General features: G+C 32.6%; 4 protein-coding genes across 4 annotated transcripts; 3 read left to right on the top strand and 1 right to left on the bottom strand.

Moving 5' to 3' along the window:
- Positions 1-28,659: 28,659 nt before the first annotated feature.
- Positions 28,660-29,992, top strand: l(1)G0004 (RNA-binding protein pno1). Its single transcript, XM_072535404.1, has 2 exons — positions 28,660-29,134; positions 29,631-29,992. The coding sequence occupies exons 1-2, from the start codon at positions 28,763-28,765 to the stop codon at positions 29,973-29,975; spliced, it is 717 nt and encodes a 238-aa protein (XP_072391505.1). The 5' UTR covers positions 28,660-28,762; the 3' UTR covers positions 29,976-29,992.
- A 4,085-nt stretch (positions 29,993-34,077) lies between these two features.
- On the bottom strand, positions 34,078-35,034 carry Vti1b (Vesicle transport through interaction with t-SNAREs 1b). Its single transcript, XM_072533801.1, has one exon. It carries the CDS (start codon positions 34,823-34,825, stop codon positions 34,481-34,483), a length of 345 nt encoding a protein of 114 aa, XP_072389902.1. The 5' UTR covers positions 34,826-35,034; the 3' UTR covers positions 34,078-34,480.
- A 387-nt stretch (positions 35,035-35,421) lies between these two features.
- On the top strand, positions 35,422-46,150 carry LOC140442830 (uncharacterized). The gene is made up of 3 exons (XM_072533799.1): positions 35,422-35,616; positions 36,279-36,478; positions 44,830-46,150. Exons 2-3 carry the CDS (start codon positions 36,299-36,301, stop codon positions 45,040-45,042), a joined length of 393 nt encoding a protein of 130 aa, XP_072389900.1. The 5' UTR covers positions 35,422-35,616; positions 36,279-36,298; the 3' UTR covers positions 45,043-46,150.
- Positions 46,151-48,522: 2,372 nt separating this feature from the next.
- O-fut1 (O-fucosyltransferase 1) lies at positions 48,523-58,828 on the top strand. The gene is made up of 4 exons (XM_072533798.1): positions 48,523-48,737; positions 48,793-49,056; positions 51,425-51,610; positions 56,650-58,828. Exons 1-4 carry the CDS (start codon positions 48,623-48,625, stop codon positions 57,273-57,275), a joined length of 1,191 nt encoding a protein of 396 aa, XP_072389899.1. The 5' UTR covers positions 48,523-48,622; the 3' UTR covers positions 57,276-58,828.
- The last annotated feature ends 13,261 nt before the right edge of the window (positions 58,829-72,089 follow it).

Below are 72,089 nucleotides of genomic sequence, written 5' to 3'. Positions count from 1 at the left end.
GTATTAGATTTTAGTTTATCTGTGTCTATATTCCAAATTTTTGTAAATTCATTTCTATTTTTATTATGTTTTATCTCTAATTTGGCTCTAACCATTCGGTGATCGCTACTTACTGACGCAGTATTTATTACTGTTACGTCCTGTATGATATCTGTTTTGTTACTTCTTGTGTTATATTTTTGTATTTATCATTTAAAAAATTTAACATTATTGTTCTTTCTCCACGGCCAATACTTAAATGTGCTTCATACAGAATATCAAATAATTCCTCTTTTTTTACGTAATGTAAAAATTTCTCCTTACTTTCTTGCAAAGAAACAATAGGTTTGAAATCATTTCTCGCATTCACTACATCGTATTTGGCCAAACGTCGATATGACAATGCTGTTTTCTTAGCTTGTCATTTTGCTTCTTTCACTTGATTACAAAATAAATCATTTTTCACGTGACGAATCACCACTGTTGTCATCCCTTTTTATGGAAATTATTGTATCAAGATTCTCGCGATTGTTAAATTTATTGGACATTATAAAACTTAATTCTTGTGTTAATGTCGAGTTCTAGGATTTACTAATCTTGGATTAGTAAATCCTAGAACTAACTAACTAGATTAGTAAAGCCAATTTTTTGGAATTACCGCAATAGATTTCTTCTGGATGCCAAACAACGGCATAAAAGTGACAAAAAATTTGTATTTGACGAATTCATTGATAATATAAAATGAGTTTAAAAATTGTATCTCGATTGTGTCGATGGCTTTAAAGTATAAAACCGTGTAAAAAAAAAACAAAATGTTAAATTTAATTTCCGTTTTTACGTTTATTCCCTTTTTCCCTATAAGAAGCCGCCATTGGAGCAAAACCTACATATTACATTGAAATTCTGAACATGCTTCGAACTCACACCGACAACAAGATTTTGAATTTGAAATTCAAATTCAAATATTCGAATTCAGGGGATTTCTGTTTTGATAACAATTTTTATACATTCTATGCTGCGATTTAACACTATTCTAGTTGCTGAAGAAAAGAACAATATTGAAGAGAGTTTAAAGTAGCAGCAAAACAAAATTTTCCCTCTTATGAAAACTTTTCTTTTATAAAATAAATTTATATTTGTAAGATAATAAATGTAAAAAAAACTTACAGAAAAGTAAAGACTGCTGTTGTATAATGGTATATTTTATTAAAAAATATATCTAAAAGAATTACAATTCTTCAAAACGTTTTAGGTCCAGTCGGACCATCATCAGTGAACATTTAAAAGTAGATGAAGCTAGCTACTGAAATAGGTGTAAAAACTTTAAATTATATGACAATCATGGTTAATAAATGGCATGGTTAATGACAGACAGACAATTTAATTATGTTTCTATTTATTTATTTAATCAGATTACAGTAGTGTAAAGCGGCGCCCTGCATTGTACCGCATTTCGTATTAGTCATCTTTACCCCCACCACAGTGGCACTGGCCGGCCAGTAAAGATGTTTCAAAACCATGTGGAAGGTTTTTTCGGTGTGTACTGATGGTTGCCCATCAATTTTGGGGCAAAATATAGGGTTTGTTGAGCTTTTGAAAAAACACTTGGGAAATGATACTTTATTGTGTTTCCATTATATCGTTTAGCAATAAAGAAAGAAAGAAAGAAAGAAAGAAAGAAAAGAATGAACAAAGAACGGGAGCTGTTAATCACCATCAAGAGAAGAAAGTTGGAATATTTTGGTCATGTGATGAGAGGGAAAAAGTACCGATTGCTCCAGTTAATTATCCAATTTAAGAGACTGATCCCAGTGCACATCTAACCAATTATTTAGAGCAACAGCTTCAAAAATACGAATAGCAATAATGATTGCCAAACTCCGTAGCGGAGAGGGCACTTGAAGAAGAAGAATTCATCAAGAAAGCTTAGCTGCTAAATTTGGTGAAAATTTCAGCTGTGTTATGAAAACACTTGTAAACATTGTGAATGTTTGAAAGAATTTTTTAAAGAACTTATGTCGCAATATGGGGACATTCTTTAGCACACAGAAGTGAGATGGCTGAGTAAGGGTAAAGTTTTGGAACGTTTCTTCAGCATTCGACATGAGATTACTCTTTTTTGGCTACAAAGAATAAAGAGTTTCCTGATATTCACAATTTTAGTTGGTGGCTTAAAGTAGCGTTTCTCACTGATACAATGAGCATTATGAATGAAACATTGACCAAATTGCAAGGAGACTACAATAACATTGTAACGAAAATGATGAGTATTGTGTTTTCACTGGAGCAGAAGCTGAATATGTATATTGAAGAATTGTCAAATGAAGATTATTCCAGCTTCCCTTGGTTAAAGTACTGTTTGATGAAAATCCAGATGAAAATCAAGAGATTTCTGACCTACTAAAGGTGTTAGCAGACCTAAAGGATGAAATGTCTGTGAGGTTTAGTGACTTCAGGAAGTTCCAAGAACCATTTCGCTTGGTGGAAAATCCATGGGCAATAACAACAGCAAATGTATCTCATCTTTCTATTTTTAGATACGAAGCTAGAATTTGATAACTAAGTTAATTGATCTTCAGAATGATACATAGCTCAAAAATATTTTTGAAGAAAAAAAGAAGGAAAAAGCTCACTATAAGTTTTGGGAAGCAGTTGAAAATGACAAATTTCCTAACTTAATTGACTGTGCTCAGAAAATTTTGTATATTTTTGCATCTACATATGTCTGTGAATCTACATTCAGTAAGCTGAAGTTCATAAAAAACAAGTGCAGATCTAGGCTAGGCTAACTAGTGAGATCATTGAAAACATTTTGTGAATTTCAGTTTCTTCCCAACCTGCTAACATAGATGTCATTCTAGAGAGCTGTGGAAGATTTCGCCCGTCGACTTCAAAGAATTAACAAATTCAGGACTTGACATTCCTGGAGTCAAGTAAAAGACATTTTCCTACTTTTTACACGCAAAACAGTCCATATAATATATAATTATATTATTTTTACGTAACCTGTAATAAACTTATGTTATAGTCATATAGTTTTAAAGTTATTTCATACCACCACATGTACTTGCGACCCTGAGGAAAATTTCAATCAAACTATTAGGCTCTCAAAGAAATCCTAGTGAGGATCCCTGGTCTATACCATGTTACGTAAGGGTTTCTATGAGTTCTGTATGTTTTAGTCGATCAAACGCTTTTCGTAGTCGATAAAATAGAGAAACGCGTCTTTTCGCTGATCTCGGAATTTTTGTAGCAGTATCTGGAGGCCAAATAATGACTCCCTCATACCAAGCTCCATACGAAATTCAAATTGATTGCCGTTCAGGTTTTTCCCGCATTCTTTGTATAAACGTTGATGTACAACTCTGAGTAGAATTTTCAGAATGTGGCTCACCAGACTAATTAATTTGACCTATGTTAAGGTCTGAAGATTTTCTTCATTGATGTTTTATTACCTCTACATATATATCATCTGGATCTGAGGCCTTCCGTGGCTTTGCCGTATTAATTGCTTTTCTAACTTCTGATGTTAAGTTTGTTTTTTTGCACTGTATTCATTTGTGCTTCTGTTCTTTCGCCATCAAAGAGATTCTGGATATATTTTTCTTATATGTTTCCTACTTTTTTGCGCTAGATACTATCTACTTGATTGTTATCATCTATTAGAGGTATTGTAGTGACTTTCTTTATCTTCTTCTTCTTCTTCTAATGGCGCTACAGCCCTTTGTGAGTCTTGACCTGCTTTACAATGTTCTTCCATTCTGCCCTGTGGGATACTTTCCTTCGCCACTGCCTGATGTTTATGGTTTTAAGATCCCTCTCTACGTCGTCTATCCATCTTTTACGGGGCCTTCCTCTTGTTCTGTTTCCTTGGGACTTCCATCTCTGGACTACTTTTACAGCTCGATTATCTGGCATTCTTTCGAGGTGACCAAGCCAGTTTAGTCTTTGTGACTTTACAAATCTTGACTTTCTTTATCTAGTTGTATATATTAAATTTATTATGTTTTCATAGTAATACCTAACTAGTTTAAATCTATCGGAAAAAACTAATTAGAGTATATACAATAAAAATAACTAGGTTTAGGATTTTAGCCATTTGCAGATTTTTAAATAAAACTTATTACTTATTTTTACAGTTTTTTAAATAAAATTTTAAATATAAATTAAAGATAATTATCATAAAATTGAAAATGATAATGACTTAAATAAACTTTGAAACGTAAATAAACGTACTTTAACCTTTAAAAAATGACTTAAATGTCATGCAATGGCATTTATGACTTGCTAAATCGCTAAGTTGTCAACCTGTTCTAACAGCCACACCTATAGCACAGAATAATAAACAATCAGAATGCCCACTCTGCTTGAAAAAATAAGTACGCCATGTTTTAAACGGAACCAGTGCTGTTTAGTGACATTTTATCTGGTGTGCATAGAAAAATTAACCCGGTTTAATTTATTTACGGCAACTATAGACTATTTTATTAGTACTTTTAGTTGAAGAATAGATTAAATTATTTCAAATGTACTAAATTATTAATCTCTAAAAATTTAAATTACATTTCTATGGTAGCTTGTCACAAATTTCCCAATTCGAGTCTGTTTCCGTTTAAAATATGGCGATCGCGTGCTGACAAACTTCAAAGGCGGCATCTAAGAGTGGGCATTCTAATTGTTATTTATTCTGTGCCTATAGTGTGCTGGCGAATTATCTTAAGGCCAAACTTCTATTTTGCGGGGCATGACAGTCTTAATTTGCCCTTAATCTTTTCTTGGATAAATTTGAGGGATGGCATATATTTTTGGACTTGATCAAGATACGAATTCTTCGTATCTTGATCAATTTGGGCAATTCTCTTGGATATGGCTCAGGTATCCAATTCTTCGTATATTGATCAAGTTGAGCAATTATCTTCCAGTATACCTATGCCCTCTAAAGACTTCGTCGTTTCTCACCTTATCTGTCCATGGTATGCGAAGCAATCTTCGTAGAGTCCACATTTAGAAAACTTCCAACTTAGTAATGGAGGATATTTTCAACGTTCATGTCTCCATGCCGTTGTAGCATTTTCAAATTCCGTTTTGTATAAAGTTTTAATTCATGTATTTTAAATTCCATTCTGCGTGAGGCTTTAATCTACGTATTACAAATCTTCGAAGAAAAACGCTTAAAGTGTCTCTTGAAATAGATTAAGCACCCAAATGTGTGTTTTGGTCGGTTCAAATTGCGCCTTAAAATCTTAGATTAGAATAAGCAAAATTGAATCATTTGTTTGCACTGAACCCTATCACTAGAAGAATTAAAAGCGGAGGAAGGTATTTATCAGATTCCTTTGCCAGATGCCTCTAAGCCCAACCAATCGCTCGCTAGGTAAGAACCATGAGTGCGGGGCGCTGTTTGAGATCCAATGTTGGGTAAATTAGATCTCAGAAACTATTTTTTTTAATCATTCCCGAATGAGATCTTGAGGAATCAGGTTGAATTCAACGACATACCGCCGTTACCGGCGGTACGCCGGTATGCTGATTGACCTTCGGATATCAACTGTATCTTTGGGCAGTAGTGTTAGTAGCAGTATGCAGTCAATTCATTAGTACGAGGTAAATCAAAATTAAAATTAGTTTACTACAGAATGAGTAATCTTTAATTGCAGTGTGCATCGCTAAACGAGCCATTCTTCTATCTAGGTGTTGCATACAGGAATGGTTACACACAAACATAGTATACAAACCAAGGCATTAAACACAACAGCCCTAGCCAAACATTCTCTAGAAAATAGCCATTCTTTTAATTTTGAAAATATACAGATTTTGGAAAATCTGTACATCTGGACAAAATTACAACAAAAGATGCATATTGGAGATGATTCACATAAAAAAAGATCCAAATTCCATCAATAATAAGACTGACATCGAAGATCTTTCCAATATGTATCATAATTGAATAAATTGAGTTGTTTTTTAAATGCACTATGGCAGATTTTTAAGATACGACCCTGAACCACTCATACTTTAAGATATCTGCCAGATGTCATCTGTCAATGTCAGATACCAATTTTCAATCCATGTTAAACTTTTTAAAAAAGTGTAAACATGAAATTTAAATGTAAAATGTAATGTTTAAAGTTTAATAAAGTGCTTATTGAAAATGGCAAATTTGCCGAAACGTTTAAGCAAAATTTAAATAGTTTTATTTACATCAGACCGACAAACCCAGGAAATAAAAAAGTTTCTATTTAAATATTCACGGTCAGGAAATAACAAACTATATACATATATATATATATATATATATATATATATATATATATATATATATATATATATATATATATATACATATATATATATATATATATATATATATATATATATATATATATATATATATAGATATATATATACAATATATATATTATATATGTACAAACAGATCAGTTTTCACACTGGCCAAACTGGACTGTAAACTGTAAACTGGACAAGGGTCCAGTGCGAGAAATGTGAGTTGCATTTCTGCTTTCATTCTAAAAGCAGTAACTGTTTTAAGAAGTTTCACAATTGGGAATAGTTTGATACTGACAATACATCGATCTAATGTGTATGACAATTGGTTCTAATAAAAGTTTTTATACATAATTGTACCCAAATGGGTACAATTTTTTTTACAGGTACAAAACCAGATCATTAAAAAAAATGTGTAACGACGAATTCTACATACATCTATTAAGAGTAATTTAATATAATTTTATTTTATTCTGTCAAAAAATAAAAAATAAAATAAATTCATGCAATAGATGGCTAAAAGTTACATTTATAAGTTGGTGAAAATTCATAACAATAATGCTAAAGAAAAGTATTGGTCAAACAGATATTTTAAAATATGTGTATTAAAATACTATTTATGTGAGTGGGTGGTGAAACTAACAGTATACAGAACGAGGGATAACCATGGGAATAACAAAGCCCTCTCCAGTTTCTCATCTAGAGTTCAATACTTGAATACTTATTCGTACCTATAAAAAAAAACAAAAACATCGCGACTATACGAGCATATCAGACTATTGCTTACAGTTGACAATTGAAGGGCTTTCGAAAAGGGCTCGTTTGCAGAACAAACACAAGGCCACGTGACAATGGCGAAGACACTTTTCAACTTTATTGTTAACGTCAGAGGCAGCTCATCACACACTCTACATGGAATAGGGTGGACAATAGGATTAATTTTAAATTACTCTCTTAAAATTTTTGCACATAAATATATCAATGTTTAAAGACCAATTACGAATTTAGTAATTATGTAGTAGTAGTAATGACTGAAATGACTCCAGACAATAGAAATAAAAAGATCTTGACCAATAAACTAACAAAATACTCGCTTCTTCAATTAATAATGCAGGGTAAGATCGATAGCTTGTAATGTATTCATTATAGTGTCAAAGAGAAGCGAAAATTTTGGAATAAATGAAGAATTACTGGTCGTCTATTGTTGAGCAGCTAGAGCCCTAATATAATTGTATTAACAAAAGCTTGTAACCGTGGATATTAACAAATTAGTGGATTCATATAGTGACTACGGCAAAAAAGGTTGATACTACAAGTATATTAGAGGCGTCTAGATGTGATAGAGGCGTCTAGATGGGATATTTGTACGAGGTTTCTACGTTTGATAAATATATGAGGGCCATTCGTAAAATAAGTTTCCTATGAATTTTAAAAATATACAGCTTTATTTTTGTTCTGTGTTATACCTAGACTTAAGGCAAATATGCAAAAAAGGGAAAAATATGCGCATAAATATACACTAATTCACCCAAAAATATGCATTTCTTTTAGAAAATATGCATTAAATATGCATTTATTTAGAAAATATGCATACTGTCAAAGGAAACATATATTTAATAATGGTATATTAATTAATATTTATTTTAATCATTAGAAAACAATATAAATAAATTTAAAAACCAAGTAGGTAATTGTAATGTACTAATTAGTTGTTGAATTGTTGAACTCTGCCTATATTGGTGTGGGGTGAATTGAGTAGCTCTATAACCGATGCAGCCGGTCCTAAGCCCGGATAAAAGAGGAGGGACAGAGGAGTAACACCTCTAAAAAAAACAGGGTTCAGCTGACCCGGCTGATAGCACCCTGTGAGGGTCCCTGCCTAGGATACAGGTGAAAACCGGTCAATTGTCTCAAGAGCAGAGGATGGCTGGAAAAGTCACTATGGTCCGAGAGGGCGGAAGAACAGCGTCTGATCCAGAATGGGCGGCTGAAGAATAGGTCCTCCAAACGGGGGTTGTGGCCTTAGGAATTAGCAACCTAACACACAGAAAAACGTAAGGGCAAGAGGAACGAAAATCGCAAGATGAAAAAGCCAAATACGGAAACACATCCCCGGGTGAAAATCCACACCTCTGATAGAGGGAGCCCCATCGGATACGGGGAGGAGGGCAACGTTGCGAAGAGTTCGGAAGACCAAGTCTTATCAAAGCTCAACCAAAAATCAAAACGAAGAAAAGAGAGAACATTCCTATGTGGAATATACAAGGATGGAACTAAAAGGCGACGGAAGTGATCAAGGAGTTTAGAGAAAGCAACATCGACATACTAGTAACAGCAAATGGAACGGAAACAGTAGAAGACCATATCCACTGCTCGAGCGGAGTTAATAAGGAATGTAGAGCAAAGGCAGGAGTGGGAATATTAATCAAAAATAAGTGGAAGAGCAGGGTTAGACATGGGAGCGAATCAACGAGAGGATAATTAAAATGCAGATAGACATATACGGTAAAGAGACTCGGAGTATATGCACCAACAGACGATTCTCCGAGAGTAGAAAAAGAAAATTTCACGGAACAACTTCAACGCCAAATAGAGCTAATCAAGAAGAACGTGGAGATAATTATAACAGGAAACAGTTTCAGTGGGGGAACAAAACAAAGATAATGTTGAAACTGAGTCTAAAGATAATGATAATATTTTTAGTGACGAAGAATCTAGCTACTATGAAGAAGATAACTTAAGTGATAAAGACTTTGAAGTGCCCAATTTACCTGAAACATTACAAGAAGTACAAAGAAAGTCAGAACGAGTAAGAAAAAGAAAACACTTTAGTGAATATGTTACATATATGTGTGCGGAGACAAGTGACATAGATCATGTGCCGATAATAGTCTCGGAGGCATTACAACGTCCTGATGGAGCAAAGTGAAGAGAAGCCATGATAGATGAAATCCAACCTTTCCGTGACAACAATGCATCGGATGTGGTAGATGTGCCTGAAAATGGTAGTGTAATTGATAATAAGTGGGTGTTTAAGTTAAAGTGTAATAGCGAAAATAAAGTTACATATCGCTCAAGATTGGTGGCTAGGGGTTTTAATCAAAGAGAATATATAGACTACAGAAACTTTTGCTCCAGTAATAAGACATTCTTCTTTAAGGTTTGGATATTACTCAGTTAGATGTTAAAACAGCATTTCTAAATGGTAATTTGAAAGAGAAAATATACATGCAATCACCAGAGGGTTTTGATTTAGCAGGTAACAAATGTTTAAAATTAAATAAGGCTATTTATGGGCTTAAACAGTCTTCTAGGGCCTGGAATTATGAAGTAAATAATGTTTTGGAAAATATTTATTATAAGAAATCAAAACATGAATCTTGTATCTATATAAAAAGAGAAAATAATAAAATTACAATTGTATCAGTATATGTAGATGATTTTTTTGTGTTCTCAGGTGATGAAAGGGAAACAAGTAGACTAAAAAATGAGCTGAAAAGTAAATTTGTTATTAAAGATTTGGGTTGAATTTAGGAATGTTTAGCTATGTAAATAGATTTTGAACCAAATAAGGGTTATATTGCTTTGAATCAGAAAAACTATATTATCTAGTTGTTAAAGAGATTTAACGTGAGTAATGCCAAAGGAGTTAAAACTCCAATTGAACCAAATTTATCTGTAACAATGGATGATAGTAACAATTGTATTAGAGACAAATTTTCTTATCAGAGGTTAATTGGTAGTTTGATGTATTTCTGTTTCTGTTTCTGATCTGTTTTAACCAGACCAGATATATCATTTGCAGTCAGTTTCATGAGTCAATTTAACAATGTATATAATGTTAAATCTCATTGGAAATGTGCAAAAAGAGTATCGAGGTATTTAAAAGACACTATTAATAATTATTCTCTGATTTACTCAAAAGATGGTTTAGAATTGCAAGGTTTTGTAGATGCTGATTGGGCAAGCAATACATTAGATCGAAGATCCTTTACTGGATATGTATTTAAACTTTGTGGCTCCTCAATATCTTGGCAAAGTGCAAAACAAAGAACAGTAGCTTTATCTAGCTGTGAGGCAGAATATATGGCCTTGTCAGAGGCTGCTAAAGAGGCTGTTTTTCTTAGGGGTTTGCTAAGTGATTTAATTGAAAAAACTGAATGTATTACAAAAAAAGAGGTTAAATCTTTGTAAATGGGTATATTTAAAAAACCCTTAAAGGGGCTACATCAAATAACACGAACGTTTTCGGAACAACAGTTCCATCATCAGGTTAAAAATACAGGTTAACATGCCTGAGCCACCAAAATATTAGGGTAAAAACCCTTTAAAATATATAAGGTTAACAAAGATTGTACATAATGTTATTATTAATATTTGATGTTTAATATTCAATTAAATTTTACTTCAGGTAACATACACCCATGCTTTAAGTGAGTTCCAGCGTCCGGAGAATAAACCTCTTCAAACGGACTTCAGCTGGTAACTGCCTGTAACTTTCAGCAGTACATGTATACTCTACTGGTTCGTTTCATTTAAAAGTTTTAAAAATATATTATATTTTTTCATTCTAACTATTAGACAACAGCAACAGGTAGACTGGAACCGAACTTTTACTTTATTGAATCACGTTTTAATTAATCCATTTTAATAGAAATTATAATAACGCAATATAATGAGTTTATCTTTTTTGTTTATTATTTCTCAACCACAGTTGGAGACATTTTTTAATTAGAAGCGCAACCCAGCATACGACGTGTGGTCTCCACTGGCTTAGTTTTTCGGTCTAATTGTTTTCACAATAGACGCGTTATTGGGATGATTAGCGAATTGTGGAGAGACCACCCTCCTCAAGTCCGTGTTGATCTCAAAAGAAAATAACGCGGTGACGCGTGTGTCACCGTCTGTGGCCCTTTTTCAACCGAATTCTAATGAATCGTTCATTATTCGGTCGGTGGATATGGTGATTACCACTGATATGACACCCCTTCCATATTTCGTATTCGTACAATTAAAAACGTAAGTGAGATAGATATATGTGTTGTTAATATAGAAATAAAATTAGATCTGGATAATATTAAGTAATGAAAAAAGTTGAAAAACTAAAAGAGTATAAATTAGGAGGGGTGAAAAGTTTCACTTTAATTCTCGCGGAGTATAGAGTAAGTAGGGTAAAAGCACCAGTTATTGGTCTCTTAAGGAGAGCACGTCGATATATCTATGAAATGTTTTGACAATGTGGGCTATTATGACTATTTTTGACATCGTGGCATTTTATTATTATTTCTGTAAGTTGCACAAGTTTATGTTAATCTTTCATATCTGAAAGTATTTTACATATGTGTTCTTTCGTAAATGTGCAAATAAACCACAGTAGTATTTCCACTGAAACTATTAAAATACGATTCGGGCCACGGGCGTCCTGTATCAAGATTTTATTCATATACGATTCGGGTCTCCGGCGTCCCTAATAGTGCCGTTTTTTATAAAAGTTGTTTTTTCCATATAAACAAATATTCTTAAAATTCTAATATGTGAAATAAATGTCGACAATTATGTTTTAAATACAAGGTTTTATCAGGAAATAAATATAATAAAAAATAAGACTAATTTTTAAAAGAAAAAATCTGTATTTTATTTATAAAAGAAATACCTGGACAAAATTAACAAATATGAATGAAAAATTAATTTTCATGGTTTTCGTTGAAACAACGTAAACAGTATCCTGGCTGACCTGTACAATCAGCGCAATAGCTGATTAGTTTTCTAACTTTCTTATCCGCTTCTCGACTTGAAAGTGATTTCCGTAACATTGTGTAACATCCAACACACTTTTTTCTTGGTTTGCGTCCTTTACTCTCCGGTTTTACAAATGTATGGATTTTTCGTTTTGGTGTTTTATTTATCTTATCTCTAGTATCCGTAGTAACTAATGACCGAGCTAATTGCCTTCTAAATTGCATCATAGACAACTTTTTTCCTGAAAAACAACCCATGCATTTACAACACACGTTCCAAAAAGCAACTCGAAACAAAGCTTTCGATACCATTTTATTGATTTCCTCAAAACCGTAAAATAGGCGGACATTTGATCACTTATATCCACAGGTTTTTTAGCTTTATTGTAATCAATAATACATTTTGGTTTGTTTATTTCATTACCTTTTCTATCTTTTTTACCAGTTTCTACAAGGATCGCTTTATGTGCGACATCAGATGTGATCATCAAAACTGGTCTCTTATCTATCCACTTTATTATTCTTAAATTCCCACTTTCTTCTCCATACACCTCAGATTTTTTCATCTTTCTTTCAAAAGATTTTGGAATCACTTTTCTATTAGATCAAAGTGTTCCGCAATATTTGATATTTCTTTGATAAAATTCCTTCACTAAAGAAATTCTGGAATATAAATTATCAGCGTATAAGGTTCTGCCCTCCTTCTGGTCTAAACTTAACCTTAACCTTAAAATTAATTCTAGTACAATGTCTTCTGAATGACTGTTACTGCTAATATTAACCGTATCGTAGTTTTTACCTGCATAAACTATTTATATTGTGCGTATACCCATCTACTGTACATAATTTGTATAGTTTGATGCCATATTTATGTGTTTTATTCGGAATGTACTGTTTGAATAACAATCTGCCTCTCCAAGGAATCATGCTTTCATCTATTATAATCTCTTGGCCAGGTGTCAAGACAGACTTAAAGTTTTCCAGCAGTATATCAAGCAATGGTTTTACTTTGCAGAGCCTATTTTCACTAGCAACGGTGTTATCGGAAAAATGTAGATATTTGAGCAATGTTAAAAATCTATCACGGGGCATGATGGAACTTACAAATGCATTATGAAACATTTCGTCTTTACTCCAATAAGGACTAAGTGTTAGCAAAGGAACTAAAGCCATTGTTAAAATTATTGCAAAAAATGATGAAATTTTATTTTTATTAGTATTATTCCATTCAACTCCTTTCTTACTTTTCTTGGAAATATCTAATTTTTGAATTGCATACATATTAGTTTCTCTAATAATCAGTTCCAAAACATCGTCGGTTAAAAAAAGCATGTAAGCGTCTAGCGGTTCTTTGATATATTCCATATTAACATTTAACTTTTATGTACAATTTGTTACAAACGGGTCGAGTTTCGGAAAAATAGGCCCCCATAGGTCACATTGTTGACTTCGAATGTTAGTGACATTTTGGTCAGAGTATTGATTATCTTGCCTGCGTTATCCTTTTTGCAGGCAAACAAAGCTTATTTTGCCCTCTCCCATATATTTCGGTCTAAAAGTGTCCACCGAAATACAAAGATGAGAATCTATAAAACTTTAATTCGGCCAATAGCATGTTATGGCAGCGAAGCATGGGTCCTGAAAGAAACATCCAAAAACAAACTCGACACATTCGAAAGAAAAGTACTGAGGAGAATACTAGGACCTGTGAGGGAAAACGGAATCTTCAGAATTCGATATAACAACGAGCTATATCAACTGTATAAGGAAACACCCCTGTCAGACTTCATTAGAATACAAAGATTGCAATGGGCCGGACATGTGATACGAATGGGAGAGGATAGGCTACCAAAACGAGCACTGAACGCCAGAATGCAGGGAAAGAGACCAGTTGGAAAGCCAAGAAAGCGCTGGGAAGACACAGTAAGCAGCGACGCACAAGCACTTTTAGGAGTCCGTGTATGGAGAAGAGCAGCCACAGACAGACAAGGGTGGAGGCAAAAAATAAAGGAGGCCAAGGCTCATTTTGGGCTGTAGTGCCGTAGAAGAAGAAGATTGATTATCTTGATCCCCTGCATCTGAAGCAGAAAATAAATCTGATTCTGCTTCAGAAATTGACTCTTCTTCAGAAGACGGCATGTAGTTTCTATCTATTATAGAATCGTCACTAGAAAATGGCTCATCATCATTGTCACTTGATACTTCGATATTAGTTCTTTCACACATAGTAGTATTCTCAGAGGGGTCATATTCAATTTCTTCTTCAAACACATCTTCCCTAATATAATTGTCTTGATTTACTGTTTCTTCATGAGTAACTCTTGTAACCATTCCAAAATAATTTCCATTTTGCTCTTGTAATGGATTATTATCAGATTCTTCCGAAAAAACAGAACATGCAGGGGACTCGTCATAATCTACTAGTTTCTGTACAATGACTTTTGATTGAGAAGATTGGTTTTCTTTTTCAGTTTCAAGAGCCAGTTTTAATATTTTGGTCGCTCTTCTGTCCATTTTTGAAATACTGGAACAAATATCATATTTGTATAAAAGGCACAGTGCAATGAAATAAACAATTAAAAGTTTATTTTATAATCCAAAGCATCTTCACACACATATATCTATATTTTATATAGATTCTACCTTGTGTCTTACAAATAGAATCATGTAGTATTCAATTATGAAACAATGGAAAAATATCTGTCTAAAATGGTTTAGATTGCAAAATAAACCAAAACTTTATAGTAATTTTAATGTGTTTTTGTTAAAATATTAGTGTAGTTTTGTGTAAAAACTATAAATAAATCTATAGGTAATAATAGCTTACCTTCAAAGATTAATACAATACTGCAATTTTGACATAAAACTTAAAAAGATCGGAAGACCTCCGCAGTAGGTACCGTGTTACGATCAAAATTATTATTATATTACTGCTAGGATCGCCCGGGTCACGAACTTCATTTCGGTTACTATGAGATTTGCGGCGAAATTCTACACAAGGACCTCTTTGAACTATCGACATCGGTTGACTAATAGTGAAAATACGCATTTCGAATATTGGGAAAGTCAAGAAAGATTTCTACAAAAATTTTAGATCATTACATGTATAGGACCTCGGAGTCCCGAACCGTCGTGAAGGTGACTTGATCTGTGTCCCCATAGAATCTAGTTACGCAAGTTACATGATATGTTCTAAGATACATTTGGCATCTAATGTCTACCTTATACTCTGTAATATTTGATTTTTAAAATGTGATGAAATGTTTGATACCCAGTTTGAATTTTTAGAGCGAAAAAGAATGTTTGATATCGAGTTACGATTTTCGAAGTGTGAAGCAATATTTGATAATAAATTATCAGACAGAATTGTAATTTTTGTTGAGGACTGTTTTATATTGTCATCAAGTAATTTTCGTTTTAGTATAATTTTCAGGGCTTGGAGATTTAGTGTGGGCGAGAAATATTTTTGGAGATAATCTTAAATTCGCTTCTGGTGTAGGTGAATGCTTGAAAATATCAATAGTATTTTGGTTATTTACAGGGCTTGATGATTTGTGTGAGAATGAAATTCTGGTGTAGAAACTTTAACAAATTCAGGTAGTCGAGGATCAAAAACCTCAATATTGTTACTTCTACTTTCCTGGTGTAGAGGGGTTAACACTTTTTTTGACTTTTCTTGATATTAGGGAAGTAGCAAAAGGGAAAAATATTCAAATCAAAAAATGGAATGTCGAAGGATTCAAAAGCGCAACAAAAAGACAAGATTACAGAAATGCTCTCCAAATAAAACTCAACCGAACTAGAGAGGAAGATACTGCAGAGGAGGAATGGAGACAATTAAAAACAATTATAACGGAGTCAGCAGAGGAAACTGTCGGAAAAGCCAAAAGGCAAAGAAATGCGGATTGGTATGATGATGAATGCAGAACTGCAGTAGAGGAAAAAAGGCAAGCTAGGCTTAACCAACTTCAAAGAAATACAAGAAATAGCAGTGAGATTTATAACGAAAAAAGAATACAAGCGACTAGAATATGCAGAAGAAAGAAAAGAGAGGCTATGAAAAAACAAGTACAAGAAATCGTAAAGCATAACAACAGACGCGAAAGCAGAAAATTCTATAAATGCATAAAAGAAAGCACACAGTCATTTATACCAAAACTAACGATATGCAAAGACAAGGACGGAGAACTACTAACAGAGAAGCAAAAAATTATAATGAGATGGAAACAATATTTCGAAGAAAATCTAAATGCAGACAACGAAAATGTAGGAATAAGCCACGACTAATGGAAGTGTTCAAACAAATTGATCCTGAAGCAAGAAAAAGAGGTCTCAAAATAAACGAAGCAAAAACGAAGTATATGACAGTCAAAAGAATAACTGACAATGAAAATAATATCACAATAGACAACTATACTATCGAACGAGTGGATGCCTTTACATATCTCGGCACAGAAATCAATCAGAATAACTCCATAAGTAGCGAAATTAATGCACGTATTTCCAGCGGGAATCGTACATATTATGCTAATAAAAGATTGATGACATCGAAATTATTAGACAAAAGAACCAAAATGACTATCTACAGAACACTGATTAGACCCGTAGTAACCTATGGATGTGAAACTTGGGTAATGACGAAAAAAGATGAAGCCCAACTCAGGACATTCGAGAGAAAAATACTGAGGAAAGTATATGGCCCGGTACAAGAGGAAGATGGCACATGGAGAATCAGGAGAAACGACGAGGTTAATGAGTTAAATGAAGGTTATGACATTGTAAGATTTGTGAAAAGTCAAAGACTGTCATGGCTGGGACATGTGCAGAGACAAAACGATGCAAAAACAACAAAGAAAATGTTACAATGGAAGCCCATAGGAAGGCGAAAAAAAGGAAGGCCCAGAACGAGATGGTTGGATGACGTGGAAGACGACCTGAAAACAATGAACATAAGACAATGGAGAAGAAGGGCACAAGAGAGATCTGAATGGAAGGACAGCCAAGTCAGACAGGCAAAGACCCATCCAGGTTTATGATGCCAAAAGAAGAAGAAGAAGAAGATGAAATGTTTGATACCCAGTTTGAATTTTTAAAGCGAAAAAGAATGTTTGATATCGAGTTACGATTTTCGAAGTGTGAAGCAATATTTGATAATAAATTATCAGACAGAATTGTAATTTTTGTTGAGGACTGTTTTATATTGTCATCAAGTAATTTTCGTTTTAGTATAATTTTCAGGGCTTGGAGATTTAGTGTGGGCGAGAAATATTTTTGGAGATAATCTTAAATTCGCTTCTGGTGTAGGTGAATGCTTGAAAATATCAATAGTATTTTGGTTATTTACAGGGCTTGATGATTTGTGTGAGAATGAAATTCTGGTGTAGAAACTTTAACAAATTCAGGTAGTCGAGGATCAAAAACCTCAATATTGTTACTTCTACTTTCCTGGTGTAGAGGTGTTAACACTTTTTTGACTTTTCTTGATATTTTGCAATCGGAAAGTGAACTTTTACATCTTTTTTTAGTTTTGTTGAGGTCATTTCTGTGGATTGTCTTCTTTCCTCTTCAGACTTATTTAAAGATTTAGCTAATGTTTTTATTATCCGAGCTTTTTATTTGCCTTTGGTTTTCTTTGATAATTTGTTTTTTCTTTCTTTCGAGTTTTCTCTGTTCTTTTTTACGCTCCTCGTCTAAATCTCTTTCCATTTTTTCTTTTTCTATATTTCTTTTATCTGAATAAGATTAGAACAAATGGAAGCTTTTGAGTTTGCTTCTTGCCTTTTCGTGCTGGAGTATTTGGCCATACTAAGTAAGTCTCAATAGATTTATTTGTAGTATTTACAGGTATATTTTCAGTATATAATAGTCTAAAATGTGACACAATTGTTAAAAAACTTCAATATAAATAAGCTTTCATGTGACAGTTGGGACAAACAATAACATGACCCAACTAAATTTTTATTTCTTAAACAGGGAAAGAGACTCTCTTTTCTTGTTTAATGTGGCCTCTCAAAATGGCACTTCCTTTACGTTTCCTCTTCTGTCTTTTTGCTAGATGCATACAATATGTATTCACTATTTCTTAAAAAGTAATAAAAAAGATTTATATTCTAGCATATTTACATCTATAAATTAATTCGGAAAAGAAATGGCAACATTATGAATTTGTGCACATCCTTACCCCAATTAACAGATCGATACTCAGAATAGACCCACTGAAATAATGACCAATGATAACGGTATCTATGAAGTAAATTTGATACCAATTTGAAGGGTAGTTAACTCGCAGATATCTTATTTAAATATGCAAATTGTCCCGGTTTTATAGTAATAATATGTAAATGTCATAGTGAAGTTTGATCAAAGGCAAAATGTAAGATTTTCGAAGCAGGGACGTACCTATAAATATTAAGCTAAAACAAAGAAAGATTCGATAAACAATGTTTTTGTTATGACTAACAAAAATTATGAATTCCGAAAATAGTTTTTTCACTTTAATCTTGGATTTTTTCAAAACTAGTCCTTTTAACCCACTTAAACTTTCAGAATATAATGCTTGTATATAAATAAAGTAACTTATATTATGAACAAAGAATAGTTTCAACCAGAGTGGTTTCAGTGGGGCTGCATTTGCGAGATGGTAATTTGTCGATAATTTCAGTTATTTGGTCATATATAACAGTTTAGATTTCATCCAACATGTATTATGTCTAATCTTAAGTGTAAGTTGGGATTAAAAGTCCTACAATAACAAAATTTCCAAATGTGGACGTTCAAATTTAGTACAACACTGTACGGTAGGTCCGAAAGGGATAATCTCTCCACCAATGGCCGATAAGATCTTATTTGGCCTCAGTACACCCAGGATTTTTGTATCAAAGCTACGTTGAACCTTATAGCATAAGTAAGCCTTACTACTCTTAAGATTTTGCTTGCAGGATTCTGATTTTGTCTGGTCGTCATGAAGGATACCTTACATCTAGTCAATAATATACTTTAAAATAAGCAGCCCTTAATATTTTGTATGAGACCTTGTGGATGATCAAGAAGACTAGAATTTATCTATCCTCATCCATCTTTAGATTTTCCATTAACCAGTTTTCAATCTTAAAGTCTTAATTTTTTTCCTTAGCGAATTTTTTTCCTGCCGGTATCCGCTATCGGTATATGGTATCTTCTTAAGGTCAATATCATTCAAGAGCTGTAGGTAGATGACAGCGACAGAGAACTGAAGATTTGTAAAACGATTGCAAATTTGGTCGGAAGAAATCCAAATATAAAACGCTGTATACTTTTTTCTGAAGCAACAACATTTTGTTAATTCGTTAGAACAAAAGGATGGCTTTTGGCGTGAGAAAAATCTATATTGATTTCGACAAGATCATACACAAGTGACCAATGGGTTATGGGTTGAGCCAATGCGTTAGGATGATTTTCTATGTGTTGGTCATGCTTTTTCCCAATAGAAATAAGATCTTCCTTCTTTGATAGATTTCATTTTAAGATCACGAGCAATAACACTGTTAGTTACGTACCATAGAGCGTTTTCGATAATTATAAGTACTTTGTACTTAAATTATTATAGGATTTTGATATTTGAGTGCGATGCTGTCTTCCTCACAATTGAATTCTGTAGCTCCAAATCGGTTTTAGAACGACTTTATAAATTAGCAGTTTACTGGTAGCTTTAATTGTGATTTACGACCCAACATCCAGTACAATTTGCTAAGTTTTAAGCCCAGTTGCTTTCTCTTGGCAAATATATGTGTCTTTTAAGTTAATCATCCAGATGGATTGCCAGATATTTTGCAACTTCTTTTTTACTGCAGGAACTGACCATTTAATGCCACAGTTGAACAGGCACCTCTTCGTAGGGTGTAGGTGACATGGATAGATTTAGTTTCATTTGCTTTAATTCGCCAGGTTTTTATCCAAGAGGAAATAACATCTAAGTGAGTCTGCAAGATTGGAGAAGTAATAACGGGATCTCTGTGAGATGCCGTGACAGCGGTATCATCTAAATATGTTGCAATGGTTATATTTTTGTTAGTGGTTGTAGAGTCGTGGTTTTGTCTTGATACCTTACTTGAAAGTATCTATTTTAAAGGTAGGAGGATAGGGAAAATGTTGTTCGGTAAGCTTTTTCTGATTTTTTATAATAGTCCATCGTGACAAACTTTGTCGAACGCTTGGGAGATGTCTAAAAAGGCAGCAGAGCAGAGTAGTCTTGATCTTTAAAGGATTTATATCATTTTTTTATAACCCAGTGGACTTATTCGATGAGGCATGTTTCGCTCTAAATCTACATTGATGGGACATTCGATTTAATAAAATATTTTTATGTAAAATTTTTCTCCTAGTGTAATATAAAAGATTTCTACGAATATTTCATAAAATAAATACAGTCATAGGATAGATGAGCAAACACGAAAAATAATGTACTTCAATACAAGTACAACACTGGCCCCTACCGAGAATAAAGATCTCATCACTTATCCAAAAAGTAAATATTAAGCCAATTTATTTATTTAATCTCTTTAGCAAAATACAATAGACTACTCTTACAGGATTATATGGAAATTCCCACCTAACGCATGTCATTCATCCCCTACACCACATAGACTAACCACACATTCAAAGCTGATAGTACACCATTATTTATTTCCTAAGCATATTCCGAACTGTTCGATAAATTGGTTCAGATAATTATTTGAAAAAAGTAATCTACGCGTCACAGTAAAACTGTGTACGCGTTTCAAACCGCAAATTGGGCAGCTATTTGTAACTATACAGAAACTGCTTATAGTATTTATGAGTCATGATAATTGAAAGAATTGGGTGAGGTGGAAAATTATTTCAGCATCAAGAATCTGAATGTCACTGTTTGATTTTGTAGTTATACTAATTCAATGAACTGTGTTGGTCATTTTATGGCGTATTTGTTACCCTCAATAACTAGGATTCTCCAATCATAATATTATTTTAGAATATTTAATTAATAAATTTCATAAGCAATCCAATTTCATATAAATAACAAAAATTGAAGATCATGATAGAAAACATAATAATAAAGCGAATAATGAATATAATGCTTTTAGAAAAAGATCAAATTAATTAAGCAAATATATCAGTAGGTAAATTTTGAGTGATTCATGATTGAAACAATCAAGTATTTATTCGAAGACCAAAATAGAAATTAGAAATAAGATTATAATAATGCGCACGGTTTAAAAACCTATAAAAAAAAAGGTAGAAATGACGATATCAAAAACAACTACACGAATAACATCTGTAAAATAGAAAATTAAGATTTTTCTTCTTATTTGACTCTTCTACCGGTGATTGAAAATCATCAAGGCTATCTTGACCTTATTTATGGTTCCCAAATATCACTTTATGGTTATAAAAATAGTAGTTAGATACTCATAAAGCATTCTAAATATTCGAGCTTTCTATCTTTATATTTATTTGGTAATTTTTTCTCAACTACATATTCTAATAATTAATCATATTCCAATTTTTAAGTATCAACAGAGTGTCAATGTTAATAATTATAATATTAAACTCTGTGACATAATTGATAGTGTTTTAAAGATGCCTTGGAAATTATCGCTTGGGCCAGATTGTTTGCCAGTTTATGTACTCAAGCATTACATTTTTACTCTTGTAAAACATATCCACTATTTATACTGGTATATTTCCTGCTTTTGGAAAACTAGTTATTTAATTTCAAATCCGGTACTATAAATGATATTAAAAATTATAGGGCTGTTTGTAACCAATAAGTATTACCCACTCTATTTGATTGTCTTGTAAATAATTTGTTAACAAAGGATTATAAACATTTAATTGGTGTTCAACAACATGGCTTTTCTAAAGGTAAGTCTACATGCACGAACTTAATATTGTATACTAATTTTATTACTAATTCAGTTGAACATAAGAGTCAGGTTGACGCTATCTACACAGACTTCTCTAAAGCCGTCGATAGAGTTAACCATGATCTGCTTATTGCTAAATTACAAGGCTATGGATTTGGGGGTAAAATACTTAAGAGGATAAGAAGTTATGTGTCTGGTATGTGTGAGTATCTAAAATATGAAAATTTTTTATCTCAGCGAGTATGTGTGACCTCAGGAGTTCCTCAGTAGTTCCTCAGGGGTCTCATATTGGGCCTCTCCTACTTAATATATGTTAATGATATATCATCAGTCATTAAAAGTAGTAACTTTCTAATGTTTGCTTTTGCTGACGACCTTAAAATATTTCAAATAGTTAATAACCTAGTTGATGCCTCTGTGTTAAAAAATGATCTTAAATGCTTAGCTAGTTAGTGTGAGGTAAATATGCTATACTTAAATATGTTTTAAAATTACTTTTGGTAGATAAAGGGAGTTGGTAAATGATTGTTATTGTATAAATAATGTACCTTTAGAGGCACATAATAATATCAAAGATTTGGGTATAAACTTTGATTCTAGATTAACTTTTAAATATCATATTAATGAAACTTCAACTAAATTTATAAACATGATGGGATTTATTTTTAGAAATTAAAATAATTTTTCAGTACAAACTTTAAAAATGTTATACTTTAGTTTAGTTCGATCGGTTTTGGACTATGGTTCTCTCATTTGGTCTCCTTCATATAATAGTGACATCTACGATGATGAGAGAGAGAGTTCAAAATAAATTTTTCAGGGTGTGTGCTTACAGGTTTTATTAGAAAGCAATACACACATGATCATATACGTTCAATACTTAATATCTCGCCACTACTTCATAGGAAGTTTGAAGCATTTGTATGTTCCCTTCATAAGATTATGAATGGATATGTTGAAGATCCAGAGTTACTTAGTTTAAGAAGTTTTAATGTTAATACTAGATAAACTCGTAATACTTTTTCAACATTCTGTTTCATACTACAAACTATGGTCAAAATGAACCCATTACAAGAATTCTTCTTCTTCTAGTGCCGTCTCCACTAATGAAGGTTGGCTATAACCATTACAAATTCGTCTCTATCTTCTGCTTTTCTTAAGAGCGTCTGTGTGTTTAACCCGGTCCACTCGCGAATTTTTTTCAGTCATGATATTTGTCGTCTACCAGGACCCCTTTTTCTTTCGATTTTACCCTACATAATCAGCTGCAACAACTCGTACTTATCATTTCTAAGTATGTGCCCCGAATATGCTGTTTTTCGCCTTTTAATGGTGGTCAAAAGTTCTCTGTCTCTTCCCATTCTGTGCAACACCATTTCGTTCGTAATATAATCGGTCCATGGTATTTTCAACATTCTCCTAAAAAGCCACATCTCAAAAGCTTCCAGTTTTCTGATTAAGTCTTACTGATAATCATGGTATTTGTTTTCTTTATGTTTATTGTTAAACCAAACTGTTCCCAAGATAATGACTGTATCGTCAGCATAACGGATGTTATTTATATTTTCACCATTTATCTTGATCCCTTCTGTACAGTTTTCAAGTGCTTGCGTAAATAACTCTTCGGAATGTATATTAAATAGTAATAATGAAAGTACACAGCCCTGTCTCACGCCTCTACTTATCTGTTGTGCATCCGTGCTATTTCCATCTAATGTTACCACAGCCTGTTGGTTCCAATAGAGATTTCTCACTATGTTAATGTCATTTTTGTCGAGTCCTTTTCTCTTTAGACATTCCATGAGAATTTTATGTTTAACTTTGTCGAAAACTTTCTCATAGTCTGTGAACGCAACGAAAAGATATTTTTGTTGGTCTCGACATTTTTGGTCAAGAGTTGTGAAACTATACAGAGCTTCCACTGTTCCGAAGCCGTTACGAAAGCCAAACTGTCTATTACTCATATCCGCTTCGCACTTTCTGAATATTCTTGCATGTATAATCTTTAAAAATGTTTGTAATAAGTGTGACATTAAGCTGATTAATCTATAGTCATTACAGTGTTTTTGGTTCTTGGTTTTTGGTAGCGGAACACAGGTTGATAGCAGCCATTCTGTAGGTATCTCACCAGATTTGTATATGTTGTTAAAGAGTATAGTTATTGCACTTAAATTGTCTTCGTCTATAAGTTTAATCAGCTCGATATGAACGTCATGTGGCCCAGGGGCTCTGCCAGATTTTGAGTTGTTTATTGCGTGTTGGACTTCAGATTTTAATATTATTGGAGCTTCCTCGTTATCAATTTGTGTTGGTTCTGTTCTTGTGTCCTTGAAAAGATCTTCAATATATTTAGTCCATACGTGTTTTATTTCAATTGGGTTAATAATAGGTTTATTGTTTTTGTCAATTAATCGGTTAGGTGTATTTGTTCGTGATTTTCCAGATAATTCTTTCACTTTTTTATGTAAATTATAATGATCATGCTTTTTCTGCAATTCTTTCACTTTGATGAATGTTTCCAACATACACTTTTCCTTATATTTTGTTCCTTATTATTTATGTTTTTCTCTGTACTTATTTGAGTTTTTGTTTCTATATTTTCTACTTTGTTCCATGATTTCCAGTATTTCTTGAGTCATCCAAGGTTTTCGGCTTTCTATTTTCTTTTGTAGAGTTTCTTTCTGTGTTTTTATAACAGAATCTTTGATTTTGCTCCACATAATGTTTACATTCTCAGTGTTTTTCATTTCTGATGTTAATTTCTTCATTTCTTGATTGATACGAGTTGAAGCCTCAACACGGATTTCATTTATGTTGAGTAATTGAGTATTCACCTTAGAACTTTTGGATTTTATTATCTTTTTTACCCTTAGTTTCATTTTTGAGACAATGAGGTTATGGTCTGAGGGGACATCTGCTCCAGGAAAAGTCTTAACGCTTAACAAGAATTCTAAGAACTGCTAATGAGCACAGCAATAGTTTGGAGTTATTGGGAATACCTACAACAACATTTAAGAAATCAGTTAAGATTTTGAGTATGATTACCTAATAAGTTAACTTACCAATTTAATTTAGTTTAATTTTAGTTTGTTTTTTTTAACGCAACTTATGAATTGTACGGGTTGATGTCATATTTTTGTAAAAATGGTATATCCGTAAATAAATAAATATATCACTTCCGTATTGGTGAGTTGATCAACAACCCATCTTTAGTAACAGACGGTAGCACCACATTTCAAAACTTTCATATTTTTTAGGTTGTTCTGCTTGAAAACCCAGAAGTCTACTGAGGTACTAAACTTTCATCTTCTTGCAGTGCCTCTCACTTCGGAATTTTTGTCCATCAGCAAGGCTTTCTTAACTTTACTTGCAGCTATTCAGAATAATATGGTTGTAAACGTATTAAACCACTTTTTCAGGTTTTGAAGCTAAGATATTCTTCTTCTTGGTCCTCTATTTTTAAATGCCTTGCCCTAACGAATGAGTTGCAACAAGTCATATATCTGTTTATTTTTCATAACATGACCAAAATATTATAATTTGCGCTCTTTGTTATGGTCTACGTAGGACCTCTACATTAGTCACACGATATATCTTTCTTAAAGAAGCTTCAGAAAATATACACGCCTCTACTCCATATAATAACGTAAATAAGTTACTAAATACATACCTACAATTTAACATTCCTATCCATGGGAAATTCATTGTTTTGATCAACGTTTATGAAGCGGCTAGGTATAGCTCAGATGTGAGTGTATTCAACTTTTTGCCAATAAATGATGTGAGTTCGATTTCCATTACAAAATCAAAAAGTATTGCTTAGGTCATTACATCGAAGGCCCTGATAAACCACGACATAATCTGTCTAGTACAGTTCTCTTCTGGCAAGTTTATCAGCTCCTTCATTGCCTTGTATTCTCTGGTGACAGGAACCCATACCAGTGTAACACTGTTATCTTCTGTAAGTATGTGTAGTTCTTTCCGACATACCCATATTAGCCTTGATTTAATAAGGAGGTTTCTAAGAGGCTCCTTGGCTGCTTGACCCCTTGCTGCGCATATATTCACCCGCTTTAGTGAGAAAGCCCTCATGTTAATTTATCTTGAACTATGAAAGATGGCATAAATCTCTGCTTTAAATACAGAGGTATATTCTAGCAAATAAATAGAAATTTTCATACAATCATACATACGATCCTTCTACAGTTTTAGGCCAGTGTATCAGATTAGGTCATCCGTATAGCCCAGGAAATGATATGTGTCATTGCTGAGTTTAGCTATCACCTCATCCATAAGCAAATTCCACAAGAAAAGAGACAGAACTTCCCCTGTGGACAGCCTCTGTCTTCCTGTGCTGATATTATATCCCCCTGTAACGTTACTAATATCGCATGGCTCCTCAGCATGCGGTCTATCTATCTGCAGCGTGTTTCCTCTATTCCTTTTAGATGAATAGCCCTTGTAACTGCTTCGTAGGAGGTGTTGTCGAATGCAGTGTAACCCATTTCTTCTACAAACTTTTTTCAGCAGAATGTAGCAGGCTTTCGTTGTCAATAATAAAAGAAGAAGTCACCAACAAGAATATACCAACAATAGCGGAATAAGAAACCCTATATACACATCATTCTCTATCATACACAATACATATGCAACACACAATACACGTTCACTAAACAGGAACACTCTACACGTATACAAACGTTTACAGCACATATCAATAACACCGAACACAGAATAATCAGAGTTTTAAATTTCCATGAGGTAAAACATTCACCCTCACTCTTTTCAGCCGGAGTGGAAATCGAAACGTCAAATTTTTAGGTAAAATGTAATTGTCATTACAATCAATTGTGGCTTATTCCCATATAAACATAGTATTTAACTTGGACATGCCACAAGAAAACAGTTTCAGAACGTTATTAAAGTTTAGGTAAGCCTCGGATAGAACAGACTTTTCATCGACAACTCAGGCAAAAAATACCTATATAGATTATATATTCAATACATGGAACGAGTTTGTGTAGAAATTAAGAAAAACATATAATTATCGAATGAATAGAAGTATTACCAGTTTAAAAAAACTGATTTCCAAGTTCTATTAGGAACAAAATAAAATTTAAATAAACATCAAGACACCAGGAATCGACGATTTCCAAATTGATCAAATTAAACGGAGCACAACTACCAATACAAATGAAGGAACTGGTAATGAAGATTTATTATGAAAAGAAAACTACTGGCGATTTGGAAAACTGGGATCATTTGCCCATCCAACAAAAAAGGTACGAGTTAAATGTGAAAATTATCGCGGAAACAATTATGCTCAACTTACAAAGTCTTTCCAACTTGGAATGAAAATATTATTGGGAAATATTAAAGAAGCTTCCGGCGACGAAGGTCGACAGTCGATCTGCTCTTGAACGTAAAATAAATTTCAAATAAATCTTGGGGACATATCACTGAAGTTCGTAATATATTCTCTTATTTCAAATGGGGTTATGAGGCAAATAAGACTTTAAAAAATGTCTATCAGTCGATAAAATGAGCTAAATCATAAATACAATATCATAGAAAGCTTCAAATTCCCCTCCAAATACATCCGATCAACAATGAGTACATAATGAACCTACTGAAAACTTTCAAATAGCCAAAGGGCTAAAACAAGGCGATGGGTTGTCTCCGACTATGTTCAGTACGGTTTTTTAATGTCATAAGAAAGGTGAATGTCTAAAGAACCAGTCTCTTATCGAAAAAATTAATTCAACTTGCCGCCTATGCCAATGATATTAATATCATGCTCTCCAGAGTGGAGAAAGTAACGGAAATATATTCGCAAATAACAAATACCAAATACTGAATGAAAAGTAGAATTGAAAAAGCGTGCGCCAACTTTATTAATTGGCAAGATATTCGCTCTAAAAATACGATTAAATAAATGTTATAATAGCTCTGAGTATTAACTGTAATTTATTAATATAATAATTCAGATTTATCCACCAACAACCAGGAAATAAGATAAGAATGCTGTGCGGCTACGTCTCTTCCGTCCTTGTTTACGGCGTTGAATCATGGATCTTAAACGAATATATGTGTAGAAGATTGAAAGCATTCCAAATGTGGCTATATCAGGAAATGCTCAAGATCCCGTGGACTGACCAAGTCACAAATAAGGAGATCCTCAAAAGAATGAAGAAGTACCAAGAGGGACTGACCACGGACCACCATCAAATCTCGAAAGCCACAACACTTCGGACACATTATGCAGAATGAATGAATGAATGATAAGCAAATCAAGAAAATCGCATTTTGAAATGTTATTGACTGAAATACCTGTTCTTGTATTATCGTAATTATTTGAGCTTAAAAATTGTGTTTTTCATGCATTAATTTGTCATAATTTGTTCACTTACCCCATGAGAAGGTATTTCACATAGTTTTTCTATAAACCTGAACACTACTGAATTCTGAAGATTAGATATTGTTATTTTAAAATTAATGTCTTGGTTTTATCTTCTTAGTAATTTACTAAATTATTAAACCATATTTATATATCGAGTAAAAACATATTGTCCTAAAAATTCAGAAATAATAATTTTTAAGCACCCTACGACTACACAAAATAGGCAACATTTCTATAAGATGTGTGTATAGTATTGCATATATTCGTCTTGTATTTTATTATGTAAAATCTCTCTTGCATCTAATAGCTTGCAGCCAGTAGGTACTATAACGCCTTCATATTAATAGAAGAAGAAGAAAATAATGATAAGCTACAAGTGACACGTGACAGGTTCCTTTATTTTGGGGTTAAATTGTGAACACATGTAAATATACAATATTTTAAAGTTTATCACCCTAATTAGCCCATTACTCATTAAAATGGCTGAAATAAATATTGACATAGACAATTTTGAGCCAAAAAAGGCTCAAAAACGAGGAGTGTCCACTAGTGAAGACATGGAAGTGGAAATTGTCAATGGTATAGAAGGAACCAACAAAGTAAGAGCACCAAGAACGAAAAAAGCAAGATCCAAATCATTTTCCGAAACCAAAGATGACATGAGAAAAGTAGCTGTACCATCACATCGATACTCACCATTAAAAGAAAATTGGTTAAAAATATTCACACCTGTAGTTGAGCACTTGCAACTCCAAATTAGATTTAATTTAAAAACCAGAAACGTAGAAATTAGGGCATGTAAAGAAACCCCAGATATTGCTAATTTACAAAAAGCTGCAGATTTCGTCAAAGTAAGTTTATGCAATTAATATTAAGTAATTTTATTATCAGATGTCGCTACATTGCATCTATACGAAGCCATATTAGAGTTGCTTCCTAAGACAGAAAAGATTTATTTCACGTTCAGAGAGAGTGTTTGCGAAAGCCGTTCTGATGAGGCCTATTGGGCCGAAATACGTATAAACGGATGCGCAAGCTCCCTGTATGTGAAATAAAAGCTTAACTGTCTTTTCCTTTTTATTAAGTAATTATTTATTTTAGTAAAACTTAATATTTACTAGATTTGTAAAATTATTTCAATTCAATTTATTAATTGGTCTCATGTGTTCCAAATTCTTGAACTTTCAGCAAAATATATGTTTCTCTACTACATACTCCAAGTATCTATGATTTTAGTATCTCGTTTAGGTTTTTAAAGTCAATGTGTCAGGAATTTACTATTAGTTGTTTTATATTGAGTTGTAAAAAGTAGTGGTGCTGAAATATTTACATAACATTTATTTTTAGGCATTTGTTTATGGTTTTGAAGTTGAAGATGCCCTTGCCTTAATTCGTCTAGATGATCTATTTGTAGAAACCTTTGAAATTAAGGATGTCAAAACATTAAAGGGAGACCATCAGTCTAGAGCTATAGGAAGACTTGCTGGAAAAGGGGGAAGAACTAAATTCACAATTGAAAATGTTACAAAAACTAGAATAGTATTAGCAGATAGCAAAATTCACATTTTAGGTAGCTTTCAAAATATAGCTCTGGCAAGAAGAGCAGTATGTAATCTAATTTTAGGTTCACCTCCTTCTAAAGTTTATGGACAATTAAGAAATGTTGCATCTAGAGTATCTGAAAGAATGTGAATAAATTATTTATTAAATTTGGGTGTATTCAATATACTACTCATTATCTGAATCTTTAAACTATATTACACAGAAGATCTCAACTAAAGCCATTTTGTTACATTGTCTGCTTGAGTTTCACCTTAGGTTTGATTTCCTATTGTATGAAACAAAATAAAATGAACTTATGAATTTGTCCTAAATTTTAACTACCAATCAAATGATTGTCATTGGCATTCTTATTGCTGGGAATATTAATTGCAATAAGGAAACACTATTTGTAAGATAATAAAAACACTATTAGGATTGAAAAAGATTGAATATTGGTTGACTTTCTATTGAATAATAAATCATTTTGTGATGAATCAGTAACATAAGTATTTTTTTAATATTTTAATCGTGAAATAATAATATTAGTTTTATTTATATTACAGACAGAATTGTTTGTAGTTTGTTTATATTCCAAATATAATTTTTGATTGGCATAAAGTAATTTAAGACTCAATTAGTAGAAGAAATAAAAGTCAAGCATTTGTAGGTTCTGGAAGATAATATAAGTAGTGTAAAAAGGTATTGTGACAAAGTTATTACTAGAACATGTGCTTTATCTGCTAAAAGATATCCAGATCGACCACAAACAACCCATTACACTGATAAGAGATTACTTAAAAAGTTAACACATTTTGATTGTTTTCAAAAAAAAGGTAACAGCCAAGCGGATTTTTTATAAAAAGGATCATATAATTAATGTTCTTGGTCACTATGCTGCTTATCCCAAGGTTTCATTATGTTGTTCAGCGAATTAAAAAAAAACAAAAATTGCATCCCTATTCTTACACCACATTTCAAAGTTTAAAGGAAACCCACTATAATAAAAGAATAGCATTTGTAAAGATAAAATAATGTCAAGAAAATAATAAATTTTTGAATAATATATGGTGTGGCGAATCAAAATTTACAAAAAATGGAATGAAACAGGCACAATTCAGATTACTAGAGGGGAATAGGTCAACATTTAACAAGAGTATGTAGTTTTCAGGAGTGATGGGAGTTCAATGTCTTTTGTGTGATCAAAGACAAACAGGTTGTAGCTCTCCACTTTTATGATGGTAACTTAAACTATTTTTTTTTGGGTCAAAGATATCTCAATATATTTAAAGAAAACTTACACGATCTTCATTGTTTAATTCTACACTTTCTTGTAAAAGTGCCAATAATCACAAATAATGATAATTATGACATCTTTATACCAGCCTACTAATTGATTTCTTTTTTCATTAAAATTATAAAATACAGGGTATTTGATTTCAAAGTTATTGACTTAGTGTAGTTCAGTTTAAATAAATGGCGTATAATTTGTGAACAGCCTGTACTTAGATATTTGATTTCAATGTAAATTCCTGAAAGAACATTACCTACCCTTTGTGTGCAAAGATTTTCAAGAGATTATGATTGTAAATGGATGAGATATTAACTTTGAAAAGTTTGTCTCTATTAAAAATGCAATAATATACAGAGTGTTCTAATTAAAATAACAAAAGTTGTTCACTTCCAATATAACTGGAAGTGGCAAGTGTGTCAAAATATTTTCTTTAGGTTTGTCACAGCTTGTAGTATATATAGATAGTGTAAGCTCGTCATGAAACACCCTGTATACATGCAGCTACTCAAATATACAATTACACTACAACATATTGTCCTAGAATTCAAAACTCTAATAAAAAAAAGTAATTGTGCAATAACAAAATGCTCCTAAAAATGCTGAAGCCAAAAGAAATCTAATTCCATCATAACAATTTGTTGTGGAGAAACTCAATCTAGTATTGACGAAATGCACAGTATTACTAACAGAATCTAAAGACACTGAAAGGAAAAAGGTTTGCACTACCATCTCCTTGGATGTGGCTAAAGCTTTTGACAAGATGTGGTTAAGGATTAATATATAAACAACACTATACCTACCATAACAGTAATGTCTTCTCCTAGAATCATACATATTAAACAAATGCTTCTGAATGATGAGACATATTAGAGCCAGTTTCCTTGGACTAGTTACACATCTTATACACCATATTTATTACTGAATTAAATTAGATATTACTACCATATTTGCTAATGATCTGGCAATTATTTCAGTTCTACTAAAAATCAAGCTAAACGAAATCAAATTATTTCATAAAAATTTCATTAAAGGAGACAGTATATCGCAGTTAAAAAATTAATGTTTAGGTTAAGCATGAGAATACTGTAAAATATCTGGGCAACAGGCCAAGAGCTTGATATAAAAAAATGTGTTGGTTGCTTATTTGGTTCAAGCATGTTTGGAATTATACAACCAAGGGGTTATGCCAGAGAAAGTAATCCAATATTTCCAGAACAAGGTACTATGTGATGTTTTAACATCCACAAAAGGCCTAGGGATTAATAATGTTAATTTCAAGGCATTCCAGCTACTTGACCAAACAAGACAACTCAGAAGAATTAAACACAAAGAGTTAGTGCAATGGTTATATCACAAAAGCAGAGCATAGTGTGGTAATGTACATAGTAACTTTAGTGTAAATAGTCAATGTCTCATAGGAACTAAAAAATACTGCTGAGTAAAACTTTAGCTTAGAAAAGTTTAGTTATTTTAGGATAGAAATAAATCATTCATTGTTTTATCAGTGAATAAAATGCAATGTTACAATGAAAGAAGCATATTAAAAAAAACTAGAAGGTATAGAAGAAAATTAAATGGAAACTTTACACAAAGACAAATCTTTTATGTGGCAAGCTTTCGTACCAAATGAGTAAAATAATACACTGATTATTATATTATTAATTTCAAAAGCTTTGCTCTATGGTTTCTTGTGACATGATGGTCAAGGTTGACAGTTTGCATTGGAAAAAAAGGCAAATAATTGAAATAATGGAAAAACATGATATAAGACTCCTACAATTTCAGTATTTAAGATAGATTAAACAATTTAGAAAAGTAGATTTTGTTGGTGGATCTTATGTGAGATGGAAGTCCTAAACAAAATTGAGTGATAATCATGATTATATGAATTGTCACAAACATTGCTTAGAAGAAACATTATTAAATGATTAAAAAAGTTAGAAATATTACTTTTCCTGCTGATATTCTCAGAACAGACAAGTGCCATTACATCATCTAAACTCAAATATGTAAAACTGGATATTTATTCCAGATATATTGGACATTATATATTAAGGTTCCTACCATATCAGATGCGTCTTTGAAATATTATCTGTAGAAGAGTGGAAAAAATTGTAGACGAAGAAAAATGACTGAAGATGATTTCATTTCGAAGGAGCCATTTTTGATGCTATAGTAATGCTATATATTAATTTAGGTGAAGATAGTGTATATTCTCAGACACCAACACTGATGATAGCGATGAGGATTTTATTTAATTCCAAATTCTACTTTTTATTATAAGTCTGCCCTTTTTATAGTTATATTCTTGTATATGGTAGATGATGGAGATTACCATACTCAGGTAAGTGTAATTAGTTTCAAACCATCACAATACAAAGTAACAATGTTAAATGTCCATTGTCCAATGTTAAAATTTACAAATTTTAAATAATTAAAAGCAACTCATTATACAGTCATTATTTTGAAGAAATAATTCAATATTTATATAAGCCATGGCAATACTGTAATTTAAACCACAAACAAATTCTACATCACTCCCCTAGTTTGTGTGCAGTTCACATCTATCCTGGGAATAAAGTAATTTTTGGACTTTATAATTTTTGCCAGAACACAGAATCTATATTTGTAATTGCCAAATTAATCATTAGCAACAACTTAGGCCGGTCACTCATGATACTGTGATGTCATTCAATCTTATCAAATTCGACTAATTGACAAACATTTTGATCGTCTGTGACCGAGCATCCAACAAAATCGTTACAATTTTACCACAGATATACTGATTTCTATGATGCAGTACTGCAGAATTGATATCATCGACGATTTTGTCGAATGACACCGCAGTATTGTGAGTGGCCGGCTTTGAAGCTGATATAGGATAAAAAGCACCTAAAGTTATTAGAATACTAACTAAAATGGTATTTTCAATAACGGAAAATTAGTTAGAATGGTCATAAGTTAGCGCCAATATAACATATTTTATTTGTTAATTTATTTACACATATACCATTTTTACAAAAGAATAATATCAACATCTACAAAACGTAAGGTACATTAAAAAACTACAACCAAAAATTAGAATTAAACTAAATTAAGATCTTAGGCACACAAAACCTTAACTGATTTCTTAAATGTTGTAGGTCAGGTAAGTTTTCAGTTTTTTAAAACAGTTAATCATTGATAAAACTATAGACATATACATTTTTCAATGTTTTTTTAAGGAACATGGTCTAAATAAATATAAAATCTAAGTTATTCCAGGGGACATGTCTAAATAATTATAAAATCAAGTGTTTTTAATATGCAATACAAAAAGTAGATTGTTTATAATTTGTAACTTATCTATTTTACTTATAATTTATCATTTTATAAACCTTATAAAGCATATGGCTGCCAATATGAGTATTTCCAATATTATAATTAAAATGAGAATTAACTTATTATATAAAACATTTCGTCCCATTGCCTTCAAAGTGCTTTTAGCATTCCTTAATTCTTCATTTGCGTCCCCTAGTCTATTTCTCGTTCTCAATAAAGCTTCCCGTTGTGAATCTAATTCAGAAATTACTTCAGTTCCAACAGCCTCTGTTTCAATTGCTATTTGTGTTGATCTTGCCAGACTTTCACCAGTTCTTTCCAGAGCAGCTGTGCCTTGAAAGAGAATTTGTCTATTGTGTTCTTCAAAATCTTCATTGTCTCGGTACATTGTTTTCACTTTGATTTCAAATTATGAAATATGTAAATTAAAACAAATTAGTAAAATTCACTGCTGATCTTAATATATTTCATATATTGGTATACTGCCACCGGATCAGGCATTAATTTGTGAAAAAACCTTAGTTGAATAAAAATATAGTGAACATTTGTTTTGGTTTAATAAATTGGGTGTATTTATTTATCTCTTCTTCTGTTGCTATAATTTGACGTTGGTTGACATTTAAAAATACAATAAAAAAATTGTTTCAAAAACAGTAAAATATTTATTTATTTTATTATAAAGTATGTAATTCTTATATAAAATTAAGTTTCCTTCAAGTATATAAGAAAAATATATATTTATATATAAAGGATGTGAAAGTAGAGTAAACGAAAATAATAATAAACAAAATTTAGTTATAATTTAGGATTAATTTAGAATAAAATTCTTTATTTAAAGATTATGTAACTAAATTAAGAATCAATACGCGAAATAATATAAAGTAAAATTGACAATAATTTTAAAAGAAAATGTAGCTACATAAAATAGAAGAGGAAATAATTATAACCTACAAATTTTAAAATTTAGCATAGATAAGTATTTGATAAGTATAAGTGCAGTAGAGTCAGTAGACAACAATAACAGTTATTATTTATACTTTATACTGTGTTAATATAAACCAAACATAGTATAAATAAATAACAATCTATACTTTGGACCAATAATAGCACAGTATTTGTATAATTGCTTAAAAAGAATTCTTAGCATTAACCTGTGGCAATAGTAGGAAATAATCAAAGGTATATAAAATTATATTCCTTATTCCTTTAGCGGAAAATGCTTATATATAATTAATATTTTTGTGAATAGGGTATTTACAGGTATTGTGAGATCTCTACTTTATCACTGAGTAGTGTTATTATTTTTTATATTTTTTCCTTTTTGTACCTACTGTTTTTTTTAAACCTTTTTAAGGTTTAAAAAATTTAACCTTTTCTGGGGTTTTCAGGTCAATTAAAAAAATATGCAATTTTCGGTAAATCCGTTTAATGAAAATATTTACTCTTTTTTGTTTCCTTTAACAACGTTTTCCAATCATTTACATCGTATTAATTTCCGTTATCTAATCTACTTTTTATAGTTTCATTCACATTGTTCATTTCCTATCTTTTTATGCTGTCTTAGCATAGCCATACTGTTTTAGTCGTTTTGATTCTGTTTTTCCAAAATATTCTGTTTCCAGATAAATTTTTTATTTTGTTATCTTATTCTATATATTCTTGGAAACACATAACATTTCTGCAGTTATTCTAATAATAATTTGGACTAAACATTTTATATCATTTTTTAAATTTTTATTACTTTTCTGTTCCAGATTTTTATTTGTATGTTTTCTATTCTGTATGTTTAAATCAAATAGCTAAAAGCAAACAACCGAATATAATTTTAAAACTTGTTTCAGCAAAACTTCAACCATCAGAAATGGCTGGTTATAAAATCGGTTATACAGTTGATGAGGATAATTTAGTACTGAAATTGATAATTTCCACAAAAGCACAGTATGTTTTAAGAGGTAGAGCGTATTGGGTAGATTTAGTCACTACAGGTTTATTTGATAAATCTAGAAGTTGGATGAGTATACAGAATCGTTTTGAAAAAAAGGTAAGTAAATTCCATAGACAACTATAGAAAATACTCTTAGGTGTTGCACTATAAGACCAATTTTATTAAAACCATTCTTGTATTCAAAAATACAGTGACAGTAATTCCTAGTATTTTGTTTTTTGTATTACAACTTACAGTTTACTGTTTTGTAAAAAATTTATTTTGAAACAATCTGATTTCTAAATATTGTGACTTTCAATGTTATTAGAGGTAATTAGGGTTAATTCGCAAATAATATATTTGTTATTATGATACTATGACTAACAAGTTAAGATATTGCTCATACTGAAGAGAGGGTACTCATATTGAAGTCGTGATATAGTTGCAGAGAAGCAAGTTCGTGAAAGTGAAGTGTAAAAATGAGGTGAGCTATTTTCAATTGTGATAAAGATAATCTAATTAAAGGATTTGTTGATGAAATTAGATTTGTTTCGGTTTCCTAAAGATAATGTTTTATCTAAGAAATGGGTACATTTTTGTTGCTGGTCTGATAAATTCAATGTGTTCTATACATTTTACTAGTGATGATGTTGAAGGAGACTTCATGGCAGAATTATTACCTCCCCTTTTAGGAAACAGATTAGAGTAATCCTGTAAAAAATTACGTAATGCTTGATTAATGGAGGGTGATTTTGTGTTTCTTAATTTTTTTTCTGAATGTTTTTAGGGGAACTGTAGAAAGTGAATAGTAATATTGCAATTTAATAATTAATTTTATTTACTTCATACAATGTTTACCTTTTAATAACCTCATAATCTCAATCTTAAATGTCAAATAATGAAATCTAAACATAAAACATATACTGTTTTAATGATGAATTTTTACAGTTAAAAAATTAATTCAAAATTTTTCAAAAAAGTTAATTATTGATATATATTACAATAATTATTGTATTCAATAAACAAGTTTAAGTTACTTTATTTGCAGCTAATATAAAACTAAAATATTAATAGTGCTAACATCTTCCCTGATTTATGCCACTAGATGTTGCTCTTCGGAACTTGCACATAGCTAATGGCTTGCAGTCTATCGAGATGAAATGCAGTGTATAACCTGTATTATATCACAGTGCCAGTAACAAATCATTACAAAGAGAATAAAACGCATAAATCAGAAGAATTATTATTTTAATTTTACAAATGAACACTTGGTCGTATTAATTTACTATTTTAGTTGGGAATAAACAACAAAATTGGCTTATTCTGCACACTATAATAGATATGTACAGCTAGACTGCATCCTCAGGGTAGACCACATACTATGCTAGCACCAATATGTATTACTATACATAATTCTTTTGTTTTTTAAAATTTTCAGATATGTTAATAAGGAATTGGAAAGTCTCAAAAATAAACTTCGTTCAGTTGAACAAAAGAATAGGCCATAAAAAAACAGCAAACAGGTTACTTGAACAGCAAAATGAAGCAATAAAAAATATTTTTAGTAAAAAGCAAATTACTAAACTAATGGAGCCAAAAAAAATCACTTGGTCTGTAGAAGAGATATCAAAGGGGCACATATTTCATTCAGCTGAACCAAGGGCATACAGACTGTTATTGAAGAGAGGATATCCATTTCCAGCAGTATCAATGTTAAAAAACTGGGTTAAAAAATTGACTAGAATCCAGGAATTTTAAAGAATGTCTTTAGTTATAAAAAAATGATATGCTATGGTTGGAAAAAGTTTCAATTCTTTCTGACAAAATTAAGTTTAAAAAAGGTTTTTACTATGATTGACGTAATGATGAAAAATTCAAAGCCTTTAATTATGTACAGGTAGCAATGATATGTGGTTTATCTGGAAGGTGGAAACAACCAATTTTTATGATTGCTGCATGACCAAAGAAATTGATTTTGAGATTATTGAATTCACTGATCCGAATCATCCTGATTTCAAATTGTTGGAATAGTTAGTGATCTGGGACCAGGAAACAAACCCTTGCATACATAACTGAATAACCTCTTTAGAAAAACCATGGTTTGAAAATCCTTTGAACAAACAGAAAGTATATGTTTTGTGCTGATATACATCGTTTATTAAAATGAATCCAAAACAATTTGGTGGACTTTGGATTTAATACTAAAGGAAAAGAGATTACAAAATATACCGTTGAAGAAGTTTTAAAACTAATAAAAAGTTCTGATTTGTTGATAACACACAAAATGGCGAAAAGTTTGATGAATGTTCAGGAAATTCAATGACAAAAGTTGAGATATGCAGCAAAACTATTTTCGCACGCCATTTCTAAAGCCACTTCAAGTAGAAATCTTGCTTATATCGACAACATAAATTGGATAGAATATTCACAATTTTTTAAATTGGTAGGTACTTCATTATTTTGTATTAAAATGTTAACATTTTAATAATGTAATTATTTTAGGTTAATGATTGGTTCGATTTGTTTAATCAGAAGGTACCAGCACAAGACAATAGACCCAGAATACAGGCTTTTGGGTTAGCATTAGATGAGCATATTCCTATGTCGAAGTGTATGCCATTTCAAAATGGTTAGCGAACAGGTATATTAAATTTATCTAGTTTGGATAAAATAATTATTTTGTGTTATTTTAAGTATTGTCATGTCAAATATTTTACCAGATGTACAACGATTTAGATTTAAATATATTTTGATATATATAGGTACATTTTTTTTGTGTAATATGGGCCAGAATATTTGCTAATTAAATAATTTAATCACAGAATTCATACAAATTCCATTTAACTTTAACAAGAATTGAAATTCAACTCTCCAAATAGGTCATGCGCGAACACGATGTATTTGCGGTATGGGAAGATCGTATCTTGTCATTTATAGTATCATGTTTGTTATTTTATACTAAGGAATTGGCAACTATATTTACTGTATGACTTTTGTTTAGTTTTAAAATAAAGGATAATGAATAAGAGAAGTTTTAGTAATAGTTTGATTACAAATTACAAAAGCAATTACTTGTTACCAAGCGACTTATTAACTATGACCAAATAACAATGGCGATGAGAGATACAAGACAAATCAACAAGAAATTATTACATCAATACTACATACAAATCAACAACATAATGTAAACTACTATATGTTTCATCAATATTTCTTGTTAGTTAATGAAGTTAATTAATATATAGGTCTGAATGGTTTGAAGGGACATTCAGATAATAGCCAGTTTGTACTGCAATTGAGGAGCGATCAATCAAAACGCAATAAATCCTGTTTTTTCAGAATTTGAGTTAAATTAATACCTACTCAATAGCTTTGTCATGAAATATGTCTAGTGGTCACAGCCAATTCCTTCCAAATGCAATATTTCCAATAGAAAATACCTATCGAAAGTGGGCAAATCAATCGTACCTGTATCCGTATTTGAAGAAAGTAATCTAGATTAATTTGGCATTTGTCGACTAGATGGGGCAAATAGTCCCTGATACCTTTGTTTAAAAAGTAATACATACTTTATTAAGTAATAACTTGTGGCGATATTCTGTCTCTATATCTAACCTAAAAATAATTGAATAAGACACGTTGTTTTGGTTTGTGGTGTTGATATTATTTTTGTAGTTTCTTTTTTTATGTAAAATGAGCGATTCTGAGGAGTTAAATGTGAGTGTTAAAGAAAAAGGTGTTAGGATAAGGAGTTACAATGTTTCTAAACATGCGAGTAGGAAACGCCTAAGGTAAAATGTTTTTTTATTTCATGCGGTGTCCAGTTTAGAGTTATTTCTTTGCATTTTTAGATATGGTAATTCAGATGTAGCTTTGACAAATTTCAGAAGACCATGTAATCATGACGGCCGTAGCTACCTTCTTCTTCTTCTTAACATGCCATACACCAAAGTGCGTAGGCGACTATCTCATTACTAGAATTCTGTTCTTGGCGGCGTGACACAGCTCGCCTGTATTGTGTATTCCTGTCCATTCTTTAATATTCCTTAACCAGGATAATTGTTTGCGACCGGCTCCTACCTTCGATCTTCCCTTGTAGGATTAACTGTGGTATTTCATATTTTGCTCCTCTCAATATGTGCCCAAGGTAACCAATCTTGCGGTTTTTAATTAATTCAAAGAGTTCTCTTTCCACGCCGGCTCTCTTAAGGACGTCATCGTTTCGAACTCTATCCACCCAAGGTATGCGCATCATTCTTCTCAATGACCACATTTCAAATGCTTCAAGTTTGTTGATAGATGTTTTTTTCAAAGTCCACGTTTCCATGCCATAAAGCAAGATGGACCATATGTAGCACTTGACCATTCTGTAGCGTATTTCGAAATTTAGGTTTTGATTACATAGGAGCGGTCTGAATTTCACAAAAGCTTGTCTTGCCATTTGTATTCGGGTTTTTATCTCTTGTTGTGGATCCAATTGGTCATTGATTGTGGTGCCAAGGTATTTAAAAGTTTTCACGCGTTTTATGCGATCGTCACCTATGCATATTATCGGGTTTTCTGGAGGGTTTCTGCTAATGACCTATATTTCGTTTTCAAAATGTTGATTTTGAGGCCATATTTTTTACCTATGCTATTCACCCTATCAAATAATAACTGCTGATCTTCCAAATTATCAGTTATAATCACTGTGTCGTCCGTATAGCGTAAGTTGCTAATTGGTATGCCGTTCACCTTAATGCCTAATTCCGTGTCTTCTAATGCTTCCGCAAATATATGTTCAACATATAAATTAAAAAGCATCGGAGAGACTATGCAGCCTTGGCGGACACCTTTCCGGATTTCAAATTCATCCGTATATCGGTCTTGATCAATCCTCACCTTTGCCATTTGGTTCCAGTATAGATTCTGAATAATTCTGATCTCCTTCTGGTCAATGTTGGCCTTATGTAGTAGTTCCATCATGATATCATGTTTAACATTGTCAAATGCCTTCTCGTAGTCGATGAAGGTGAGGTAGACATCTTTTCGTTGATCTAAACAGTTTTGTATTAAGGTGTTCAAACATAAAATTGCCTCTCTTGTTCCTAGTCCTCCCTTAAAACCGAATTGTGTTGACCCGCTAAGTTCTAGTATCTTGTACATTCTTGAGTGTAATATCCTAAGGAAGAGTTTCAGCAAGTGACTCATTAAACTGATTAAGCGGTGTTCATTGCATTTTGTGGCATTAGCTGTTTTTGGGATCATCACAAAGGATGACTGCAGCCATTCTCGCGGAATGTAACCAGTGTCATAAATTCTATTGAACAGCTTTACCAAGATTTCGATATTCTCCTCGTCTAGTAGTTTTATTGCTTCTATATTAATTTCATCTGGACCTGTTGCTTTATGAATCTTTGTGGTTCTAACTGCATATTCTATTTCACTTCGCATTATTGATGGCCCTGATAAGTTTTCGGAAGGAAGTTTGCGCGTTGGTTTTGTTGGTCTTTCGTCATTAAAAAGTCTTTCTGCGTATTCTTTCCACGCCATTGCTATCTCCTTCTGACTCTATGTATTCGTTTCTGTCGTTGCGTATTCTTGTTCTGTGGTGGCTTTTGTGTATATTCGATATTTCTTTGATCTTCTTATGTAGTCCAAAACTATCTCCTTTTTCCTGTAATTGTTCTATTTCGTTGCACCTTTCCACCATCCAACGTTCTTTTGCTTTCTTAATTTTCTGGCGAATTTCTTTTGTATCTGTTTGTATTTGTCTTGATTACGTTGTTGTTTATGTTGCCTTCGCTTTTCCATTAGATCCATAATTTCGTCCGTCATCCATTCGTTATGCTTTCTCTTTCTGATCTGTGTTTTAACTTCCCTGTTTACTGCCAGAATCGTTCCTTTAATATCATTGACCATCTCTTCGATATCATCATTTTGTTCTATTATTCGCATTCTTTCATTAATTTGATTTGCATAACTCTTCTTCAGATTTTCGTCTCTCATCAGTTCTCTTGTATTTATAGGCGTGCTGGTGTTTGTATTTGTTCTCTTAATTTGTTCTCTTAATGTACACGTCTCACTTGTTGGAATATGTAAATCATTATTTTCCAATTTTTTAAAAAATAAAGTATTTTGTAGTACTCCTCCATCGGATATTCTACCATTTATGCCAACATCTATGTACATAAATTGGTATTTTGCATTAACAATTGCCATAAGAACCACACTGTGTCGTCCTTTATAATTATAAAAATACGATCCACTATTAGCCGGTGGAACAATTGCTATGTGCTTCCCATCTATCGCACCAAGACAGTGAGGAAAGTTCCATCGTTCTTCATACATCTTGGCTATTTCTTTCCATTCTTTTTCAGATGTAGGAAACTGAAATATAAAAATATCAGTGTTATCATATATAAAATAATTAGCAAGTTTTTTATGCTAGAACACATATATTAAAAGTATTTGTATTGTTTCAGAGAGAGAACACTGAAGATTCTTCAATTGCTGATCAACAATATTCATCTGATAGTGTATCTTCTGACAATCCCGAAGCTCGATCGACATCGTCAAACAATAATTCGTCTCGCCCACCTAAACCTGGTAAAAGAAAAAGAAACGATGAAAGCATAGCCAACGAAGTATTGGAATCGGTACGAGATCACTTTAAACGTCCTCGTCCAGTTTTAACAGAAGATCGTTGTGATATTATTGGCAAAAATGTTGCGATAAAATTGAGGACTTTAGATGCAAAACAAATTATAGTCGCAGAAAAACTTATTAACGATGTACTTTTTGAAGCAGAAATAGGAGGCCTCGGTCCTGAACACACCTATATTAATATGAGAGATGTTTTGAGACAAAGTCAACGAAGCTATGTCCCTGTTCAGAAATATCGACAAGTGTATCAAGCGTCTCCTACTTCAAATAGGGCTTATAATAACCCTATAAGCTTTGTTTCTCCCGGAGCTCCAAGCCCAACCTGCCTTCCATTTTCCAACAGTCAATATTCAGAGCATCCTTCTATACACAGTCTCCAAGGCGATCCCTATTCTACACAAATGCAACCGCCTACATCTAGGGGAAATCAGCCCGGTGAAACAGAGATAATTGTATCGACTCTAAATTCTGCAGCAACATTCCTTCATAATTTTGATGTTGATAATGAATAATGTGTACAAAACAGTTGAATTTTTGTAGGTTAATATTAAAAAAAAATGTTATTTTCTTAATAAATATTATCTGTAATAACTAACAGTGTTTTAATTACTCACTTACCTTTAAATAATCTTTTCTGAGAACTTTATACAAGGCTTCACATGTTTCAGGAATAATTTTTCCAAGCGCTTGAGATGAAATAATTGCTGAGAATTTTAAATCCTCGTAACTTCTTCCAGTTGCGAGAAATCTCAACGAAACTGATAATCTTTCATGTGCAGAAATACTATTTCTCATAACTTCTTTTTTATCATAGGAGTAACCATTTCAAGTAATTTAATGTATGTTTTCTCGTCCATCCGGAGATAGTTTTTAAAATCTTCTGGTTCAAATTTGAATTCATTCAATAAGTTAACATGACTGTATGTTTTTCTTTTCAGCAACCAATGCTTACACCACTTTTTTCGCTTATTTTTCACTGTTTTTTTAACTTTTGTTTTCAAAATTAAAACAAGGCCCAACAATGCCAACGCGTCATCGTCTTCAATCGATGTCATCGTTAAAGGAACTGAAGACCGCACCGGTACACCGGAGAGTCCCCATACACGCTACCGCTGTTTCGTTGACCTGTACAGGCATACCTGCACAGGTAGACCTCTCCGGTAGACCGTAGTGTGTATGGCGTGCATTAGACTTGAATACTTGTATCGATTTTTACCAAAATAAAACTTTCCATTTGTCATTTCTGGCCCCTCTTCTTCTTCACCTATAGCCTGACTTTCTTGTGATTCAGCATTGTCCCTATTATCTTCCTTCTCAGAATCAGAGTTATGGTTTCTCTTTGGAGAAAAATCTTTGTCGTTGTAGTTCTCATAATCACTAAACTCTCTTTCTAATTCATCATACCACCGCCTTACATCAAAATTAGGCTCTCTGAAATGCACTCTTTTGGAAGAACCTGCCATTTCAGAAATAAAACACTATTAGCGTCGTGGTACCACACAGACCCCAAATGAACTTTACCGCTGGCTATTCAGAGCAATACGTTCGGTGGCAATACTGAATCACAGTTGACGTGCATATCGGAGTGGCCTACGAGTGCACCAACTTAAAGGTAGATGGCGCGGCCAGGCATAAATGCTAAATTTGCAAGTTTTACATGGATTTAAAAAGTACTGGGGATCCGCCTGACCCCACAAAGCCAGTTGAGGGTTAATGCTGGAGCTTATTCCACAATATAAAAATTTATATATTTTTTAATCTCTATAATTTTTTTGATGATAAAAATTTTTCGCATTTTATGTACTAATTAATTTTTTTTGCAGATTTTACCAAACATTATGAATCCCAACTATACAATACCCGAAGAAGAGAAACTTAAGTTGGTTTTGGCTTGGAAGCAGAGTGCAGATGATTTTCATGATGGTGATGATGATGATGGTGAGGATGATGATGATGATGATACCGATATTGATGAAGATAATAAATTTAAACCAACAGCATATAGTACATTTAAAAAAACCGAAGACTCAAATTAAAATTTAAAGATTTAAGTGGAGACCAATTCAAATCTAATTTCGTTTTAGAAATTGTAATTTTTATTGAAATAAAGTGTTTCTTATACTTTTCGAAAATACATTTATTTTTACGTTTTGATTTCTACTTCAGAAATCGTTCTCTAAATACGATTTCCGAAGTTTTGTGTACGGAGAAGTTTGGCTTAGGACTTTGTTAGGAACTATCCTCTTGAAGGACGTCCTCGATTACAATAAGCATCGTGTCTAGGTATCCATTCCAAAAATTTTCTTTGTCCATCTTTGACTCAGGCAACATATAATATCCAGTTCCATTTCAGCGATGTAATTCTTTTAATTGCGTCCGTAACACCAGTTTTTCTCCTACCTATTTGATTTGAAACTCTGTCTCGGTGAGATTTATTCAACGTTGACGTCTCCATTGCTCTATGTGCCACTTGTATCTTATTGTTAATTTTTCTGGTAAGAGTTAATGTTTTTGCTCCATACGTCAGAACTGGGAGTACGCATTGATCAAAGACCTTCCTTTTCGAGCACATGGGAATATCTGATCTAAAGACTTTCCATGTTACTCCCATTGTCATGTTTAACTCTGTTGTTTGATTGTCTCTTCCTAATTTAATCTTGTGGCCCAGATACTTATAGGTAGGCCGCGGAATATATGTAAGTTACATATAGATTTTTTTGAAAACAGTGCATATTTAAGTGGTAAATACATATACTTCATCTAATTTACTTACCGTTGCATGTCATCCTCGTCATAGCCCGTGAGGTCACATGATACCAACACGAAATGTTTAGGCCGTAGGTGTGTTCTTTTTTAGAATCCACTAGGGATTACAGCCAGTAGACATATTTTATTATATACGCCTAGAAATAATATTTAAAGATTTCTATTAATGTTGACTTAAAGAAATACACAATAATATTTTTCATTTAATTTGTATAAATGCATTATAAAGCGTTTTTATGAAGAACATTTGTTCGGAATACACTGTAACTGTAATCGAACGAAGGTGATATTTTGGCATAAATTGGTAACACTTATTTGAGAGCTGCGGTGTTGACACTTTTTGTACTTTATTATTTTGAATTTTAAAGTGAATACTTCTTGTTTTATATTTTTACGTATTTAATATAATCTTTTTTTTTTAACAAAATTAGTGTGTTTTATTTTAAAATGTCACGTAAGAATTTAAATAGTCGTTGTAAAGAGATGGTCGCTTCTTAGATTCATTATTTTGAACAAGAACGTGATAATAACGGCCCCTTCTACCCTTGACTGCTGTTAGAGAAGTATGTAAATGTATGTTTTGTATATTATTGTAGATGCTTAAAATATACATTCTTGTTTTAGCGTGTACCTGTAGCTTTAAATTTACATATTTCAACTGTGAGTTCTACTTCTCAAGCCGTAAAAACTAATACACTTCTATCACCGCCCAAGAAACGTACCAGGCCTAAGAAAGTTACCAATACTAATTTAATAAATACAATCGAAATTCGTAATACAATTTACAGTATGTATGAACGAAGTGAATATACTTTTCGTTAGAAATCATAAAGTGTATTAAGTTAAGAGCGTAGGCGCAAAATTTCGGATGAACATTTTTTAAATGCATTCATTTTTTTCGAATCCTGAGAAAACTAATAACTATTTTTGAAAAATTTAAACCCAGAATTAAAAACTAAATTATTACCGTCGGCCGTAATATATATTTTAATATATATAATTTGTTTTGTTGTATAATCCAGTTTTGCAATGATTATGTGACCTATTTGATTTAAAATGGATTCAGGATTTGTTTATACTTTGCAACTATGTCAACTTCGATCTCTGTCAATGATAATGACGTGCAACGGTAAGTAAATTAGATGGACTGTATACTTACATATTCTCGTCACTTTATTCTGTAATGGAAAACCTGAAAACCATTAAGATCTAATTATTCAGGGCCTGTCCGTTTATTTCTAGGTACTATTTACCTGAGCTCTTAACAATTCTTAATCTTCGCAAATTGAGTTGACCGACTTGGATGTAGGGCCTGCCATTAACAAGAAATAATGATAAAATGAACTACAGTAGAGTCCCTCTATAACGAGAACTGGAATGGCAAATTAATTACCTCGTTATAAGCCGATCTCGTTATATCAAACAACAATAACACTGTGCATACATATGAATATGTAGTTTTCTAAAACATTAACTTCCTATAGTGAAGCCATTCGGAGTAATATAAGATGCTAAATATTGTTTGAACTGTTATTGTCAATGATATACGTTAAAATAAAAAATCTGTAAATCTGTATAAAGCGTATTTTCAAGGATAACATAAACTATTGCTTCTGCAATTGGAAGTAGTCGGTCATTTTTGACTGCTTTAAATTGTCCAGTATCATATTTTCTAAAGACGTGAAACAGTTGTATGCTTCTTTATTTGCGTTTTGTCTTTGGATAAAGTTTCTTACAACGTTTAAAGCACTTTCCACATCTTGTCTATTAGGACGTGATTAGGACCTTCTTATTATTAGGTGCGAATGGTCAACCCCCTACACTGACACTTGGGAATCATAAATTTAAAGAGTATATAAATAAAAAGAGTATTTATTTGTTTATAGCCACGGTCGGGCAAAAAACGTAAAAAACACGTTTTTCGATCTTATTTTCTCTCGTTATAACCAAATTTGACTCGTTAGAGGGTTATAATTCAATAGAAATTTCACGGGATATCTAATGTACCTCGTTATAAGCGAAACCTCGTAATAACCATGTTCGTTATGGAAGGATTATACTGTATTATTTATTTTTCATTTATAATTTGATTAGACTTACAGCTCCTGGGACGAATCGTGGCCAATGACAAACGCTGTTCGTACACCCACCTAAACTTTAACCAGACAGTATTACTTTCCTGGACTTTATTTACAAAATTTCCTCTCTTTCCAGTCCCTCAAACTATAAATCCAGCTTAATGTTTAATCCCTCAACTATAGTTTCTTCATAAAATCCTATAACAGAAAGTGTTTGTTATTGTATCTGCATATAAAATATTAGGCAATCCTACTTTTTGAGAAACTTTAACTGTCTAGAAAAGATATTGTTGGGCATTTCCAATACAGATTTACTGCCGGAAAGTCAACTATAACCAAAAACACGCACATAGGTAAATTTTAGCTCTCTTCCATATCACTGTTTGGGAGCGAGGTATTTTTGTGTTATAGGTTTCCGACAATGAATCTTTTAAAATATCTCCAAGTTGAGCGAACTGGCTATACCAGGAATGGAACTACAAAATATAAATATACAATTTAATGATTATAAAATTATGATCTGTATCTAATGAATTAAGTTTGAAGTCAAACTTCCTCCTAATCACATTATCACATCAATTATAAAATTTTGGCTGATTGTAAACTGGTAAGAGGCTACTGGTGGAAAAAAGAAGAAGTAGAGGTAAACGTCTGAAGTGTACCGTAAATAGATCATAAAGACAAATTATACACGATATTTAAAAAAGAAGAATTACTGTAATCAAACCGGCTAATCTGTGTTTATATAAATAAATTTAAAATAAAAATAAATATGTTTGAATTACAGAATATTGGTTTAAAACTATTTATTTTTTTAGCATTATGTACACGCTTAGAAACAACAGAATTTGATCCTCTGGGTTATATTTTGTACTGCCCTTGCATGGGTAATTATTTTATAAAAAATATCCCATAATTTATATTTATCTAAACAAATTTTAGGACGTTTTGGAAATCAGGCTGATCACTTCCTAGGAGCCTTAAGTTTTGCTCATGGTCTAAATAGAACCTTGGTTCTTCCACCATGGGTTGAATACAGATATGGTGAATCCAAGTCTATCCAAGTGCCTTTTGATACATATTTTAAAGTGGATCCTTTGCAAAAATTTCATAAGGTTTTAACAATGGAGAATTTTATGAAAAATATTGCTCCGTATGAATGGCCAGAAAATGAAAGAACGTCATTTTGTTATATGGCTAGAGGAGGTTAGTTTAAAGAATAGTAGGATCATTTGGACTACCATTAATTTTTCAAATAAACTACAATTTATTGTGTTCTAGGAATACTACAAGTTATAGAGATTATTTTTTTTATTTTATTTGTTGTAACTATGTTATTGTTACATTAGTCTATATATTTTTTATCCTATTTGAATCACAATCACATTTGATTAATCCATATGTACTCACACATCTGCAACATGCATAACACATTAGGATCCTTCCATTTAATCCATTATAACACAACTACTGCATGCTTCTGCACATATAGTTTTTGACCTGCCTATGTACTAGATCTAACCCTGCAGTCTGTATGGAGTATTTCCTCTGCTCCATCCCTCTTGTGGGCAAATGTTTAATTGGAAAGGTACTGCTCAAACCTTAATTTTATTACTATTGCTGTTAAGTCTGGGTTTAAAAAGGAAGTTCAGAATTCTTCTTCTTAACATGCCATACACCAAAGTGCCTAGGCGACTATCTCATTACTAGAATTCTGTTCTTGGCGGCATGGCACAGCTCGCCTGTATTGTGTATTCCTGTCCATTCTTTAATATTTCTTAACCAGGATAATTGTTTGCGGCCGGCTCCTCTCCTACCTTCGATCTTCCCTTGTAGGATTAACTGTGGTAGTTCAGAATTACAGACCTATTAATAATAATAATATAATTTCTATTAGCATCATTCGTAAACTATTTGAAAATATTACAGATTTTTTAACACTAATTTTTTCAAGTGTTTAGGTATTTATGTCTGAAGTCTTAGAAATGGGTGCTACAATGACCAGTATATACATTTACTTTTCAAAGGCATTTAACCTTTACATCATAATATATTGTTAAACTTGAAGAATTAGGAGTGTATGGTCCTTTGCTCCAGTGGCTTCATAGCTTTTTTGTTGGTTCAGGCTATTCAAATCAAAAATTATACATTTTGTTATTGACATAAGTCAATTTGAAGGTTTGTTTCAGGTTTACTAGAACATTCACTTGGATAGTTTGTGATTTATTATATCTATGGTTAAATATCGAAACCTCGTAAGTCAAAAATTGGCTATTTTTAGAGTTAGGATGATTTGGGTTGAAAATATTGTTCCGAATGTTCTAGCAAAACCCCAGATTCATAAAAGATGTTTTTTGGCATGTTTTTTTTTAAGTAATAGTTAAATAAATACTCAGAAAGAAAAAATATGTACTAAACATCAAAGTTTTTTCGCTCCCCTAAAAAGTTGTTTCCATAATTTAACCATCGATAAATATTATATATAAAAATACAGTTAAAAATTTGGGAGTCAGACTTGATACCTACTTCATTAACTTTTGTCTTCCACATAGATGAAATTGTTAGCTAATCATTAAAATTATTAGAGTTTATTAAGAGAATCATCTCATTATGCCCTTATAATGCCTCTACAATATTAGAAAGTACAGTATAAATTTCTTCAATATATTTTGTTTAAAGCTAATCTGTCTTCTAAATTTTCTAGTGGTGAGATCTTTCTTAACTTACTTTCCTTGAAACTCGATGTACTTAATAACAGACTTGATTTCTCTAGTCTGCTATTAGCTGTTGGAATTTATGTTCCCACCAGTAATACTAGATGTGAAACTTTGTTCTAAGTAGCATTTCATGGATAATTTTCATGCCTGTCTGTCCCTTATATTGAGGCTGGCCAATTGTTCCATAAAATAATGATTAGAGTTTGTTGGTATTTCATACTCAAATTTTTTAAATAAAGTAAAGGAATATCTTGAAAGTCCTTTATAGAAAGGAAAATCTTGAAGATTAAGATGTATAAAACCATCATTAGACAGACAGTATGGTATGGATGTGAATGTGTGATGATGGAAAACTCAAAAAGAAAATTACAAGTTTTCTAAAAAAAAAGTTCTATATCTTTGAATCCCAACAATGGAGATCTAGATATAATTATCAACTTTACAACAAACTTTTTAAAGCAACACCTATCTTAGAATTCACTACACTCTAAAGAGTTTGATGGGCTGGTCATTTAATGAAGGAGGATGATAACAGATTACTGAGAAGAGCTCTAGATCGTAAAATGCAGGATAAAAGACAAAAAGATGGGAAAGAGCCAAGTGAATCAGCATTTGGTGGCGAGCAGCATGGGATCTATATTGGAGGCAGAAATTACAGGACACCAAGGCTCAATTTGGGTTGTAAGATAACTAAGAAGATTTGTGATAAATTTATAAATTTCAGATAATTTTAGATTTATTTTACCCAAATCTTTACATTTATTTTCTTTAAAACCATCTCACTTCAAAAACTCCTTTAATAGATATTGTTTAAGTTCTTGTTGAGTTAATGAAATTGGTTTAAATATATATTTTAGGATCTGGCGATAGCTGTAATGCTAAAGATGGAAATCCATTTGGACCATTTTGGGATACATATAATGTAGAATTTGTGAAGTCAGAATTTTATGGACCATTGCATTATGATGTACACCACCATGACATGATTGAGCAGTGGAAAGAAAAATATCCACCAAAACAATATCCTGTTTTAGCTTTTACAGGTAAAATATTACTAAAAGTTCTCTTTGCAATACAAAGTTTCTTCTTTAATTTTATGCTGAATGTATGAGCCTTAATAACTCTTATCAGTTTTATTTTATTGTTAGTAACTCAATTAGCTGTCACAAAGAATTTTCAATTTCTCAATTCATTTAGATTAGTATTCTAAATTCAATCTGTCCTACTATCTATAGTTATCATACCGAGATACCTACAGTTAGTATAACAGGTCCAGATGTATTTTGAATTTTTACAATAAAAGCTGAGTTAGAGTAGGATCTCCTTTGACTTACATTTTCTACTTCATCTAGGAACTTGCAATTCATCAATTCTTCACCACTTGGCATCACCAAGTGCCAAAAAAGACTGGATGACACTAGATATTATAAAGCTCATAGAAGAAAAACGAAAATACAAAAATACAAATAAAGAAAAATACAAGCAAATGAAGAAACTAGTAGAAACACAGATCAAGGAAGCTAAAGAACGCTGACTGGAAGAAAATTGCAAAGAAATAGAAGAATTTAATATGAAACATGACATACATAACCTACATAAGAAATTACGGTAATACACGGAATAGAATACCACAAGTTGTAAGAATTAGAATTAAGATCTCCAATTATCAAAAAAATAAAACAACAAACTTGGGAGAAATTCATCAAGGATTTATTTACAGATAATAGGGAAGAACTAAACATTATCAACTATTAAAAATATACTCTAATATCAGAGGTGAAACAGCCAATTAAAAAGTGGTAAAGTGCCAGGTCCTAATGAAATTCCGGTAGAAATATTAAAAATCCTGAATGACGAAAATATACCAGTGGCTAACTAAACTATTTAGTAAACTATACCAGGACGATCAAAATCTTTTTACCCTCAACCAAGAAAAACAATCCCAAATCTTGCGATGAATACGGATTAATTAGGTTCATGAGCCACACTTTAAAAATACTACTCAAAGTTATTCAACAGCGTATATATAAAAAAAGTGAAGAACAATTAGATAACACACAGTTTGGATTTAGAGGTGGAAAGGGAACAAGAGAGGCATTGTGCTCAATGACGATAATATTACAAAAATGCAGGGAATATAATAAAAACGTATTCATGTGTTACATAGATTTCCAAAAAGCATTTGGCAGAGTTCAACATGGTGTAACTAGATTTAATTAAGTATCAGATCTAAGTAACCCAATTCAGTTTAAAAATTTAAAATCCTTTTAATAATATTAATAATTGCTTATTTTTAAACGCGATTGTTTGTTTATGACATTGAAAATATCGGTGTAACTGGAACACGCGCTGACCTAGTGAAATTTGCAATGTAATCAAAAGCTTGGTTGATATTGTGTACAAATAGTAAAACATTATTATATACACAAACGCACGTGAGTTAAATAGCTGGAAAATAACGGGAGTAGATTATTATTCTTAATTATTAAGAATTTAAAAAACATTATTATATAAACAAACGCACGTGAGTTAAATAGCTGGAAAATAATGGGAGTAGATCATTAAGAGTGAACAGTCGAAGCTAGTGTTGTCATCCGTCAACTGGGTACTCTCTCTATTATTGTACTTAGAGAACCAATTAAGTAATTATGAGTATCCAGTGTTCTAGTTAATCAACCCCAGGCAGGGGGTAAACTACCCCTAGAGTTCTACTATATGGAACTCTTGATGGAAGCAATCCCATAAACATTATAAGAATATACAACATTATTATAATGGTAAACTCATACATGCATTGAAACACGTACACCTAGATATTAATTTAATCAAAAATCTATACTACAATAAAACAGTGGCCGTAAGGGTGGAAGATAATGAGACAAACCAAAGAGCAATTCAAAGACGAGTCAGACAGGGATGTGTGCTGTCGCCATAATTATTTAAAGTGTAGTCCCAACTAATATTATAGGAGGCACTATGGGAAAGAATTGAAAGTGTAAAGATTAGAGGGAGCATTATTAATAACATGAGATTTGCAGCGAAACCGCAATCATGGCAGAAAATATATACGATTTACAAATTCTTGTAGAAATCATTAAGAGAGAAAGCAAAAAGATAGGACGAACAATGAATATAAATAAAACCAAATACATGTTGATTTTTAAAACCCTGTTTAACAACATACATCTGACATTGAAGGGTAAACCGTTAGAGAGGGTCGAAAAGTATAAATACCTTGGAGCAATTATAAACTCACAGTTAGAGCAAAATGAGGAGATAAAGGTTAGAATTGAAATAGCTCGAAAAGAATGTATAAAATGTTAATGTTTACAAATAAGAAATTAAGTATGGTTATCAGATTGAGGTTAGTCGAATGTTACATATGATTGCAACTGCTATATGGGGTAGAAGCTTGGGCTCTGAAAGCCCAATCCGTAAAAAAATGGAGGCATTCGAAATGTGGCTGTATAGGCGTATATTTAAAATTCCTTGGACTGCAAAAGTCTCAAACAAAGAGGTGTTAAGACGAATTATACATGGCAGAAAGCTTATGAACACACTTAAAATAAGAAAAACATCGTTTCTGGGCCACATACTTCGAAACGATAAATACTCTCTTCTACACGTCATCATGCAAGGAAGAGTAGAGGGAAGAAACAAGAAATCTTGGCTGAGTAATATCAGAGATTGGACTAACCTCAGTGTTGAATAAATATTTCACGTTGCAAACGATAGGGAAGCGTTTAAAGAAGTGATCGCCAACCTTCGTTAGAAGAGGTCCCAATAAGAAGAAGACTGATCGCTGCAATACATTATCGTTCCCCATTGGTACAGAGAAAACTGAGGCAGAGCAGTCCCTGTATCTTTTTCTAATGGGCCAGGTTTATCGACCACGTAACCTTCCCATTGGTCATTTAACTCCCCGCGCGAGTGATCACGGATTAAACAATTATTTATTAAGTATAAATTTCATTAGACGTTATTCTATCACTGGTTTTTACAACTTTTACTACGTTATCTTTCATTTCTCTATCAGCACTTTTTTACCACTTACTTACTTAATCAGTATACCCATTTGTACCTTTCGGTGTTGGGCCTTTTAAAATACAATTCATTAAATAACAATATTTGACAGTCTTCTGAGGTGTCCTAGCTCTTAACGAACTTTCTCCATTCCTTCCTATTGGATGCCATCTGTGTTGCTTCCTGCCAAGTCTTACCCTTACTCTGCGCTATCTGCGAGATGTCACTGTTCCATTCTTTAATGGGCCTTCCTCTTCTGTTCTTCCCTATTGGTTTGGCGTCCCACACTCTTTTTACTTGTCTATTATTGTCCATCCGGGTTAGATGTCCGAACCATGCCAATTTTTTCTCCTTGATTGACTCGAGTATCGGTTTGATTTTGAGTCTTTCTCTTATTTCTTCATTTCTGATTCTATCAGTTCTTTTTACTCCTATCGTTCTTCTGAGATATTTCATCTCTGCTGCCTGAATTCTGCTCTGATGTCTTTTGTTTAATATCCAATTTTCTGCTCCATATGTCACTGTAGGGCTATACAGTGATGAGTGCCTTAAGAACCGGCAAAATAACGCAAAAGATAGAAAACATAATACGTTGTGAAATAAAAAGAGATGAAAGTAGTAGAGGTGGGAAATTATCGATAGAAACATCTAATTTACATTACATTACATTAGGACTATCGATAGTTTCCCACCTTTAGACGTTAGCTTATGAGCTAATTGACTTCAGTCATAATATTACAAGTATGACGTCGAACATTAACATTTTTTAAATTTCGTATAAAGTAAAAACTGATTGAAGGCAATAAAGCAAATGTAAGTAAACAGTTTAATTAGTAGTAATTTGATAAATACAGAATAACAAGCTATGATAATTCTGTATTGAGAAGAGTGTATGCGACGTCTCAAATCACAGTTTATTATTGATCAATACTTTAATTTTAGATAAAAACATACTCGTACTTGAACTGTTTTTACTTACATTACGTGATACGTATTACTATGACTGAAGTCAACCAGCTCATAAGCTAACGTCTAAAGGTGGGAAACTTTCGATAGTTCTAATGTAATGTAAAGTAAATTATAGGTTTATATCGATAATTTCTCACCTCTACTACTTGCATCTCTTTTTATTTCACAACGTATTATGTTTTCTATCTTTTGCGTTATTTTGCCGGTTCTTAAGGCACTCATCCCTGTATATTGTTTTGTATATTGTCATCTTGGTCTTTGTTGATATTTCTTTGTTATTCAGGAATCCTCTATTTAGTGCTTGGAATAGTTTTCCTGTGTTTTCCATTCTGTTGTTAAGATCGTCCTCGATGTCTCCTTTGTTGTTGATTACTGTTCCTAAGTATTTGTATGAATTTGTCTGTATTATTTTTTGTTGGTCTATCATTACTTCTATTTGATCTTCCGTCCCTTGTTTCCTTGATATTTTCATTATCTGAGTCTTCTCTTTGTTTACCTTTAAGTTGTATTTGCTTGCTTCTAGGTTCCATTTCTCCAAGTTGTATTTCAGTTTTTCTGCAGTTTCCGCAATTAATTCTATGTCGTCTGCAAATATACACATCTCAGCATTTATCATTTGCTTTTACTAACTTCAGTCCTAATATTATTTTTCCCTGCATACCAGAATGTCTATCCTTGGCCTAGTTCTTTTGCCTTTCGTTTGCCCTGTCATTTGTCACCGTCTCCTTAATGCAAACAATTTCTGCTCTGCTTGAAACATTTTTTGGTCATTTAGTGCCGAATACCTTGTCTATCAGCGTCATTTCCTGTACGATTTAGCCAATACACTACCAATGCAACCAAAGTACAATATTACCCCGCTCCTGCTTATATTCCCTTCGTACTTTAAGACCTCATAAACTCCCTCCCTTCATACCTATAAAACATTGTTAATTTTTTTTTGTTAGTTATGTTTTCTTTAAAAAAATTGGTTTACTAGTTTATATCTTTCAACACTGACTTGTTATCGGAAAGGATGAAAACTGTCTTTTCGATATATTATAGAAAGTCACTAATTAAATAAAATATTAATTGCTATTCTGTTCTACAGGTGCTCCGGCAAGTTTTCCCGTGCAACAGGAAAATCTTCCACTACAGAAATATTTAGAATGGTCGGATAATATCGAGAAAAAAGCCGAAAACTTCATTAAAAAGGTTCTTCCAAAGGGAGCTTTTATAGGTATTCACTTACGTAATGGAATTGACTGGGTAAGAGCATGTCAACACATTCCCGAAAGTCCTGGTCTTTTTGCAGCTCCTCAGTGTCTAGGTTATAGAAATGAAAAAGGTCCGGCAACTTCTGACATGTGTTTACCAAGTCAAGAAATGATAATTAGGCAGGTAAAAAGGGTTGTAAAAAACATTAATAATTCTGTCAATAATAATAATGATCGTACAATTAAGTCACTTTTCGTAGCAGCTGATAGTAATCACATGATTGATGAACTTAAATCTGGATTGCATCGAATGAAAGTCAGAGTTTTCAAATATCCCGAATCGGATCCCCATGTCGATTTGGCTATTTTGGGAAAGTCAAATCATTTTATCGGAAACTGTATATCATCGTTTAGTGCTTTTGTCAAACGAGAAAGAGATGTTAAGGGGTTTACGTCGTCATTTTGGGCGTTTCCCACACAAAAAAATAGTAAAACGAGTGCTACTCACGAAGAGTTATGATAGCTTTGTACATGTTTAGTACAACTTCTACATGAAGTGTATGTTAACAAAAAAGTGGTAATTTTGTAACTAAACAATTTTTATTTCATTCAAACATATTTTAAATATCAGCGATTGAATAAAATTGCACAAGTATTCTCTAGTCTTTTCCCAGGGTTGAAATGTGGAGACTTTGTGATTTGGTCTGAATCCACTTCAGCCTATTGGTACAATTTATGACAAATCAATCTTACAAATAACTTTCGCTTTAATGATTAGTTTTCGCAAATTTTTTTTATTGGGATTAACGTGTCTCAACTATTTGGAGTCATTAAAAGAAGGAAGGAAGGTCCACGATTCAACACCATAAAAAAGGACAGAGAAGACGTAGCATCGCAGCATTCTTACTTTTGTATCAAGAGAGAGGTTGTGTTTCTTTAAGAAGGCCCCCATCCGATTGAAGGTGGATCTAGCTTTTCCGATGCGTGCTCTAATCTCCTGGTTGTTGGTCCATTCTTCATTTATTATGGTGCCGAGGTAGTTGTAGTGCGTCACCCTTTCTACAGGGGTTGGCTGACTTAGAGTTATCCTTTAGCAAGAAAAGTTATCCTTTTATCAAAAGCTTTATCTTTTTAACGTTTACATTGAGTCCATATTGTTGACTGTAATATGTGATTTTGTTCATAAGAACTTGTAGGTCTTCTAAGTTGTCCGCAAATACTATGGTGTCATCTGCATATTTGATGTTGTTTAGCCGGTAACCATTTAGTAGAATACCTTTTTCAGTTTCGTGCAAAGCTTCGATAAATATTCTTTCAGAGTACAGATTGAAGATTAGAGGAGACAAAATACAGCCTTGCCTCACTCCATGCATGATTTTCACATAGTCAGTGTTCACCTTTAACTCTGAGATTTTCTGTCTGATTCCAGTAAAGATTTCTAATTATTTTCAGATCTTGGTTGTTAATTACTGTTTCTTTTAGTATTTGCATCATCTTGGCGTGCTGTACTCGATCAAACGCTTTCTCGTAATCAATTAGACATGCGTATACGTCGCAGTTGACGTCTCTGCATCTCAGGAATAAGACTTGTACTGAGAACAAAGCCTCTCTAGTAACTACAGCATTTGTGAACCCGAACTGGTTGGGGGAAATTTGACTTTCACACAGCTTGTAGATTCTCTTATGAATTATCTTTAGAAACAATTTTAGGAGATGAGGCTTATAGTACGATAATCTTCGCATTTTTTAGCTCCTGGTTTTTTTGGAAGTGCAAGAAACTCAGATTTCAGCCATTCTATTGGTATTTCTCCAGAGTTGTATATGTTGTTGAATATCTTTGCGATTATTGCTATTGATTCGTTGTCCATCCTTTAACTGTGTTATTGCGGAGTAAACTTCCTGCTGTAATATTCTTGGTCCATCATTTACCTCTTCTTCTAGCTCAAAGGTGTTATCTCTTTGGTCTTCAAATAGTTTTTCTAGATATTCTTTTCACGTTCTTATTTTACTCTGTTTGTCCAAGATGATATTTCTGTCAGAATCAGTTATATTTTCTTTCTGCCTTCGTCTTAGTCCCCCTGTCAGTTCTTTAACTTTCCTATGTATATAAATATATATATATATATATATATATATATATATATATATATATATATATATATATATATATATATATATATATATATATATATATATATTTCTATAATATAAATATAAATAAGATAAATAGGATTAATACAGTTAGTACATGGGTAACAATAAAGCAACCATATAGATCGCTGAATGCCAATTGTGTAACAACAAAACCTCAGTCATGTAACTACGAAAAGAAACTTGAGATGCCAATTTTATTGTTAGGGCTTCAACTAGTTTCGCAGGTGTAGGTGGTCTTAATGGAAATTGTATAATGAGCAATTTGGCAGGGACAAATAAAAGATAATACTAAATAGTCATATTTATTAAATCAGGTGTCTAAATGCAAAACTCGCCAAGTAACATGTTTTACAATTTTGAGATTTATCATTCTACGATTTCCGAAGTGGAAATTGAAACGTCAATAAACTTACTTTAACTTTCAATTGTGGCTTATTCCCATTAAAATAGTAATTACTTTAAAATGCCACAAGAAAATAGCTTCAGAGTTCAGAATAATATATACAACGAATTTTTCATCCATTCAACAAACTGAACATGAAATCCCACAAAAAGCAATTTTGCAACAGTAATTTGATGATCAACTTGATCAATGGCCTTACTGAAATCGGTATATGTAGCATCCACCTGTTTTCAACCCTCGATTTACTTCGTATACTCGGATTAATAGCAAATTTAATTAGCTGTATTTTTTGCAGAAAACCGTGGTGAAACTCTGAGATACGGCCACTGCACAACCAAAATAACTCTTTAGTTATCAAATTATCGAACAATTTAGGTATAGCAGACTGGATGCATATACTTCGATAATTTTTAACGTTTTCTTTTTGGCCACATTTGAATATTGGTACAGCAAAACTCCTTCCAAACATCAGGAAATAAAGATGACAGGTCCAGAGGTAATCTTATTTCGAAGACAACTTATGCAATCAAAAATATCAAAACTGTGACTGGAACGTTTATCATTAACATATTTCCAAAATGATTTAGGATTGTTTTTCAACTCAGCATCTATACCTGTAACATATCAATTACTATAATTGGTATCGGTACGATATTTCATGTACAATAAGTGATTATGCCTTTTCTCACAAGTCACAATTCTAAGTTCATGGAAAAACCATTTAAAAAAAATTGATATTCTGTATCTCTTCAAAGGTACATAGTAGAAAATCTCTAGTAAAAGAATTTCATAGAACTTATAAGTTGAAACATTAATACCATTGTCAGCCAAGCAATCATGACAATTAATAGAGACCAAAAAGTTATAGATTTCAATAATAGAAATCCCTGAGATTGAAAATTGTTGTTAATGAATATGAGAACTCCATCTCCAGTTAATCTATGACTCGTTCTACTGCTTCTATCACTCCTACAAATGTTAAAACATTTACATACACTCTAATTTACTATCCATTATGCTGTTGTTTAAGTTACTTTTTCGACTAAAATAATTATATCATAAGAACAGCATGAAATACTTTTTAGGAGATCAAAAAGGTTGGTACAGTTCCCGTCATATAAAACTGGTACACTTTTTTTCCCAATGTAAACTGTGTCTGTGTTCAGACTTGGTTCGTGAATCAATTCGTTGTTGCCATCACAGATAACGGAATTGCACTAAATTTGAATAAAAAAAGAACGTTCAAAAATGTTTAAAGTTTTTATATACGAATTATTATTATTATTAGCAACAAAAAAACGGTATCTAATAAATTTATTAACCAGAGGGAGGGTTGCGTTAATGCCCAAAATGTTTAAAGGATCTTTAAACGTAGGGTATTGGCACAGAGAACATTGGAATGCATCTACTGTAATGTTATAATGTATCTGTCGCACAGCCCTCCTTTTAGCTGATTTGATACAATATTTCGTTGAACTGGCAACGTTGCCCTAGAAATTTGAATGACATATGTGACAAGATCAACTTACACAACTTGAAAAACACGATTTTTGGTTGTAAGAGTTGTACCAGTTTTTTATGACGCGAACGGTACGTAGACCACCTACATTTTGTTAGTATACAGTTATTGGGGTAGAGACTCGTTCGTTTTTGTTTAGTTACAAGTACGGTGGGTACACCGCTGAGGTAACGAATAATCAAGTTAACCTCCCAGCAGATGTTCTTTCCATTAATTCCTTTTTAACAGCCTTGTACGTATCTTGTTCCATTTTTGTCTGGTCCTTGGACATTTTGAATGTGGTTCTCGAAGTTTACCTCCAGATTTAAGAGATAATTTAACTGTAGCATCATTATATATGACTTTGACTGGCCTATTTCGACCTGGGGGTTTGTCTACTCGTATGACTCAACTTATAGTAGCTTCATTGTGCTGCAAATCAAGTCTATTAAAAACCAACTAAACTATAGACCAACTAGACCCAAGTAAAGAGGTTTAATGCAGAACTGAAGCAGCTCGCACGTTTCTAAAAATGAAATAATTCTTCTCTAACCACAGCTTAAACCTAAAAGTACGTCAAAGAATGATCTAACGCTATATTTGTGTTGTTATGTGGCACCGAAATCTGGACTCTGAAGACTGGTTGAATCGCCTGGGTATTTGATATGTGTTTGCATAGAAGAATGCTGCGAATACCCTGGACAGCAATGCAGACCAACGAAGCTGTGTTAGATAGAGCAAACGTCGTTCATGAGTTAATGAAAACTAATAAAATAAGAAAAATTTTATACCGCAGGTTTGTTCTTAGAGAAGACCAGAACAGAATCCTTCAGGTTCTGAAGACCGTGAATAACTCGCCAATTTAATTGCCAAATTAGGGGCACCTAATGTTGGCAATTATGGCACCGAAAGAAGAAACGAATTATATACCATCACTTATGTACACAGATTTCCCTTAGTACTTATAGCAGTCGTAGTATTGTAAATACTTTTCTCTTCAGTGTGCCAGATATTTATTTTAGCAAACAATAGGAAAGGGCCCAACATCCATTCCACTCTAATACCGAATGGAGTCAAAAACTAAGCTTACGTCTAGGCCAAAAGTTAAAGCGAAGAGCTATATCTAAACATTTAGTTGCTAAACACTAATTTTGTAAAGAATATATAGTAAATAATGAGTTTATGAACAATAAAACTAAATATCGGAAGATATACGTTATTATGGTTACTTTTTTTTAGCGATTATATCTAATATTTATGATTTTTTTGTTAACATACACTTCGAATGCAAATTTAAAAATATATAGGAACAAAATATATGGCACTTATTTCATAGTGGCAACTATTATAGACTGACATATATTCAAACAAACACTGAGCAAAAAATAAAATTGTATAAATATTTTTTTTTATAAGATTTGACACAGTTTATTAATTCGAATATTATTTAGTATCGAATAGAGAAATGTTGTTATTTTAGACTTATTCCTGAATAGAAGAGATTTTGTATTCCTTCGTGCGGTTATCTTTAACACTAGAAAGTCGGGCTTAGCATACCTACCTAGAAAGCCCGAAGGGATCATTTTGGCCTCAAGTTAATCAATCAATAAAAACCAAGTTTAGAATTAACTATTTATTTGGGAATAAACAAAAAATAAAAATAAACAGTTTTAAGAAATTATATAAACTCTGGACGATAGAATTTGATTTAATTTTTTAGTTTCATTTTAAACATTTGGAACACCATACAGTTTGCAGTTTTTGGCATTTGCCACACATTGCTTTGTTACAGCCGTGGCACTCATTGGAAGTATGATTTCCTTTACAAAACATTTTTAACTGACATTTTTTTCTTTTTTGGCTAGTAACAGTGCTGGTGGTTGGTAAATCCGGTGGTGCTGGGTATAGTACCAGATTTCGGGAGGCAAGGTATGGAGCCCGTAATTCTTCACACAGCTGAAGAATAAACTTACGACGACTGATTTTACTTCCAGTAACTTCTTTATAAATAATCCATGCATTTATTGCTCCTAAGTCAAGAATGTTATAAAACACGTGCATTGGCCATCGTCTTGAAGCAACTTTTGTAGTATAAAGACGCGCCATTTGGTCCACTACATCAACCCCGTATTTTGTTTTATTATAAAAACTTACGGTTTAAGGAAGTTTTTTTCCATCGACAGCAACATCCACTGATTGATGTAATGAGCTCAACAAAGGCACATTTTTGTGACTCTTTCCTTGGGATGCAGTAAGTGTTATCTTTTCGTCGCTCTGGAATATATGGGTAACATATAATTCTCCATTTTTACGCTTAGAGGAACTTCCTTTCTGTTGCGATTCAAAGTACCCACAAGACTTGTTGATTTTTTTGCAATGCCTTGGCCAATTTTAACGATGTAAAGTAGTTATCTGTCGTAACATGTTTGCCCTTTCCCAGTTGATTTTCCATTAACCGCACATGTTCAACAACACTTGTATCTTTCTTGCGTAGATAATCAGTGCCAGTATAAGGGTAACCATTTACAATATATTTTGATTCCACGCATGTCAAAAGCCAAAATTTTATGCCAAACTTATCCGGCTTATTTGATATGTACTATGTGAACGGGCACCTGGCTTTAGAAGGCAGTAGTTGTTCGTCCACAGTAAGGTTTATTCCCGGTTTGTAACATGCACCACTATTTTCTATAAATCCATTCCAAACCGCAGAGGCTAGAGCAAATTTGTCGGTTTTCAATCGTTCAGATCTCGTTTGCTTTATGTCAAATCTGAGATATTTTATAATATCCTTGAACCTGTCTCGTGGCATAGTTTGCCTAAAAAACTGAGGACCCCATACTGTTGACCACAAGCTGTTGGTTGGGAAATTTTTGGCGCCGTAGACTCCTGTTGCGTACATAATAGCAAGGGCAGCCTCCAGTTCTTCCAAAGTTATAGTCCATGTATCATTTTTCAAACATCGATGTGCTTCTGCAATAGTGCATTCTTTTATATGACGCAACATGCTGTCGTTGATTATTAGATGCCAAGCACTTACCACACAATTGTTCCTCACGTTCCTTTTTGCATACGACGTAGGACCTGATTCCTCTCGATAAATGTTGTGCTGAGCGCGGCGTCCTGTAATGAGCAAACAGTCAATGAATATGAAGATACTAAAAATCATAATTTTACCAGGTACTGATCCAGAATCAATATCTTTCCACGTTGTTCCGTCTTTCGATTGTTCGGTGTCTCCGATTGAAATAGTTTTTCCTTATTGACCTCTTTTTCTCTTGTGACTTGGCTTAGATGCACTTGGATTCACGATAAAATTAGCTGACTCGTGCTGTTGAGTTGTAGAAGCAGTGTTTACATAAATTGGTGAGTCTTGTACAATAAAACTTTCTAACTGCTCTGAAGCATCAGAGTCACTTGAATCATTATTTTGTGGAGGTACGTATTGTTCATCGTCTGACTCATTATTTTCTGCAAATTCAGATTCACCTCCCGAAACATCTTGTATTTTTCGTATTTCTTCAAGAAGTTCAAGCTCTGATAGTCCACGACGAGACATCTTTACAGTCGTCTTGAATTTTCACACAGTGTTGTTAACTCCGCAACTGAATATTTCCGTAGAGGGCGCTTCAAAAATCCGTAGATATCCGTAGAACAGAAACATAGCAATTTGTGCGTCTTTATCTGACTCCTCTTCCTCTTGGTACAGTGTTGCCAGATGGATATTTTCAACAACAGGAGAAAAGGGCAATACAAAACAGGAGATTTCCTTTCAAAAACAGTAGATTTATTTTTATTTTATATATTATATAATACATACATAAAATTTAACGTATATCTAATTCAACGTATACAGCGAGGATGTTTACAGTGATTATTGGCATGGCAATCACTGTTCAAAAGTTAAAGACCGTAAATAATTAATTTGAAGTTATTATTCCAATCCATAATTCAAATTTTATGGGACCAAAGACTCACACTCACATCAGAATTTAGGACATAATATTTACCATATTTACATTAAAATTTTAAGAGTGGGTGAATGATTTATTGTTACCAATACGTGCCGATACGGAATGATGTTAATTGTTATGGTTTAGGTATCAAATTACAATTACGAATTTCCGGGATTTCCCATTCTTTGCATGTAATTTTTAAACAATACAGGGAATTATCAAATAAATTTTAATACAAACGTATTAAAAATACTAACAATTTTTTTTTGATGATAACAAATTTAAACTGTATATTTCCGAATAGCTCGTATTTATAATGTTAGGGCGGGGAGTCCCCAAGGTAAATCTTAGCATTCCATCTGAGATCACTGTTATTCCCCTAAGCGCCGGTAATTCATCTGTTACGAAAATTGAAATTCAGAGGACTAGATGTCAATTAATTATTTGAAAAATATTTCTATTTCTATAAAAAGCTAAGTCTATAAAAAGCTAAGGGTAAAAATCCCAATTTTATTCTTGATTGCTGCAGCTGAAAAATCCGTAGAAATGTGATCGATATCCGAAAATCCTAAATAATTTCGAAAATCCGTAGATCTACAGATAAATCCGTAGAGTTAACAACACTGTTTTCACAATTGAACGAATGTTTCAATATTCTAGAAACGAGAGTCAGCAGAACCTAATAAACAGCTCAATAAACAAAATACTTTCAAGGAACAAACAGTATGTAACAAAATACCTTCTAGGAATAAACGTACACAAACATAATTTTATCTATCCGACAGAAAGTTAAAAGAAATCGTCAAATTTCCGAGAAAACGATAATAATTAATACAGGGCCAGTTTGGCCCCTTCAGACTTCTATGGTAGGTTTGTTAGAAAATCCATTTAATAAATTTAGTAAACAATATTTTTTTGCGTTAAATAAGACTTTGTATCAAAATATTAAAAGTCATAAAATATGAAATTATTATTGTGTCAAATAAAAGAACTACAATAACTTCAAATCGCAACAGGGGCCAAATTGGCCCCTCCGACTTTCTAGTGTTAAGCTGTTAATGTTAACTACTTATAAAAAATGTTATAGACATGTCAACATGTTAATGTTATAGAATGTTTCCACTTAAATATGACATATGCAACAAATGAATAGACAACCGAAAGATCTTGCAACTCCGTACAAATTAGTCTACTAATGCTCACAGCTTTTGCAATGTAAGGTTTTTCCGACGTAGTTTAGGGAGTTTACTATTAATTGCGCCACTAACATAGGTTACGTTTATTTCTTCTAATCGAATTAAAATAAGTATCATAAATAAAATATTCATCATCATTAGCCGATTTAAGTTAACTGCTGAACATAGGCCTCCCGAAATAATTCCATTGATATCGTCTGACCAACTTGTTGGAGGACGTCCTCTATTACAATAAGCATCGTGTCTAGGTCTCCATTCCAAACATTTTCTTTGTCTATCTTCCATCTCTGACTCTGCAAGATGCCCTGCACAGTTCCATTTCAGCATAATTGCGTCCATAACACCAGTTTTCCCCCTAACTTTGATTTTAAACTCAATCTCTAAGCGATATATTCAACATTGACTTCTCCATTGCTTTCTGTGCCACTTGTATCTTATTGATTTTTTTTCTGGCAAGAGTCAATGTTTCTGCTTCATACGTTAGATCTGGGAGTACACATTGATCAAAGAGCTTTCTTTTCAAGCACATGTGAATATCTGATCTAAAGACTTCCCTCAGTTTTCTGTAAGCTGCCCATGTTAGTTCTATTCTCCTGTTTAACATTAGTTGAAATATTTTTGGCCAGTACAAGGCTGTTCATATATTGTGTTTAGAAAAAGTTAATTTATGGCCATTTCGTGTACAAAAGCTCTGAAGGTCTTGAAGAAGTTGAGATGATATAACCGGTCTGCAATAAGGGCTATGTCATCTGCAAACCTCAAATTGTTCAGAAACTCCCTATTTATGTTGACTCAATATGTTCCCAATCATTGTTTCTTATTATTTTGCTATTTAGAGACGAAAAACCCAATTCCAATAAGAAATAAAAAGAATTTTTGACTGGAAAATAATAATTATTATTTATTGAAAATGTATTTCAACTGATCGATCCTTTAAATAGTTTAATAATGGCTTAAGAAATGGTACCCCTATCAACTTCATAATATCAACCTCATAGATTTGTAAACGATCATAAAATAATGGCTCTTGTCTTCAATATGTCTGAAAAAAAAACATTTTAGGCTTAGTCGTCAGATAAGATGGTCACTAAATCGTTTTGTCGTCGATATTTTGGGTTAATGAACGAGAACAGTCGTAAAAATTACTTTTTTTATAATATAATGAATGTCGTTATAATAATCCCAAATTTTTAAGTTTATATCTAAATTAGCAATCAGAATACAATGGTATCCTATAGTTTAATGACTTTAGAGTACATTACTGCTCATATTTGACATGATAAGGTCTTCTCCATCGATAGTCATTGACATGATAAGTCTCTTAAATCGTTTTGTAGGTCTGTTGGCCAATTTCTTTTGAGTCTTCTGGAATGGGGCTGTAGTAGTGGGTGAACTAGCAAATTTGTGTGGGTTTCTAATTTATTACGGTGTTTTGTGCTTTGCCTTTGAATGACGTCTTTAACATAATATATTTTTAGGTATTCGTGTGGTGTTTGATTGGAGACATACATGGTGCATCTGTTATCATGCGGAGTATTTTGGATTGATTTAGTTGTATAATAGAGATGTTCGACTTGGTTGTGCATCTTCATAGTTCCGCTCCATAAGTCCAGATGGGCTTTATGATTGTTTTATAAATAAGAAGTTTGTTTTCTAATGATATACTATCTATCTATCTACCTAATAGCCAGTAAATATCTTACTTTTAAATAAATTTCTTTGCGTTTTTTGAGTATGTGTTCTTTCCAGGTTAATCCGCTCTCTGGGTGAATTCGTACACATTTTGTGTTTGTGGATTGTGGTATTTGTATGTTGTTTAGGCACACTGGTTCGTTACTGATGATGATGATGAGGCACACTGGTAGGCACGGGTGCTTTGTCAGGGTAAAGGTAACTTGCACATATTCCGTTACATTAATTTTGATTTTCCATGTTTGCAGTCATATTTGGCCCACGGTTTCTAAATATAGTTGTCATATCGGTTAAGGCTAGTGAGGTAATCCGTATGATCAGCTTTTTGTTGTAGAAATAACAACATGCTGCAGTAAATTTAAATGTACACTAAATTCAAATGTGATTTAATAATATTGTCCCATTTCCGATTGAAATAGAGAATACGAAGAATGGGCAAAGAAAGAGAGGTGATGTATACCATTAAAAGGAGAAAGTTGGAATATCTCGGACATATAATGAGAAACAGCACTAAATACAGATTACTGAAGGTAATCCTACAGGGTAAAGTATTCGGAAAGCGAGGAATTGGGAGAAGGAGAATATCATGGTTGAAGAACCTGAGGAAATGGTTCTCCACAACAACAGCGAATCTATTTAAAGCATCAGTCAATAAAATAATTATAGCCAGAATGATTGCCAATATTCGGAACGAATAGGCACTGAAAGAAGAAGAAGAATTTCCGATTATTAATAATTTTATACCTCCTTAGTAGGTCTGAGTAAATGGATAGTGTTTGTTTTAATGTATCCAGACAATGTTAAGCTGTGTTGTTTTTTGGATCATATTGTGAGTGCTTTTCAATGCTCACAATTATTTCTTCAGCTCTTCTGATTACTTTTCTACTTGTTATTGATGTGATTTGACCAAGATCCCTACGCTATAATTAAATCTTCCTTAGCCTCCGTTTTTCCCAGGATGCAATTCTGCTATCTGCCTTTTCGATATAAGTACTCCGTCATGTTCTGATCTTAATCCCCATAGCATTAGCAATTGCTTTGCTGCACAATAAATCAGCATATGTCAATATTCCAATGTATGGGCTGCTACGACATAATTGGTTAGGACTTCAGCGTTGACAATTTGTAACACCGCGTATCTTGTACGGTACGTGTCATTTCGCTTACAAGGCTATCGTACAACTCATTTTTGCCTTGCTGTGTATTATCAAGTTGAATTTCTTGTATGTCAAGCTCAGGAATCTCATCATGTATTTAAATTGGGGTCTTATTCTACAACTGCCTTTTGGTTGTAATCTCCCATTCGACTGCGCTTCTGATGGTGTCGGCTTAGTCTCTGGGATATCGTTTCTTATAATTACCTAGTATGGATCTGCTATTCGCTGTTCAGATACTTTAGATTATTAGTTATTATTTATCATTTTCATGAGTGTGCACTTTATATCTAATGCCAGGTGTCAGTTTTTATTCCACGACAGGTTTCCCTGTCAACTTCTGGTTATCGGTGCTACGAATACCTAGAAGACATCCCCTATTCGCACGGGGTCATGCCTAGTAGAAGAAATGATAAAAATTCCCACAGGTAGCTTATTTATTATCGTTTTAGAAATTCATAATATGATCATCGACTTTATATAGCTAAAAGTATTCAACAGTAAAAAATTCGTTTTGGTGATGTATGCCTGTTTAGAGATTAATGAGTTAGACTTGATAGAGCATTGTTTTTTACTGTCCATGAAGCTTGTATGCCATTTTTTGTTTAGGTTCCATAATAATTTTACACTAAGTGACCAATTTGTACATAGTTAAAAGACTGTAATTAGACGATACGTGGCTGCATCTTTTGAAAGTTGTTTTGGTCTTTCGGTATTAAATAAGTTATTCCTTGAGTAAGACATTCAGGAAATGGTATTTCGTGTGGATTAGATGTGAATAATGAATTTGTCTAAGCATTCATGAGCAATCCACAGGTTATTTAGCCAGAATTTGAGAACTGCCTGGTTCTGAAGATTTCCAGCTATTTTTATTTATTATACCTATACAATTATTATACACAATTATTATTATACACAATTTAACAATATTTAATATATACAATTATTATTATATACAATTTAACACACATGTATAGAAATTGTATATTATTGGAACATTTTGAATTTTATTAAGGTTTTGGAAAGGAATACAAAACTTCACCAATTTGGGTTAGGCAACACTCAACGCATTTTAACGTATTGGTAGTTATCGCATAGTCGTTACCAAATTAAGCTATTATTTGATAATATTTATTGATATAGTTAATAAGTTGTTATTATAATTGTTTATCAAAGTTTCGTTTTTTACACTGTATTTTTATAGATATAAATAAATATCACGCAAATTGGATGTGTTTTTTTAAAATAATTTATTGCATAAGAAAGAGCAATGATTACCATGTAAAACATTTGGTAAAATTATGAAAGATAGTGATGTTTAATGTTATCTTTACGCGACAGATAAGAAGACCTACGCAAACCTACAGAGTGAACTTACATGCTCACGTACTTCAGACTTCGCGGATAAAGATAAATGCTAGAATCAACAATTTGTATAACCATTTGGTTAGTACAGAAGGTCATATTTATAGATTTCCTTTAGTTGTCGAAAAATATCTATAAATTGTATCATAACCTTTGATCCCCAATGAAGATAAATAAAAATATCAGCGATAATTTTGTCTAGAACTGTTTTTCACCTATGGTATCACCATGGCTTCTGATATTATTTTGTTGTCCGTGTACATATAAATATTAACCTTAATTTCAATAAAGTCTTTTTTATTTAGTTCTCATGGCATTTTAAAACATCTATTTTACTTACTGCATTTAATAAATTATACTAGCAGACTTTACAGAAACACTGAAGGAAGTAAAAAACGATTATAAATGACAGTATATGTCTATTAATAATAAAAGGAAGAAAGACAAATAAAAGTATTCTAAATATATATTAATCCCATCAATATAAACATCATACAAGTTTATGCTCCCACTGCAGACAAAGAGGATGAAGAAACAATTGAGTTTTATCAGAAAATCATACAGAAGATTCCACGACAGAAAGTCCTTATCATTATGGGATATTTTAATGCCAAGCTTGGAGCTGGAGATAAGACAGTACATCGGAGCGCATGGACGTGAAGTCAGAAACGAGAGAGGAGATCTCCTAGAAAAATTCGCAGAATACTCAGAACTAGTTGTCACCAGAGATGTAAGGGATTGTGATGCGCAATGTATTGCCTCTCCTATCAAAATGTCAACCTCACCTGCCCGTGTGATGATCTTGATTCTGATCATCCAGTGCATCCTACTTTACAACAAACCAGGCTCTGGCGTCTGGTGATTGCCGATATAAGCAATCACCCACTTACTGACCAACACCTTCGGGCGGACAAGTAGGTAAGTGGTAGGGCACTTTTTTGTCCTGGAATTAAGAAATTGATTCCGAAGGCGGAAGAATTATAAAACTATAAATTAGTCAACGGCATAAGGATGCAGAAAGCAAAGGAGAACTACTGCATTAAAGGCCTTTTGGCACTCCTAGTTTTAACTATCATGGCTGTAAATAATTTAAGTCAAAACATTAATGATCATGGATCTCTAAACCCAAGATCCGACAAGAGAGGACAATCTCATGACTGCAGGGCCTCTTAGGTCGTTAATATGCGAAATCCTTGCAAAATAGCCACATGGAACGTCAGAAGCATGTTTAAGTCAGGTAAAATATACAATGCCATAAGAGAAATGAAAATAATCCAAATCAGCATCCTCGGAATAAGTGAAATGCGGTGGCCGGGATCAGGAGTATATGAAGTAGATGGAAATCAAGTGTACCATGCCGGAAATACCGATGCCAATCACTATAATGGAGTTACAATCGTAGTAGCAAAACACTTAGCTCAATCAGTATTAACTTATATCCCCATATCTGACAGAGTAATGCTAGTGAAATTTAGTTCAAAACCGTTCATTACCAATGTAATTCAGGTCTATGCCCCAACATCCAGTGATGAAGATAAATTAGAAGCATTTTACAAAGATCTTACTGATGCTCTAGATCTTGTCAAAGCAGCAGAAAATACCATAGTCCTGAGATTATGGCTTGGGAAACAGAAAAGAACGTGGAGATCGACTTGTCCAGTCCTGTCAAGAACACGATTTCATTATATCGAGTACTCACTTTAAATTACCACCGAGAATACTCTACACCTGGAAGTCAAATGGAGAATCAGAGGACAAAATTATTAGGAACCAAATCGACTTCACGCTAATAAAAAATCGATTTAGAAACTGCATCAAATCAGTTAAAACTTATCCAGGTGCTGACATTGGGTCTGATCACAATCCCATAGTAGCTGTAACCCAATTAAAATTAAAAAAGATGATCAAAAAAGTCT

Source organism: Diabrotica undecimpunctata, chromosome 6 (assembly GCF_040954645.1).
Source record: "Diabrotica undecimpunctata isolate CICGRU chromosome 6, icDiaUnde3, whole genome shotgun sequence".
NCBI classification, from domain to species: Eukaryota; Metazoa; Arthropoda; class Insecta; order Coleoptera; family Chrysomelidae; genus Diabrotica; species Diabrotica undecimpunctata.
Note: the sequence above shows the minus strand (reverse complement) of the source record. Positions and strands in the feature narration are given on the sequence as shown.

What these genes read in the sequence shown, in the direction of transcription:
- LOC140442830 (XM_072533799.1), top strand. Translation starts at nt 36,299, where the DNA reads ATGGCTGGTTATAAAATCGGTTATACAGTTGATGAGGATAATTTAGTA. An exon ending in AGAATCGTTTTGAAAAAAAG is followed by an intron (nt 36,479 to 44,829) that starts GTAAGTAAATTC and finishes TTTTTTTTGCAG; the next exon opens with ATTTTACCAAACATTATGAA.
- O-fut1 (XM_072533798.1), top strand. Translation starts at nt 48,623, where the DNA reads ATGTTTGAATTACAGAATATTGGTTTAAAACTATTTATTTTTTTAGCA. An exon ending in TTTGTACTGCCCTTGCATGG is followed by an intron (nt 48,738 to 48,792) that starts GTAATTATTTTA and finishes AACAAATTTTAG; the next exon opens with GACGTTTTGGAAATCAGGCT. An exon ending in TTGTTATATGGCTAGAGGAG is followed by an intron (nt 49,057 to 51,424) that starts GTTAGTTTAAAG and finishes TATATATTTTAG; the next exon opens with GATCTGGCGATAGCTGTAAT.
- Vti1b (XM_072533801.1), bottom strand. Translation starts at nt 34,825, where the DNA reads ATGTACCGAGACAATGAAGATTTTGAAGAACACAATAGACAAATTCTC.